The 72,089-nt window shown below is 44.1% G+C and overlaps 3 protein-coding genes and 1 long non-coding RNA gene across 4 annotated transcripts; 2 read left to right on the plus strand and 2 right to left on the minus strand.

Moving 5' to 3' along the window:
- Positions 1–1,798: 1,798 nt before the first annotated feature.
- On the plus strand, positions 1,799–2,821 carry LOC143526152 (trace amine-associated receptor 6-like). Its single transcript, XM_077020801.1, has one exon. It carries the CDS (start codon positions 1,799–1,801, stop codon positions 2,819–2,821), a length of 1,023 nt encoding a protein of 340 aa, XP_076876916.1.
- Positions 2,822–10,283: 7,462 nt separating this feature from the next.
- On the minus strand, positions 10,284–12,343 carry LOC143524889 (uncharacterized). Its single transcript, XR_013133499.1, has 3 exons — positions 11,697–12,343; positions 11,325–11,593; positions 10,284–10,566 (listed from the first exon to the last, which is right to left on the minus strand). It is a non-coding gene; the product is annotated as an uncharacterized LOC143524889 (long non-coding RNA).
- Positions 12,344–27,835: 15,492 nt separating this feature from the next.
- On the minus strand, positions 27,836–28,831 carry LOC143526153 (trace amine-associated receptor 6-like). The gene has a single exon (XM_077020802.1). It carries the CDS (start codon positions 28,829–28,831, stop codon positions 27,836–27,838), a length of 996 nt encoding a protein of 331 aa, XP_076876917.1.
- A 27,833-nt stretch (positions 28,832–56,664) lies between these two features.
- LOC143526154 (trace amine-associated receptor 6-like) lies at positions 56,665–62,653 on the plus strand. The gene is made up of 3 exons (XM_077020803.1): positions 56,665–56,688; positions 59,219–59,960; positions 62,511–62,653. Exons 1-3 carry the CDS (start codon positions 56,665–56,667, stop codon positions 62,651–62,653), a joined length of 909 nt encoding a protein of 302 aa, XP_076876918.1.
- The last annotated feature ends 9,436 nt before the right edge of the window (positions 62,654–72,089 follow it).

Raw genomic sequence — 72,089 nt, forward strand, 5'->3', positions numbered from 1 at the left:
TATAAATTTCAGAGACAAACTCCCATTGAGAACACCATTTTCTAAATAAAATCCAGCTACACCGGTCAAAAGTTAGCATGTGATCCGCACGCGTCCACGATAGATCCCCCGGAGATGAGGCAGTCAGAAGTGTAACATTACGCATGTCAGGTTCGAACACAAATCCAGCAATACGCCCGTAAGGCAGAGTCCAGATTTGGGAAGTTGGGTCCGCAATTCTCGTTCTAGAGCTAGACTTCGCAGATTTTTTGTGGTGCTCCTGGGCAGTTTGCCATTTTTGACTATCGCAAGTTATTTTGGCTCGTTTGCTAAAGTGTACACCAGGGGTGCCCATTTTGTGGTGCTCCTGGGCAGTTTGCCATTTTTGACTATCGCAAGTTATTTTGGCTCGTTTGCTAAAGTGTACACCAGGGGTGCCCATTTTGTGGTGCTCCTGGGCAGTTTGCCATTTTTGACTATCGCAAGTTATTTTGGCTCGTTTGCTAAAGTGTACACCAGGGGTGCCCCCCCCCCCCCCCCCCCCCGGTCAACAATTTACGTTCGAGATAAACGTAAGGTTTTAAGGTAATTAAGCTTTCTTTTAACCTTCTCTAAATGGGCACTCAGGACAGGTTCCCATGTAAACGGGCAATTGTTTTAGAAGAGCTCCTGATAGTCATCTAAACTAATTTAGATTAGGGGGTCTCTTTCAGGATGTTCCCGGATACACGTCCTAAACATCAAAGACAATGGAGGGGCAAATGTTTTAGGCAGCAGACACACACACACACACACACACACACAGCTAATAGTTAAAAGACAATAGAGGGGGGCAAATGTTTTAGGGGGACTATCCCACACTCTTACCTGCCACACACACCCATAGCTTAAAACACAATGAAGAGGGTAATCTCACACCCACCCAGACACACGCACACACACACACACACACACACACACACACACACACACACACACACACACAGATACCCAGACACACACACACACATACGTCAAAGATAAAGAAGAGCATTTAGGTTTAGGGACTTCTGATAATCATCTAAACTAATTACCATGAGGCCCGCACGCTCACGATGCACATAGGAATGTTCATTGAGTAATAAAATGCTGGATAAGGGGGTGGGGCAATAAAGTTTTATTGGGGGCAATAAAACTGTCAAAACTGTCTGAAGCCCTAGCTAAAATAACCCTATCTTATAATTTATATATGCTATCTGAGGCATTAACTCATGTTTCAACCTTGTACAGGATGCACTTTGCTCACGTTGCTTGTGGTACTTTCTCCACCAGATGAGCAGGTGAGATCATGGTTGATGTTCCTGGTGTTTGGAGGATTCCAACATTGCTCAGCTTGTCCATAAGCTCTGTATGTGTCTCTGGATGCTGTGAAACCACACGTTGAAATTACTGGCAGTGTTTTAGTATTGTGCACGTGTTTCCCAGGCACATTATGTTTGTATTCATTTAATAGGTATTTGTATTTAAAATACATGTATAAAATATGTACAAATAAATTTAAAAAATGACCATGTTTGCAAAATGTCAGATGAAAAAATGACATGATTTATGATACTGACAACTAACTTTTATCTGTAAACACTTACTGACCCTACTGGTCACCACTGGTCATGACAGTACTGAATATTAAATGAATGATGCTGGGTAGAAAGTAGCCATTCATATGTTAGTAGGAGGATTCATACTTCAGTATATATACATTATCTGCAAAGGCAAATTCATCAGTCCAGCGACAACATATTCTGATCAGCTCCAGTTGTCATATCTGAAGATATTTAAAATGAACATCACAGAGTATCAGCACAACATGACAGTTCAGTACTGCTTTCCTGAGGACAACTCATCATGCAGAAAGGAGGTCAGAACAGGAACTGGGAATATATTCTTATTCACTCTATTGTCATTTATCTCTGTGTGTACTGTGTTTTTGAACCTGCTGGTGATCATCTCCATCTCTCACTTCAAGCAGCTCCACACTCCAACCAACCTGCTTATCCTCTCTCTGGCTGTAGCTGATCTTCTCGTGGGTCTTGTTGTTATGCCAGTGAATATAATGCAACTAAAAGACAGCTGTTGGTATCTTGGTAAAATGACATGCATAGTTGCTTTAATAATCAATTTTATCTCAATGTCAGCATCTGTGTGTAATATGGTTTTCATTGCAGGTGATCGGTACATTGCTATCAGTGACCCTCTGCTGTATTCCACTAAAGTCACAGTGTGTAAAATGTCTTTATTAATAATTCTAGGCTGGTCTTGTTCTCTGTTGTATATCCTCATGTATTTATACTTTAACGATCATCTCCTTCAGTCTCAGATTGTGAGCAGATGCCATGGAGAGTGTATTTTGGTCTTAAAATATTCCTTGACGACTGTTGATCTAGTGATTTCATTTCTGTGCCCATGTTCAATTATAATCATCTTGTATTCAGTCATTTTTACATTGGCAAAACGTCAAGCTAAAGCTGTGAGGTCTGTTTTGAATGCTACCTCAAACAAACACAGAGCCAACATTTCTAAGTCTTCTAATTCTAAAGCAGCAAAAACACTGGGCATTGTTGTTGGTGTTTATTTTGCTCTCTGGATACCTGTTAGTCTATGTTCTCTGTTAGTTCAAAACTTCACATCTATGTCATTAGTGTGGACTGTTCTTATCTGGCTTTTATGCATTAATTCTTCTGTCAATCCCCTAATTTATGCTATATTTTATCCATGGTTCAGAGCATCAGCAAAATACATACTGACTTGTCGACTGTTTGATTACTCATCGTCAACATTCCGCTTGTTTCCAGAGCAGATTTAATTCCATATTACAGATTTAATTTCACATTACAGTTGTGCCTTTTTAACCTGAAGTAGGATTCAGCTGGCAAAGTGATGAAAAAAATGTCACATTGTGAATAGATTAAAGCAATTTGTTGTTTTTCCAAGCTTGAATAACATATTTTATACATATTTTACAACATTTGATATTTATGTTTTCAAAGTTTCAAAAACTGAAGAGGTGGGAATGATGAATGGATGCATTTGTTTAAGTGTATATCGCATTTTTCAAATCGTATTCTAATATAATTATGTACATGAATTAATGTATCTAAATCAGATATAAGGAACAAGGATATGTATGCCTTTTGTCAAACTTAGCCTATATACATATATAAAACAAGTGCTGCTATAAGACTGTAGCACTATTTTAATTCATTCATATTTTAATTGCTTGGTCCGATATATTTTATTTCTTTGTCAGATATTAACTTGACTGATATGTCACTGGTGTGCACATCATTTTTTGGCCAGTATACATGAATTCAGGGCTGGACTGGGACAAAAAATCGCCCCTGGCATTTTTGGTTTAGACCGGCCCCTCATTAGCGGTGCACAACCGACTTGTAATTTATGTATGTGGGGTACGACATGGAAAAAGAAATGATTAAGAAATTACTGATTAAAGTCATTGGATTTAATCTTAGCACTTTTATATCACAATCACTTTTATGATTTTATTGAAATCATCTCAATATGTATTTTCTGAATTTCTCCGATATAACAGCTCAATTCAAATTCTTCAGGTTAAAGGTGCTCCCTCCATTTATTTATCATTTATAAGTTTTAAAATCTGTAATTTTACTTGTTTGAGTGCTTTTTAAAACATGTTGAACCACAGCATAGAGGCTACAAATTCAAACTACTATGCAGCCTTTCAACACACCTTTAACCTAAATATCTAAATGCTATGATAGTCTAAAACAGACACTTGCTGTTCATCCAACACTTCTCAGTCTTGACCATTTGCTATTTTATCAGAATAAGAGCATGTAGCTGCCAGATTTTGGGAAGTATGCAAATACCAATTAATACTGATACTAATCAATCGCCATTGCTCATCATTCTCATGTAATAAAGTCCCTGTGTTGTCCTAATGTTACTACCTGCTTACGTACTACATTTTCCCGCTCAGTCTGTCCCTCGGTTTCTATTTCACAAGCCTGCATCTCTGGCTGTTGCTCTCCCTGTCTGATGCTGTTGTCTTCACTTACAGAGGACGCGGAGGCTACAGCAGCGAACATGTCTGTGATTTTTACACATTTTGTAGCATCTACATTGAGACTCTTCAATTTCTTCTCCTTTAACAATGTGCTCAACACTGAACGTAGCGGGAGTTACAGCAGACCACGCAGAGAAAGGGTGGGGCCGCTTTCGTCCTATATCCTGATTGGTTCAGTCCACTGTCTATATTGAAGATGGGCCAATGGGCCTCTAAATTGTGGAAAAAAGGGAAGAAACAAAAAACCTATCAACCCCTGAGGACTGTCGGCCCACCGGGCAAATGCCCGGTACGCCAGTTTACCAGTCCAGCCCTGCATGAATTCCTCAGTACTATGCTTTATTTACTTAGTGTTCCATGTCATTTAAGTATATTGTTACTTGTAGAATTTTGAGAGTCCTCAATGTGACCATTGGTTTTTCATAACAATACCTTTGTCACTTTGCACTAAATTTGGCTGATTTATTTATTATGATTTGAATAACTAGAGGCCATAAGGCAGAGGTATTTATACCTTTTCCTCTGGAGGCCCCCTAGCCATAACCTGTACAAAATCTCTGCATATCATCTGGCTTTGGGAACAGAACAAGAACAAGAGCTAAATCATTTTCTAAAAGATATTTCACATTTCTGGATGTGCGCACAATTTGTGTGGTTCACGCAGTACACCTATTGACTGATGGGCACAATATTACCCACATTGATGTTGTGACTAAGGAAAGGAGTCTTTGTTGAAGTACAAGATACACTGAAACATCTCAATTCTGAGCTCTGTATTCAAGCACATAGAGTTTGAACACCAGATAAGTCATCTTCTACAAAAATATTTGTACAAACCCAATGAACTTGGTACTGAAATGTTAAAATAATAAAGAATAAACAAAATTATTAATGTCCGAGCCGCCAGGGTGCGGAATTCAAGGGCGTGCTCCGCTGCGCTGCGGCTGCCCTGGCGCAGTGGTAGCAGACTCTGTCCGCATGCTCTCCCTCTCCTAGGGTGGTTAAACACCGCCTTGAATTCTTGAATGAAATTGGCATAGTTAGTCACAAACGGAGCGTTAGCGGTGAGCTGGACTGCGCCCCAGTCTAAAGCCTTCTCTTTCAGGCGTGACACCACAAACACTACTTTTTCTTCGTCCCCGAGCTGCGAACGACTGGCGAAGTGCAGCTGGCACTGCACCAGAAAACCTTCGCAGCGCTCGGGATCCCCTCCATATGGCTTGGGAGGGGTGATGGGAGCTCTGGCCGGTCTGGTTCTCTCCGTGGTAGCCTGCACAGATAAACTCTGCATGCAAGTAGTGAGTGTCGCGAGAACTGCACGGAGCTCCTGCTGCTGCTTACCTAGAGCCCTCCCCTGATGCGCAAGAATCTCCAGAGGAGAGGGCTCCTCGCCTCCGGCCGCTCCAGGCTGCACATTCTGTGACGCAGGAACAGAGGCGGCCGAAGGCGAGGGTTGCACTGAATGGTCTTTATTATCCATCCAAATCAACATGCAAACAGAAAAGCTTCTATAACAGAAACAAGGTCCAGACTACTTGTGATGCCCCGTTGGAGCTCTATACTGGACCTCTCTGGCATCACAAGTAGTCTCAGGGGAACATGTTCTTCGTCAAGCATGGGCCTTCTGTATGTCTGGTCTCCTTGACCTAAAGGGTGACCTCAAACGTCCTAATTTTTTTGCAAGCTATGTTTTAAAAATACTTCTTTGGGAAAGCAGTTTCTGCATTTCTATCACATTCCCCACTTGTTTGTACTTTCTCACAGTACAAACACTCAACATTATCACAGTATTTTTTAAACAACATAAGTACCATTCATTGATTTTATAAAACAGTTATTTGAATCGTACCTGAATCATTACCCAGAGTTTAACTACGGATTACTGGAATTAATCCAGTCACAAGTCATGAAACTAAACAATAAACATGCCATACATCTCACATTACTCATTCTGGAATACAAAGGATTTCATTCATCAAACATAATAAGCTTTATCCAGAGTTATCTTATTAGTTGCTCTAAGATTGTGATTATCACTTCATTAAACAATACATTTTAAATTTGGAAACAATTAGTCTGAAACAATCTGAACACAGATAACTCATGTACATGAAAGGGAACTATAATACTCTTGTAGTTATGAACAAAGTTACAAAGTTTAAAAGTACCTGAACACAAACAAATTAGAATATATAGTAATTAGTTGAGATTAGATAAAACTTTCTCTGCTAAACACAAAAAACATCCTCTCCTTATCATATACTTACTCCAGCCGTCCTTCATACACACCGCTCACCATAGGGTCCACCATTGGACTCTCTGCTCATCTTGCTTCAGTCCTGCAGCCACCTCCTTCATCCTCCCCACAGCAATGGTGATGTTACCTGTGGGCTCGTCGTTAGCAGGTATATAAGTACAACATCGGTCTCCTACCATGGCACACACTCCTCCTTCTTTGGCAAGGATTATGTCTAGTGCCATCCTGTTTTGCTCTGCCATCATTCTTAGTGCAGTCAGCTTGGTCTTGATGCCTTCTGTTGCAGCAATAGTGCTGTTAATGTCACAGTGACAGCTCTGGACCCTTCCCTGTGGGCGTGTCGCTATGTTGTCTGCGTGCAATTATGTCCATGTTTGTAGTTCCGTGGGTGTGGGTCGTTTGTGAGCGTGTTTGTAGTCTCACCTGTGCCTTGTCTCGAGATCACGAGGGTACGTGTTAATCACCTATATAATGTGCGTTCGCGCAATGTCTTGAGCTCGTCTTTATCTTGAGTTTGTGCCAGCGTGAGTGTCTGTGTGTGCTTACGCTACCGCGCTAGACTTCACCTGTGTTTGTCACAATTAAAGTATATGTTCACAATAGTCATTGTTGTGCTTGCCTCCTCCTCCACGCGTTACAGAAAGACGAGCCACCAAGATGCCAGGATACATGTCGGCGTGTAAGGAGAAGAAGGCCAAGCGCCATCACGCCTCTTCCCCTGCGCATTGGCATGACGTAAAGGTCCCAGTTGGGAGGATGCAGCAGGACACTGTTTGTGCCCACATGCTGCATCAAGCCCAGGCGGCCGAAACTGAGGCGGAGTGCTTCTGACTGGCCGCACAGAGGGTGTGGAGCAAGAGGACCCGCTGGTGTTGTATGTGGGAATGGTGGCTGCGACCCCTCCCAAATTCGAATTCGGGAGTAACGATTCCGGAGAGGAGAGCCCAACTCCCTCTGTGTATTCAGAGGAAGAGAGCGAGGGTGAGGCCAGTTGCTCTCCCTTCGTGGTTGCGACTCCCACCACATCGGAGGAGGAGAAGGCCACCCCCCTGTCTTTGTTGTGCTCCACACCGACGGAGTACTACGGGGAGGGTGAGGAGGAAATCAGCTCCACACCGCCTCTCCACTCGGCCCCTACCGAGCGCTACAAGAATGAGGAAGCCAGTCCCCCTCCGTCCGTCTACTCGGCGCCCACCGTGTATTACGGGGAGGAGGAGAACATCAGTCCCCCCCGTCCATCTACACGGTGCCCACAGAGTATTATGAGGAGGAAGAGGACGTCAGCCCCTCTCCGTCCGTTTGCTCGCCCCCCTCAGAGCACCTCCGCGATGGCAAGGAGGGAGATGGTGCCTCTGTGTGCTCGGAGGAAATCGTGTATTCCGAGAAGGGGTGTCCACGAGGAGAGGAGGTTCCTCATTCCCCCTCAGAGGGAATTAGTATGTGCTGCTCACACGCCCCGATCTCCAAGGAACCCATGTCCCTGGATCGGAGTGTCTCTGAGGAGGAGGAAGATATGGAGACGTCAACGGGGGAGGCAGCGTTGACGCAGGGCACGCGAGAGGGCACTGGCATAGCCAGCAGCTTGAGGTGGGGAATCGGGGTGCCCCGGGGGAAGCCCCAGAAGACAGCCAGCGAGCGAGGAGGGGCAAACCCTCCAGTAGTGCCCAGACGAGCGGTTGCAGCACCCCAACCGAAGCAAACCGGCACACGTCCGTCGAGCACTCCAAGCAGCGCCGCGCGCCCTGGAAAATCGGTCCCCAAGACAAGAGGGACTCCACCGCCTGTCTCGCCTGCGACCCCAGGAGGGATCACGCCACCACTAGTGCTGTGGCAGGCAGCCAGAATGTTGTCGTGGCTGCCTGTGCCTGTTTGTTTGTCTATTCCCGTGTTTCTCCCAAACCCACTTTTCCCTCTTGTGCCCTTTATGTTAAATGTACCGGTGTGTGTGTTTGTGACTGTGCCTGTGTTGAATGTATTTTCTCCTGTCTTCCCAGAGAGGGTGTTTTAGAGCTGTTCGCTGCAGTTCCCACCATCGGGGGAGACTGCTCTTGGGGGCTCGTGAGTCCGGCGGCTCCGGACCTGCCCATCGGTGTAGGTTCGGGGCTTTCCAGCTTCGCGGGACGCTCCGGGAGTAGCGAGCCCCTCCAGACCCTTACCTGGGGGCGTGTCGCTATGTCATTTGCATGCAGTTATGTCCATGTTTGTAGTTCCATGGGTGTGGGTCATTTGTGTAGGTACCATGCCTCCACAGACATAAGGGGAGGGTGCTCTCCCTCGCGGCATGACCACATCAGGACGGATGTGGAACTATGTCAGCAGACGAATCCCCTTTAACACTAGGAACCCGACAGCCGCGAAAATTTTCGCAAGGCTTAGTGAGGTCCATGTAGCCCACTCCCCTGCTGTGAAGAGATTAACGCCCATTGTCTTGGTAATGCGGTGGAAGCGTCTCACCCCCAGCTCATACGCCTGCCAAAGCACAAGCGGCTCACCTCCAAGCTCATACAAAGCACCAAACGTGATACTTCACGAAAAACTTGGTTACAAACAAGCAGACTGTATATGTTACCGATCCTACAACAAACAGCGGAAATTTTGTAGACTCGTGTTTCAAAAGGTACAATTCAAGCGCACGTAGAGACGACAGTTTCTCAAATGAGTCCCATCAAACAATAAAAATAAATAAAATTGTTTGAACCTCTTTGTATATTGTTTGAAGCTCTTTGTATATTTACTACACTATATAATATTTGTTACACTTTCTGTTTCCGCGTTTGAATTCGCGTTTGAAAAGCTAAGAAATTATATGGCGCAATTATATATATGGCTGATAAATGTTGTGATCTAAACAGCAGACTGGAAAAGGAGAGGAAAAGACAGGAAGAACAAATTCATGTGCTGTAAAACAACTTTATTTTGATCAAACATGGATGTCTATTCCGGGTTTCTTGAAGTGGAATGTCAAGAAAGTTGAGGGTGTCTTGAAGTTGAGGGTGTACTCGCCAGATGCACTTGCCGCATGCAACACACGCGTTGATGCTGTGGAGAACAATTCAAGGTACACCTTACATTTTGAATAAAATCTTTCAGAAGACAAAAATACGTAACATATGTGGTGTTACGTATGTAGGCCTACTTATCAACGTACCTTCATGTAGTTGTAGCCAACAGTTGCTACACAGCCAGGGTGTACTCGCCGCATGCAACGGGCCACCGGCGTGTTCCTGCGCGCACTGTGTATGCACGCACCTTCATGATGTCTGTCAACGGCGCACTGCAAAGAACAAAGTACATGTTATATTTTGAACGAATTTATTCATGTGTACCAGCCAGGGACCCTCTTTCTTACATTTGCGGCAGGTTCATCGTTCATCGCTGCCAAGGTCAACGGGCCACCGGCGTGTTCCTGCGCGCACTGTGTATGCACGCACAGAAGTACATGTTATATTTAGAACGAATTCATTCATGTATAAATTGATTCTGTGAAAATATCACAGGCATGGTTCATAACAGAACGGGAATCCAATTCCAGCAACCATGAGAAAAATAACCAGCAACCACGACGAGAAATAAACAGAGGACTAACACGGAAACAGACATGAAATGGCAGGAGATGCGGGGCAGACCGTGACACCGGGTTTCATGATGTGCGACTGTGGAACAGAAAGAGAAGAGATTTTTGGTTATGTTCAAATAATAGTGTGTGTGTATATATATGTGTGTGTGATTGGTTGTCTGTAACGTAGCTGTGTTAACAATTGTAAAGCGCCTTGGGTATTTAGATAAGGCGCTATATAAATTGAAACATTCATTCATTCATATATATATAAATATACTTATCGACGTACCTTCATGTAGTTTTAGGTACACAGTTGCCACACAGCCAGGGACACTCTGCCCTACACTTGCGACAGGTGTACTTGCCGCATGCAGCGCATGGGGTTATGCTGTGGTTCCGGTTGCAGTTTGTCTGCACCTGACACGTAGTCTTCTTTCCAGGAGCAGGCGAAGGACGTGGCGTTCTCTTCAACTCCTTTTCCTGTAGGAAACGAAGACGGAGTTCCTCAGCAAGAGTACACATAAAAACTCTCCTACTCTCTGTGGACCCCGTACATGCCGTGTACAAAACATGCGCGTTCATCGCTGCCAGGTCAAGTATGTTATAAAACACTGCAACGGGCCACCGGCGTGTTCCTGCGCGCACTGTGTATGCACGCGCCTTCTGGTCCATGATGTCAACGGCGCACTGCAAAGAACAAATACAAAGAAGTACATGTTATATTTTGAATAAATTCATTCATGTATGATAAATTGATTTATCAATGCCAACACATGCATACCTTCGTCCGGTTGTAGTCCGTCACAGTGTTTGGCTTCTTTTTGCGGTCGTCTGCAATCTCCACGTGCGTGTGCATAGTGCTCAGAACGCAAACTGTTTTGTTGGGCTTGGAGGCATACACCGTCAGAAGCGCATCATCGGATCTGTACACCTCCGTTGACAACTTCTCACGTCCCTTGGCGTTTTTGGCTTCCAAAGGAACTTCTCGGCGAATCTTGTTCATTGTCCCAAGCAGAGTCGTGTTGCATTCCAGCAGCTTCTTAGCCAGGGAAAGAGATGTGAAAAAATTGTCTGTGGCTACAGTTCTGCCCTTGCCCAGGTATGGTTTCATAAGCTTCATCACCACATTCTCGGACACTCTTTCCCCCTTGGGACGATCGGGGTCCTTTCCAAGGTATGGAATGGCGTTGCACATGTACTTTGTGTTCAACTCAGAAGCAACCCAAAACTTTATTCCAAACTTGTCCGGCTTTGAGGCAATGTACTGGGTGAATGGACAGCGAACCTTGGTCGGAAACAGCTGCTCGTCGACTGTCAGTTCCTTGCCTGGGGTATAGCACAAAATGCAGTTGTTCACAAATCGCTGCCAGATGTCCGAAATCGCAGCAAATCTGTCGCTCTTTGCACGCTCCGCACGGGTGTCCTTATTATCAAAGCGCAAGTACCGCATGATTTCTTGGTAGCGGTCCCGTGCCATTGTCTCCTGGATCGAAGGCACAGCGAACATTGCCGACCAACAGTCCGACATCGCTCCAACTGGACAGAGGACTGCTCGTAGAAATAGGATTGCTACGAATGCCATAAACTCGCTGACCGACAAACTCCAGCTGCTGTCTGTTCTGCGGGCTTCATGGACAGTGCAGTCTGTGATGATTCGCAGCATCTCCATGTCGAGCAAACACAGAAAACTCTGCAGTCTGCTTGTGATCCTACGCTGTATTAGTAAAAGTAAACAAATGACGCTAGGTAAATTACACGTACTAAATATCATTCAAACACAAGCAGAAACACTGGAAAGAAATATGAAGTTACTATACCTTTGCATGCTCTGTAGGCCCGGACGGCTCAACGAATGTTGAATTAGGCGAACAGCTGCTGACACGAGAGCGTGCGATGCCAACCTTCTCCCAAACAGTTCCATCTTTTGCCCGTACGGTTGGTGCAGGTGTGGTGTCAGCCTGTGTCCGTCTCTTCCTTGGAGGGCTCTGTTGTACCTCATCCGATGTACTGCTTCTTTCTTCATCGGATGAATCGCTGGTCAAAAAACAGGAGGGTCCTTCTCCCGCATCGGACTCACAGCAGTCCTCGTTGGTCAGCAAAGCCGCAACTTCTTGACCGGTGAACGTCCTCTGTCTTGCCATGGTGTTTTGCGTCGTCTCCACACAGGATAGTAGTGAAAATGTAAGTCGCCTGCCTTTGGGTTTCAGCTTTTATCATGACTCTGAAGAACACACCCACAACAGCGCATACTAATTATACTTTATTATAATAGGTGGCGCTTCACACATAACGCCGAAACCGAAACCGGGCTAATCCCCTGCATACACGGGAACAATAAAAGGTGATTGGACCCGTGATAATGGTTCACGGCAATCCGTGAATATCAGTCAAACACAAGCATAAACACTGCAAAAAATATTATATTACTATGCTGTATGAGTAAAAATAAATAAATGACGCTAAGTTATTTACACAAATGATATATCTTATTTACACGAACGAAATATCAGTCAAACACAAGAAAACACAAAAAATATTATATTACTATGCTGTATGAGTAAAAATAAATAAATGACGCTAAGTTATTTACACAAACGAAATATCTTATTTACACGAACGAAATATCAGTCAAACACAAGCATAAACACTGCAAAAAATATTATATTACTATGCTGTATGAGTAAAAATAAATAAATGACGCTAAGTTATTTACACGAACGAAATATCTTATTTACACAAATGAAATATCAGTCAAACACAAGCATAAACACTCCAAAAAAATATTATGTTATATGTAATATTATACAATATGGACCCGTGATAATGGTTGGTTCAGCCATGTAAATGTGTGGCGCTATTGAAGTGCATACACAAGAAAATCTGAGACGCTTGCTTCATACATAACGCCAATACCACGCTAATGATAATGGTTCACCGCTCTAAATAATACTTATGTCAATATGTAGCGCTTCACACATAACGCCGAAACAGGGCTAAACTTTATTTATTTATTTTAGACTACAAACTAGACCTGGTGCACACAGACTGCACACAGACTAGACCTGGTGCACCACAGAGCTCCTGCCACAGAGCTCCTGCCTGTCTTTCTGCTCCTGTCTTGCTCTGAAATTAACATATGTATGGTCCTGCTAATTGGGCAGGAGAAGGAGGGGTGATGTCCTCAGAACCTTGAAATCTCAGGAGCTCCAGTGTTAAAAGGAGGGATCCCCCTTTGTTAGGTCTTTCTACCTGGCTGCATCAAAGTAGCTACCTAGAGACAAATAGCGCGCACACCTTCGAGGACAAAGCGGTATTGGTTCTGCACCCGGGCCCGTGCAACACGCGATCGTCGCAAGAAATAACTAGTTCAATAGTTTTATTTCCTTTGCGGAGTTCTCTAAACCCAATCGCTTCAGCTAGCCAACGATTAAGAACTGTTTGAACATTCGCGCGACGGCCGGACCTCCGCGAATTCATCTTAAAGTCGACAGCGATCACTTACCTGGGACACCACGCACTGACCATTGAGGGACCGCCGATCGAACGGCCACCACAGCTTCTCCTGGACGGAGCGACGCGATCCAGCGGAACCTTCTTCACAAAATCGCAAAAAGGCGTCCTCCTCAAGAGACTGCCTGGCCTATTGCGTGGGCCACGGACGAACAACTCAAAGTAAGACTGTTCATACACACTGCTCACCATAGGGTCCACCATTGGACTATCTGCTCATCTTGCTTCAGTCCTGCAGCCACCTCCTTCATCCTCCCCACAGCAATGGTGATGTTACTTGTGGGCTCGTCGTTAGCAGGTATATAAGTACAACATCGGTCTCCTACCATGGCACACACTCCTCCTTCTTTGGCGTGTCGCTATGTTGTCTGCGTGCAGTTATGTCCATGTTTGTAGTTCCGTGGGTGTGGGTCGTTTGTGAGCATGTTCGTAGTCTCACCTGTGCCATGTCTCGAGATCACGAGGGTACGTGTTAATGACCTATATAATGTGCGTTTGCGCAATGTTTGAGCTTGTTTTTATCTTGAGTTCATGCCAGCGTGAGTGTTTGTGTGTGCTTACGCTACCGCGCTGGACTTCACCTGTGTTTGTCACAATTAAAGTATATGTTCACAGTAGTCGTTGTTGTGCTTGCCTCCTCCTCCATGCGTTACAGAAAGACGAGCCACCAAGATGCCAGGATACATGTCGGCGCGTAAGGAGAAGAAGAAGGCCAAGTGCCATCATGCCTCTTCCCCTGCATGTCGGTACGACGTAAAGGTCCCAGTCGGGAGGATGCAGCAGGACCCCGTTTGTGCCCACATGCTGCATCAAGCCCAGGCGGCCGAAACTGAGGCGGAGACTGCCTGGCCTACTGCGCGGGCCATGGACAAACAACTCAAAGTAAGACTGTGCATCTGGGCAGACTTAGAGCGATATGTTGTGATACTCTTTTCTCTGTGCTTAGATCGGTATCTTGTGAATGCTTGTTTACAGTGGTGTTTATAATTACGTTCATGTTAAACCGTATTCTGTTTAAGGCTTAAAGAGGTATTCTGTTTAAAGCTTAACACTAGGAACCCGACGGCCGCGAAAATTTTCGCAAGGCTTAGTAAGGTCCATGTAGCCCACTCCCCTGCTGTGAAGAGATTAACGCCCATTGTCTTGGTAATGCGGTGGAAGCGTCTCACCCCCAGCTCATACGCCTGCCAAAGCACAAGCGGCTCACCTCCAAGCTCATACAAAGCACCAAACGTGATACTTCACGAAAAACTTGGTTACAAACAAGCAGACTGTATATGTTACCGATCCTACAACAAACAGCGGAAATTTTGTAGACTCGTGTTTCAAAAGATACAATTCAAGCGCACGTAGAGACGACAGTTTCTCAAATGAGTCCCGTCAAACAATAAAAACAAATAAAATTGTTTGAACCTCTTTGTATATTGTTTGAAGCTCTTTGTATATTTACTACACTATATAATATTTGTTACACTTTCTGTTTCCGCGTTTGAATTCGCGTTTGAAAAGCTAAGAAATTACATGGCGCAATTATATATATGGCTGATAAATGTTGTGATCTAAACAGCAGACTGGAAAAGGAGAGGAAAAGACAGGAAGAACAAATTCATGTGCTGTAAAACAACTTTATTTTGATCAAACATGGATGTCTATTCCGGGTTTCTTGAAGTGGAATGTCAAGAAAGTTGAGGGTGTCTTGAAGTTGAGGGTGTACTCGCCAGATGCACTTGCCGCATGCAACACACGCGTTGATGCTGTGGAGAACAATTCAAGGTACACCTTACATTTTGAATAAAATCTTTCAGAAGACAAAAATACGTAACATATGTGGTGTTACGTATGTAGGCCTACTTATCAACGTACCTTCATGTAGTTGTAGCCAACAGTTGCTACACAGCCAGGGTGTACTCGCCGCATGCAACGGGCCACCAGCGTGTTCCTGCGCGAACTGTGTATGCACGCACCTTCATGATGTCTGTCAACGGCGCACTGCAAAGAACAAAGTACATGTTATATTTTGAACGAATTTATTCATGTGTACCAGCCAGGGACCCTCTTTCTTACATTTGCGGCAGGTTCATCGTTCATCGCTGCCAAGGTCAACGGGCCACCGGCGTGTTCCTGCGCGCACTGTGTATGCACGCACAGAAGTACGTTATATTTAGAACGAATTCATTCATGTATAAATTGATTCTGTGAAAATATCACAGGCATGGGTCATAACAGAACGGGAATCCAATTCCAGCAACCATGAGAAAAATAACCAGCAACCACGACGAGAAATAAACAGAGGACTAACACGGAAACAGACATGAAATGGCAGGAGATGCGGGGCAGACCGTGACACCGGGTTTCATGATGTGCGACTGTGGAACAGAAAGAGAAGAGATTTTTGGTTATGTTCAAATAATAGTGTGTGTGTATATATATGTGTGTGTGATTGGTTGTCTGTAACGTAGCTGTGTTAACAATTGTAAAGCGCCTTGGGTATTTAGATAAGGCGCTATATAAATTGAAACATTAATTCATTCATATATATATAAATATACTTATCGACGTACCTTCATGTAGTTTTAGGTACACAGTTGCCACACAGCCAGGGACACTCTGCCCTACACTTGCGACAGGTGTACTTGCCGCATGCAGCGCACGGGGTTATGCTGTGGTTCCGGTTGCAGTTTGTCTGCACCTGACACGTAGTCTTCTTTCCAGGAGCAGGCGAAGGACGTGGCGTTCTCTTCAACTCCTTTTCCTGTAGGAAACGAAGACGGAGTTCCTCAGCAAGAGTACACATAAAAACTCTCCTACTCTCTGTGGACCCCGTACATGCCGTGTACAAAACATGTGCGTTCATCGCTGCCAGGTCAAGTATGTTATAAAACACTGCAACGGGCCACCGGCGTGTTCCTGCGCGCACTGTGTATGCACGCGCCTTCTGGTCCATGATGTCAACGGCGCACTGCAAAGAACAAATACAAAGAAGTACATGTTATATTTTGAATAAATTCATTCATGTATGATAAATTGATTTATCAATGCCAACACATGCATACCTTCGTCCGGTTGTAGTCCGTCACAGTGTTTGGCTTCTTTTTGCGGTCGTCTGCAATCTCCACGTGCGTGTGCATAGTGCTCAGAACGCAAACTGTTTTGTTGGGCTTGGAGGCATACACCGTCAGAAGCGCATCATCGGATCTGTACACCTCCGTTGACAACTTCTCACGTCCCTTGGCGTTTTTGACTTCCAAAGGAACTTCTCGGCGAATCTTGTTCATTGTCCCAAGCAGAGTCGTGTTGCATTCCAGCAGCTTCTTAGCCAGGGAAAGAGATGTGAAAAAATTGTCTGTGGCTACAGTTCTGCCCTTGCCCAGGTATGGCTTCATAAGCTTCATCACCACATTCTCGGACACTCTTTCCCCCTTGGGACGATCGGGGTCCTTTCCAAGGTATGGAATGGCGTTGCACATGTACTTTGTGTTCAACTCAGAAGCAACCCAAAACTTTATTCCAAACTTGTCCGGCTTTGAGGCAATGTACTGGGTGAACGGACAGCGAACCTTGGTCGGAAACAGCTGCTCGTCGACTGTCAGTTCCTTGCCTGGGGTATAGCACAAAATGCAGTTGTTCACAAATCGCTGCCAGATGTCCAAAATCGCAGCAAATCTGTCGCTCTTTGCACGCTCCGCACGGGTGTCCTTATTATCAAAGCGCAAGTACCGCATGATTTCTTGGTAGCGGTCCCGTGCCATTGTCTCCTGGATCGAAGGCACAGCGAACATTGCCGACTAACAGTCCGACATCGCTCCAACTGGACAGAGGACTGCTCGTAGAAATAGGATTGCTACGAATGCCATAAACTCGCTGACCGACAAACTCCAGCTGCTGTCTGTTCTGCGGGCTTCATGGACAGTGCAGTCTGTGATGATTCGCAGCATCTCCATGTCGAGCAAACACAGAAAACTCTGCAGTCTGCTTGTGATCCTACGCTGTATTAGTAAAAGTAAACAAATGACGCAAGGTAAATTACACGTACTAAATATCATTCAAACACAAGCAGAAACACTGGAAAGAAATATGAAGTTACTATACCTTTGCATGCTCTGTAGGCCCGGACGGCTCAACAAATGTTGAATTAGGCGAACAGCTGCTGACACGAGAGCGTGCGATGCCAACCTTCTCCCAAACAGTTCCATCTTTTGCCCGTACGGTTGGTGCAGGTGTGGTGTCAGCCTGTGTCCGTCTCTTCCTTGGAGGGCTCTGTTGTACCTCATCCGATGTACTGCTTCTTTCTTCATCGGATGAATCGCTGGTCAAAAAACAGGAGGGTCCTTCTCCCGCATCGGACTCACAGCAGTCCTCGTTGGTCAGCAAAGCCGCAACTTCTTGACCGGTGAACGTCCTCTGTCTTGCCATGGTGTTTTGCGTCGTCTCCACACAGGATAGTAGGGAAAATGTAAGTCGCCTGCCTTTGGGTTTCAGCTTTTATCATGACTCTGAAGAACACACCCACAACAGCGCATACTAATTATACTTTATTATAATAGGTGGCGCTTCACACATAACGCCGAAACCGAAACCGGGCTAATCCCCTGCATACACGGGAACAATAAAAGGTGATTGGACCCGTGATAATGGTTCACGGCAATCCGTGAATATCAGTCAAACACAAGCATAAACACTGCAAAAAATATTATATTACTATGCTGTATGAGTAAAAATAAATAAATGACGCTAAGTTATTTACACGAACGAAATATCTTATTTACACAAACGAAATATCAGTCAAACACAAGCATAAACACTGCAAAAAATATTATATTACTATGCTGTATGAGTAAAAATAAATAAATGACGCTAAGTTATTTACACAAACGAAATATCTTATTTACACGAACGAAATATCAGTCAAACACAAGAAAACACAAAAAATATTATATTACTATGCTGTATGAGTAAAAATAAATAAATGACGCCAAGTTATTTACACGAACGAAATATCTTATTTACACAAACGAAATATCAGTCAAACACAAGCATATACACTGCAAAAAATATTATATTACTATGCTGTATGAGTAAAAATAAATAAATGACGCCAAGTTATTTACATGAACGAAATATCTTATTTACACAAACGAAATATCAGTCAAACACAAGCATAAACACTGCAAAAAAATATTATGTTACTATGCTGTATGAGTAAAAATAAGTAAATGTAAAAATAAATATTACTTTACTATCCCTTTATTACTTTGTTGCTGCTATTGAAGTGCATACACAAGAAAATCTGGGACGCTTGCTTCATACATAACGCCAATACCACGCTAATGATAATGTGTTTCACGGGAACAATATGGACCCGTGATAATGGTTGGTTCAGCCATGTAAATGTGTGGCGCTATTGAAGTGCATACACAAGAAAATCTGGGACGCTTGCTTCATACATAACACCAATACCACGCTAATGATAATGTGTTTCACGGGAACAATATGGACCCGTGATAATGGTTGGTTCAGCCATGTAAATGTGTGGCGCTATTGAAGTGCATACACAAGAAAATCTGAGACGCTTGCTTCATACATAACGCCAATACCACGCTAATGATAATGGTTCACCGCTCTAAATAATACTTATGTCAATATGTAGCGCTTCACACATAACGCCGAAACAGGGCTAAACTTTATTTATTTATTTTAGACTACAAACTAGACCTGGTGCACACAGACTGCACACAGACTAGACCTGGTGCACCACAGAGCTCCTGCCACAGAGCTCCTGCCTGTCTTTCTGCTCCTGTCTTGCTCTGAAATTAACATATGTATGGTCCTGCTAATTGGGCAGGAGAAGGAGGGGTGATGTCCTCAGAACCTTGAAATCTCAGGAGCTCCAGTGTTAAAGAGGTATTCTGTTTAAAGCTTGTTCGGTTATTCACACTGATTCATTTACTTCATAGTTAATACCCAATTCCTCGTATAATTGTTAAACGTGTGTCCCACTATACGCTCGTTGGGGCTGTATAGTGACCGACGATACCGTGTCTTAGTTAGAGTAAATTTTCGTTGTGTTCATGACCGTAGTGAGAGCTCGGTTTGGTTTTTGCGCCATCGAGTTTCTCTTTGTCTAAAAGATCTCCTAACCCATACGCACATACACACACACGCACGCGCATCCGCGCGCAATCAAATACACATCCACACACACGCACACACACGCAAACACACACACTAGCCTACCCTGTTGCCCCCTTTGTTTGTGATGTTTTTAATTATTATGCTTTGTGATAAATAATTGTTTTGTGTTTAAATGCTGTCGTTTGAGTCGTTGTTTCTCTGTTACAACCTGAAGCTAGAACTATTATTTGAACTGTAACCTTCAGATTTATAGTTTGTTAATCAAACAATTTGGGCTTACAGGAGTTGACCACAATTAGTGGCGACCTTAGTTAAATTGAGTTTATATAAAATTGGATACATTTAACACGGTCTGAACTCCCACCATTTCGTAGGTAATTTTATGAGGCTGATTACTAAATAAATTTGGCCAGCACCTACATTTGTGAGCGTGTTCGTAGTCTCACCTGTGCCTTGTCACGAGATCACGAGGGTACGTGTTAATCACCTATATAAGGTGCGTTCGCGCAATGTCTTGTGGTCGTCTTTGTCTTGAGTTGGTGCCAGCATGAGTGTCTGTGTGTGCTTACGCTACTGCGCTGGACTTCACCTGTGTTTGTCACAATTAAAGTATATGTTCACAGTAATCGTCGTGCCTGCCTCCTCCTCCACTCGTTACAGTTAACAAATGTTGCCAGTCTATAATGCACTCTATTCAAGTCCCTGTGGATGCTGCCCATTCCGTACATAGGTAACATTATTTCCATAAATCGCTGGAACTCGCTGGTCAGTCTATACTCCTCAGGAACATATGCTCTCGGGAACCTTCTCCTTTTCGGAGGCTTGTACATGGTGATTACGTTTAAGTGTGCCTCCACTGCCACCAGTGCACATCTTCCTCTTTGTGTTCTCGGCAGAAATATATACAACTGAAATATATTCCACACCACCAGTACCAATCCGGAATCAACAGCTGTCTCTATTAAACATTGGTTTGGCCTCTGCCAGGTGGGGGTCGTTCCATCCTTTCAGATTCACTGAATCTACACAGGCCCCAGGCCAAAATATCTCTATTCCTGCTTTGGGGGTTGGATGATTCACAACGAATTTCTCTGTTCTCTCGTAGCCTGCGTCACCTATTGACCTCCAGGCCTTAATTTTTGCTTCCCAGGTGCTAGTTGCAATGGAATAAACGAACGGCCTCTCTGCAGTGTGTGGCAACAGAGCACACACTATGCACGGTTTATCTATATTTAGAACATCCTTCACAGTGAAGTTGCCGTATTTCCAGAAGTGGTTAATCTTAGGGTTGCGTAACCCCCAGCCTGCGCTTCTCACTTCCACTTTCTCCTGCGCGATCCGTAAGATAGCTGTAGCTAGTCCTGTCACTTCCTATTATCACAGAAATCGCTTGCCAGCAGATGACCCCACTTCTGGATCTCTTCTTCCCTATTCTGTTTCCTTCACCCTCCATGCCCTTCTTGAGTGCTTACGTGTTACCAGAATCTAAACTATTTGGCCCCACTTTTCACACAGGATTTCAGGTCAAGTGTCTATTCTATTCTTCTTTCTTCTTGTCCTTTGACTCCTCCTTAGGCTGTGGCACTCGTCTGCAGTGGCTATTGGGACCCACGTTGCTCATCCTGTCACCTTCACAGCCGTCTGCGTCACCAGGAGGACTTGGAAAGGCCCTCTCCACCTCGCGTTGTTCCACCTCGCTCTCCTGAAGTCCTTTATTGCCACCCACTCTCCAGGCTGGATGTCGTGCAGCGGGCCAGTGGCTGGTTCAGGAAGTGCTTTTCTAGCCTGCTTGTGAACAGATTTCAGAGTAGAGGAGAGTTGTACACAGTAATTTACAATAATAACATTGCATCCTCACAGCCCACAAGACTGTCAGACTGTGCCTTCACCGGACCCACACCGGTGTTTGGTGGTTTTCCAAACAAAATCTCAAACGGGCTCACGCCATGCTTTGGTCTTACCTGTATCTGAATCCTGTTTCGCTGTAGGAAAAATCTCAACCCACTTTGAGAACATGTCCACAATTACCAGACAATACTTCTTCCCTTTACTTGGCGTGAGCTCCACAAAATCCATCTGCAAGTGATCAAATGGATTCTCAGGTGTTGGGTGTGCTGCTTGTTGCATCTGTGTTCCTCTTCCTACATTGTGTTGTGCACATATCACACATTGCTGACAAAATTTCTGAGCATAGATAGCAAACCCCTGTGTTTAGCATAATAAGGAAACATGAACTTTGGTAAGCATGGCCGGCCCGAGGGGCAGCGCCACACGCCGTCCTGAAAAGCACAGCCTGCTTTTCTCCAAGTTGCCTTCTCCTCCTGTGTGGTTGTGCGCTGTAAATCTGCGAGTGAGAGGGAGGGGGTGAGTTGCAAGGTCAAAAGAGGAACTTGCTCCCGTGGCTGTAGAACAGCTTTCTTGGCAGCTGCAACCGCAGCTTGGTTCCCTCTAAAAACAGAATCAACGTCGTTAGAGTGGACGGCACATTTACACACAGCAACAGCAGATGACAACTGGAGAGCATCCAGGAGTTTAAGCACAAGCTTGTGATGTGCAATCAGGGTCCCTGAACTAGTGAGAAAATTATGGTGTTTCCAAATGGCCCCAAAATCATGAACTACCCCGAACGCATACCTGCTATCGGTGTAGATAGTAACAGACTTGCCCTCAGCCAATTTGCATGCATGTGTCAGGGCATACAGCTCCACGGCTTGCGCAGAGAGATGGTGAGGTAAGGGCCCCGAGTCTACCAAATAGGAGGGGGCCACCACGGCCCAACCCACTCTGTTCAGCCCAGTGCTGGGATCCCTGGATGCTGACCCATTGACAAAGAAGATGCAATCCGGATTTTCTAGGGGCTCCTCCTTGAGATCCAACCTAGGGGAGCACAATATATTAGTCACAGCATCACAGTCATGTGGTTCACCGTCTTCCTCTGTAGGCAAGAGTGTAGCGGGGTTAAGAACAGTGCATCTTTGTATAATAATGTTGGGCATGTCAAGCAACACAGTGTTGTATTTCAGCCATCACTGCGTGGACAAGTGTGATGTCTTCTTTTAAAGAAGCAGAAGTGAAACGGAGTGTGGGACTAGCAAGGTCAGTGTAGAATAGCCCACAATGTCTCTTCTCTGCCACGGCCACAGCACAAAGACAAACTGGAAGCCCTGCGACAACATGGTCAAGTTTACAAGAGGATTAAGCAACTGATCTCTGACGATCCCCATGTTTTTGCAAGAGAACTGTTGTCATACAACCATTCTTTTCATTGTCCACCTGTGTGTAGGGCCGTGTGGGATCAGGGATGCCCAGGGTGGGGGCAGTCTGCAACGCCAATTTCAAGGTTACGAAGGCCTCTTCAGCTTCACTGGTCCATTCAACAGCTGCTGTCGCAGATCCATGGGTCAGAGCCCGCAAGGGAGCCTCAACACAAGAATAGTTAGGAATGAATGAGCGACAGTAAGAACACATCCCTAAAAATGACATAAACTGCTTGACCGTATGTGGTTTCGGTATTTTCGCAATTGCTTCCATTCTTGATGCAGCAAGATCTTTCCTTCTGCAGAGATGTCATGCCCTAAAAATCTAACTGTGGGCTGCACAAACTGAAGCTTACCAAGGCTCACTTTGTACCCCTCATCTGCCAAGTGTTTCAACAATTTAATGCTGTCGTCAATGCACTGCTGGTAAGTGGGCATGGCTAGCATCAGATCATCGACATATTGGATCAAATTAGTCCCCTGGGAAAGTTCCAGGGAATCAAGGCTTTGTTTAATAGCTTGGTTGTATGTTGTAGGTAACTCACAGTAACCTTGGCAAAGCCGCGTGAACGTGTAGGGCTGTCTATCGAACATGAATGCAAACCAGTACTGGCTGTCTGGGTGCACAGGAATGCTGAAAAAAGCATTAGACTGATCAATGACAGAAAACCACTTGGCCTCTGATGAGACTTGACTCAATATTATATGCAGATTAGGCACATTTGGTGCTCTTGGAATGACTGCAGCATTCATGGCTTGTAGATCTTGTATGAATCTTCATTCATCTGGTTGGGGAGGTTTTCTGGCCTTCTTGACTGTAAATATGGGAGTTCCGACTGGGGAATTTGGGCATGGCACTATAACTCCTTTTTCACATAGCACCTCAAACACAGGCCTAATGCCTTCAATGGCTTAAGGTCTTAATGGGTACCGCACCTGTTTGGGCCTAAAATCTGACTTGGGTGTAATCACTACCGGGGTAGCGCTTTTGACAAGGCCAACATCATATTTCCCTGACGCCCATACCACAGGGGGCAGCTCAGCTAGTCTCGGGTGCACGCTCCCCGGGTCAGGCGTCTGGTCTGATGACTGACACAGAACTGAGGGAAACTGGCCTGGACGCCTCCGCCGTGAAAAAATGTATGCAAGGTCAAACCTGCACTCTTTCTCTTCACAAATCATTACGCTGCGCTCAACATCAACCACAGTCCCCAAATGCATCTTGTACACTGAAAGCCCACTGTTGTAAAAAAAAACAGGATTGTCTGTTTTCTCCCACTCACGCACTCTGCACATTTTTGCCAACCAGTAACCTACACTCTGCCATGTCTCATCTTCATGTTTTGCTAAAGAGACATGGGGAGGGACATTAGTAAGTTGGAAACAACATACTTGGCACCCGCAGCCTTGCTGCTGTGCCCTAAGCAGTTCAGATAAGGGAGCTATATACGCGAGTGTGTAATTCCTTGGTTTACACAATCAGACAGTTTGACCACAACGCCAGAATATAAATTCACCGGGGACCAGTACATGTCCCCCAACCGCAATCTCTCACGGTGGGTTGGCCTATCCCCAAACCACACTTTTTCAAAACATGAATCAGGCCCATCACACACTCTAGCCGTCACATGAAGGTCCTCAGCCTTCATAATGCTGTGAGGGCACTCTCGCATGCGCTGTTCAGTTTGCTCAACCAACATCTCAGTAGCTCATTATTTGGTTTTTGCCACATATTTTTCATTTTATCACACACACATAATGTCAGGTTTTCAGAGTGACAACCCAAATGTAGACATCAAAGGCAGAGAAAATTTAAATGAAGCAACTACAAAATAACCAATAAAGGGTATAGCCAAGATCCAAAAACAGAAAATGGAAGAACAAGACAAATAGGGAAAGCAGGACAGGACAAAAAGACCTTAAGATTATGACTGACTATGATGACTATAAGACAAATACAGCAACACTTAGTGTGGAAGACTAATGACACAACAAAGACCAAACAGAAAACAGGACTTGAATACAAACACAGACAAGGGGACGAGGGAAAGGTGAAAAGAGACACTCAGATGAGGACAGTGAGCACAACACAGGTGGGTGACAGGCAGATTGGTGCAGCTTCTGCAGTGTTGCGAACGCTGTAACGGACCGTTGTGGTGAAGGGTTTAGTGGTCTATATTCCAAGTTTCACCTATGGTCATACTGTAATCTTTGGCTAGTATGAGATCATGAATACAATGAGACAAATAATGAGATTGTGAATACAAGCGGCTGAAATGAGTTTACTCCGCTGGGTGTCCGGGCTCTCTCTTAGAGATAAGGTGAGGACTACGGTCATCTGGGAGTGACTCAGAGTAGAGTCGCTGCTCCGTCTTGTAGAGAGGAGCCAGTTGAGGTGGTTCAGGCATTTGGTTCAGCTGCCCCGAGCTGGCTGTCCTTTCTATCTTTGCACCTTTCCCTTTTTGTCTTTGGGAAGAGGGCAGCGAGCGCACCTCTTCCTCTTTCGTTGGCCCTCCTTGGGGATGTCTTTTTGAGGATGGTTGGTGGCTGTGGTTTGTTTTTGTAACCCACATCTTCCCACTGCCTCCAGCACATGCTGTTGGAGTTTAGGTGAGACCTCCATGTACCTCTTCATATGTGGCATGACAAGATTTTTGCTCAGTTCCTTGATGAATGGCAGCCATGCAGCGATCACACCACCCATATCACCAGGGTGTTGTGCAGGTGAAATTGGTGTAGGCATTGAGGATGGAGACACCCACCATGTTGTACTAGAGAACCACAGGCCTCTTCGAGGTTCAACAGTTACCTAAATAATAATTACTTGTGACCTTCTGAAAGTAATGTACTCACTCTCAAGGTAACCTAAACCTAATTAAATATTACAGTATGTATAATTGTCTTTCCCAAAGATCATCAAAATATTTTCTAAAGTAAACAATACTTGTGTGATGGGAGCTGTGCTGAGCAATGAAATGGTAACTGTCTGACCCATGTGTGTAAACTTGTATTGATGTAGCAATACAAAAGCTGTGTTTCGTCTAAAAGTAAAAAAGGAAAATACGATGTATACTAAATAAAAACAAGATATTTACTGCAAACTTGGAATAGAAAATGATTAATGATTTATTAATTTAAAAGATATACCATAGAAACACTCAGCCAAACAAGAAGTAACATAGAAAATGCATGCGGGTCCTTTTAGACCCATGTTGTGCATTAGAGGGGTAGTGATACAAAAAGGGTTTTTACTCAAAGTGTAAGAAAGGAAAAAAATAATTTAGGATATATGATGGAATACCTTGAAGGCTGAATCATTAAATTAATTTATTGCAAAATATAGAAAATAAAAACTCAGCCGGGTCACTTTTGACCCATGTTGCGCATCAAAGCCCTTGTCATTATGAGGACATGCTAATCCAGTTTCCCTGCCAAACATGTTTTATGATAGTGGATCTAGAAACTGCTTCAGAAAAAAATCAGGATTTTTTTCTGAAAAAAGTCCCCTGACAGCACTAGCTGTGTCCAGGCTCTCTGCCCAGGCAGAATCAGGCAGGCCCATAGACCGTGAGCCTGGTCAGTGCCATATCTCCACCCCTGAGCCATACAGAGTCAACACTGAGCAGTGTGAAGGGTTTGTGGTGCAGCAGGAGTTGTACTTCACATTCCAGCCTCACATACCTGATCACGTCCGAGTAGCGTTTGTCATCTCGCTACTCACAAGGAGAGCCCATTCCTGGGGGTGACCTTGGTGTCCAGATCCTCGCCATTGCTCCAGGACTACCCTGGCTTTATTGCACAATTTAAGAATTGTGTTTCACCATCTAGATGGCAATCCCTTGACCATAAGCAGACCTGGCGGATATATTTAGCCCCCTCAAGGTCACCCAGCTCCCTCCACATTGTGAGATTGTGCCATAGAGCTGAAGGAGGGTGCAGTGCCTATGCACTGTATGGTTTATCCACTCTCCCAGGATGTAGAGTAGATCATGGAACAGTACATGAAGGAGGCTTTAGCTCAGGGCTACATCCACTCCTCCATCTCACCTGCCTCAGCCAGTGTCTTCTTTGTAAAAAGGTACAGTGGACCTTGTGTGATCAGATGGGCTAAAGCTCAGACATGCCATGAGCTCCAGCAGTTCCTGGGGTTTGGTCTTTTCTATCGGTGGTTCATCTGGTCACTAAGCAGCCTAGTTATCCCCCTTACTGACCTGCTCCAAGGTAGAGCGGTGTGGCTTAAGAATTTAGTTATCAGAAAGGCTTTATCTTATTTCCAAATGAAATTTTATGTAAATATTCTGCATCTGAATGTTTGTAGGTAAGTGCAGAGTTTGAAAGGATTACAGCAGTCCTGTTGCTATCAAAATTCTTTTCTAAGCTTCAAGTGTTTGTGAAAAAAGGAGGAGTCCAAGGACAAAGGATTAAGAACCTTCTGGCAACCACTATGCTTTTGGGGCCTCCAGAGGAAAACGTTTAAATACTTCTGCCCTATGGCCTCTGGTTATTCAAATCAGAATAAATAAATCAGCCAAATTTAGTGCAAAGTGTTGTCATAAAAATCAACGGACACATTGGGGACTGCCAAAATTCCAGAAGTAACAATATACTTATCAGATGACATAGAACACTAATTAAATAATTGAATTGATATCGGACACAGAAATAAAATATATCGAACCAAGTAATTAAAAGATTTTCATACTAAACTTTTGCATACAAATATGCATACATATAACACACTGTGTACAATTTTATATCAGGACTTGTTTTACAGTATATATGTGTACATGCCAAGTTTGACAAAAGGCATAAATATACTAGGTCCTGATATTTGCTCTAGATACATTAATTTGTGTGCATAATTATAATAGAATAAGATCTGAACAATGTGAAATACACAGAAAAGTTGGAATGAATAAAATCTGAATAAAAAAAACAATTAATTATCTATTCACAATGTTACAATTTTTTCTTCACTTTGTCAGCTGAATCCTACCTGAGTTTAAAAAAGGCACAGAGAAATGAATGTGAAATTAAATATATGAAGTATTGTGGAATTAAATCTGCTCCGGAAACAAGCTGAATGTTGACAATGAGTAATCAAACAATCTACAAGTCACAATGTACTTAGCTGATGCTCTGAACCATGGATAAAATATAGCATAAATTAGGGGATTGACAGAAGAATTGATGCATACAAGCCAGCTAAGAACAGTCCACACTAATGACATAGACGTGATATTTTCAAATGACAAATAACATAGACTAGCAGGTATCCAGAGAGAGAGATAAACACCAACAACAATGCCCAGTGTTTTTGCTGCTTTAGAATTAGAAGATTTAGAAACTTTGGCTCTGTGTCTGTTTGAGGTAGCATTTAACACAGATCTCACAGCTTTAGCTTGACGTCTTGCCAAAGTAAAAATCATTGAATACAGGACAAGTATAACTGAACATGGGCACAGAAATGAAATCACTAGATCAACAGTTGCCACGGAAGATTTTAAGACCAAAATGCACTCTCCATGACATCTGCTCACGATCTGAGATTGAAGGAGATGATCATTCAAGTAGAAATACATGATGACATACAACAGAGAATAAGACCAGCCTAGAATTATTAATAAAGACATTTTACACTCTGTGACTTTAGTGGAATACAACAGAGGGTCACTGATAGCAATGTACCTGTCAATTGCAATTAAAACCATATTACACACAGATGCTGACATTGAGATAAAATTGATTACTAGAACAACTGTGCATGTCATTTTACCAAGATACCAACAGCTGTCTTTTAGTTGCATTATATTCACAGGCATAACAACAACACCCACGAGAAGATCAGCTACAGCCAGAGAGAGGATGAGCAGGTTGGTTGGAGTGTGGAGCTGCTTGAAGTGAGAAATGGAAATGATCACCAGTAGGTTCAAAAACACAGTACACACAGAGATAAATGACAGTAGAGAGAATAAGAATATATTCCCAGTTCCTGTTTTGACCTCCTTTATACATGAGAAATTGTTGTTAGGAAAGCAGTACTGAACTGTCATGTTGTACATTTTAAGTATCTTCAGATATGCCAACTGGAGCTGATCAGAATATGTTGTTGCTGGACTGATGAATTTGCCTTTGCAGATAGTGTATTTATACTGACGTATGAATCCTCATACTAACATATGAATGGCTACTTTGTATCCAGCATCATTCATTTAATATTCATTACGGTCATAATCAGTGGTGACCTGTAGGGGAGTGGGAGTGTTGGGAGTGGAACAGATAAAAGTTAGTTGTCAGTATAATAGTTCATACAAAATTTTCATCCATCATTTTACAAACAAGGTAGTTTTTTAATTATTTTTGTACACATTTTATAAATATCTTTAAACACTAATACCTATTAAATTAATCCAAACATAATGTGCCTGGGAAACACCTCTGCACAATAATAAAACACTGCCAGCAATTTCAAAATGTGGTTTCACAGCATCCAGAGACACAGACAGAGCTCATGGAGAAGCTGAGCAATGCTGGAAACACCAGGCACATAAACTATGATCTCACCTGCTCATCTAGTGTAGAAAGTACCACAAGCAACATGAGCAAAGGTTGTAACCAAAAATCAACAAAGCCAAATGAAGAATCCAGTGATTCCCTGCCAAACATGATTTATGATAGTAGTTCTAGAAAGTGCTTCAGAAAAAAATCTGGATTTATTTATTTTTTTTACATTTTTTTCACAAGGTTTTGCATCAAGTCTCATGGTCGGCCAGTCCAAGTGAGCAGAGGAGACACCTACAACCACACACACACACACCTACAACCACCAGTGTTGGGAACGTTACTTTAAAAAAAGTAATTAGAAGTTACTCACTACTTGTTCAAAAAAGTTACTGAGTTAGTAACTGAATTACTCTATAATAAAAGTAACTCGTTACCAGAGAAAGTAACTATTTGCGTTACAGTTAAATAAAGTTATATGCCAATGAATAAGGATTTTTTTTTTTAAAGCAATTTTTACAGTGAGTTGAAATGAGTAGATCAGAAAGGTGTTTAACTTTTGATATTTATTGCACATCCACAGACCAGTGCAGGATAAAATCCTTTAATATCCCAAATCCTTGTAAAAAAAATAAAAATAGTAAACAGTTACACTATATAAAGTGCATTTACATCTATCAAATAAATTTAATTCTCTCAATCTGAGACAACTGTTTGTTCACAACAGAAGTAAACTTAACAATACAACCTCTATTCTTAATTAAATAATTCAAATACCCAGTCTGGTAGACATTCAGGAACTTCAAGTATTTTCTTAAATATTGTTTATATCGCCACCTTGAAAATGCTCATTTTTCTTGCTCCTGACTCGCCATTTCTGCCTCTTCTCCGTTTGTGTCGTGTGCTTCGGCGCGCGTGTAAAAACACTGGCTCTGATTGGCTACCATAACGCTGCCTTAGACAATCGCTTACTGACTTGTTAAGTTAAACAGGTGTTACACCGAGAACCGTGATCTATCGAGATCTGTTACTCCTCACTAGCCTGGGCAGCGGTCCGCTCGCATTACTGTTAGTATATCAATATATAGTAACGCACCGCTTTTAATGACCAGTAATGTCAACGGCTTTGTAACAACAGGAAAAGTAATTAATTATATTATCCCGTTACTAACAAAATGACGCTGTTACCTAACGCTGTTATTTTTAACAGCGTTATTCGCAACACTGACAACCACACACACACTCACTTACTCACTCCAGACCACTCCACCATTCCCAGTCCCGACAGCACCAGCTGTGTCCAGGCTCTCTCTAACCAGGCAGAATCAGGCAGGCCCATAGACTGTGAGCCTGGTCAGTGCCATATCTCCACCCCTGAACCATACAGAGGCAACTATGAGCAGTGTGAATGGTTCATGGTGCAGCAGGAGTTGTACTTCACATTCCAGCCTCACATACCTGATCATGTCCGAGTAGCGTTTGTCATCCCGCTACTCACAGGGAGAGCAAATTCCTGGGGGTGACCCTGGTGTTCAGATCCTCTCCATTGCTCCAGGACTACACTGGATTTATTGCACAATTTAAGAATTGTGTTTCACCATCTAGATGGCAATCCCTTAACCATAAGCAGACCTGGAGGATATATTTAGCCCCCTCAAGGCCACCCAGCTCCCTCCACATCGTGAGATTGTGCCATAGAGCTGAAGGAGGGTGCAGTGCCTACGCACTGTATGGTTTATCCACTCTCCCAGGATGTAGAGTAGATCATGGAACAGTACATGAGGGAGGCTTTAGCTCAGGGCTACATCCACTCCTCCACCTCACCTGCCTCAGCCAGTGTCTTCTTGTACGGTGGAACTTGCGTGATCAGATGGGCTAAAGGTCAGACATGCCATGAGCTTGAATTGTCCAATGCTTGTAGCCAGAGGTGTGGGCTTACCCACACATGGAACTGAAACTGGATTTTTAAAATAAACTTCAGTTCCCTACACTCAAAAAAAATTATTTAATTGAACTTAATTTAATCATGGACAGTGGATTTTCAGCCATCTACACGCAACTGTTTGTGAGAAATCCCAAAAAGCTTTTCACACCTCTGACTGGCGAAGTGTAAAGGCGGAAGGGAGGGGGGTATGAAGTAACTGCAAAAGCAACCAGGCTGACACATTCGAAGTGACTCTGTTTGGTGAAACTGAAGTGGTCATAGATTATTTTGTTAGTGAATGTTTCGATTGCATATACTTTTGGACATCATAGAAAAAGAAAAGGTTTACTTTAGCTGGAGTTTATGTCAAGTTGTTTGGGTAGAATGACAAACCGGAAGTTAAATAAGAATGGCTAAGAAGAGCTACGAAGGATGCAGTTGCATTTTTGAGTTGAGAATAAGAGAATGCATACTAAATATTAGAATATAAGCAGTATTATGTACTGTATGTACTATGTAATATAGTACATGCCTTTTGGCATGGTTAGCTTAGTTAGCCTCTTGGTTGCTATATCATCTTTTGGCCAATTAAGGTTGATTTTGCATTCGAAAATCTTAAGTCCGCGTTAGCTTCTGCCCTGGTATGCAATCGCAGAGGATCACTGCTGATTGCTCTTATTGAGTCTGGCACTGACTCTGGAGCCTCCAGTGGCAACTGAAGGAGCAGCATCCGAGCCAGCCCTGACAGAGCCCCCCCCTCTAGTCCCGAGACCCCAAGGGCCCAGGACGACAGCCCTGCTGCGGCGCAAGTCGCGGATAAGGGCACGATCGAGGATGTGAGAGACAGGGACCCAGGAGCGCTCCTCAGGCCGTAACCCTTCCAATCCACGAGGTATTGGTCCCGATCCCAAACACGACAGTGATTCAACAGGTGATTGACCGTGTAAGCCGGGGCCCCGTCAATCATGCGGGGGGGCGGCGGCATTGGGGCACAGGGCATACTGCAGAAAACCGTGTGGAGATGGGAGACATGAAAAACCGGGTGCACCCGCATGGAAGGAGGGAGCAGCAGCCAGTAAGTAATGGGATTAATCCACTTATCTACTTTGAAGGGGCCCAAATACCGAGGAGCCAACTTCTTGGTCCCGCCACAGCCCGGCAGAAAGCCAGACACGATGACCAGGCTGGAAGCACAAGGCTGGGAGATGATGTTTGTCAGCACTGCGGCAATACCCGGCAGTAGACAATAGGGCTTTATGCCAAGCTAAACAGCATCGTGGCACCAAGGCATGAGCTCCTGGAACCACCACCTCTTTTTCCTGATCGGCGAACATAGGAGGGGCATACCCTCTATGACACTCAAAGGGCGACGTGCCGAGGGCCACAGGATGTTATGGCCGTATTCAGTCTACAGGAGCTGGTCAGCTCAGGAGGAGGGATTAGAGGACACCACACACCCGAGTGTCTGTTTGAGGTCCTGATTGACCGTCAGTCTGGGGGCAAAACACCGAAGAGATTGGCCTTGGTGCCCAATAGACCCAAGAAACCTCCCCAGAACCAACTTGTGAACTGCGCCCCCCTATTGGACACCACGTCAGAAGAAAACCTGTGGTATCCAACAACGTTATGAAAGAACAAGAAGGCAGTGTCATGGGCTGAGGGGAGTTTAGTCAGTGCCAGGAATCTAGCCTTCTTTGAAAACCGATCCACGAAGACCAAGATTCAAATTCAAATTTATTAATATAGCGCTTTTCACAACACATGTTGTCACAAAGCAGCATTACAATCTTATGGGTCCAGATCCCCAATGAGCAAGCCAAAGGCGACAATGGCAAGGAAAACTCCCTATCATGGTGGGGATTAGGAAGACTCAAGACTCAAAAGGGAACCCATCCTCCATTGGGCGGCCCGTTAGCACAAGTCCGTGGTGCGCAGGGTGGTTCTATAGTTCTACAGTAATAGTTAAGGTTCTTGTTCCCTGGCCAAGTAGTCACAGTCCCTTTGGTGCAGATGGTGAGCCTCAGATAGGAGGTAGCATCAGCATGACCTCTTGTGGCAATGGCACATCCAATGGCACATCCAACCAATCAGTACATCCACCGGCAAGCCAGACCATCTCCCAGGTGCTTGTATCCAATCGTCTGACTCAGCAGGGACCCATCTCCTTTGGGTGGCCTGGTTAAATAAACAAAATCAAATTATACAGACGAATACACAAATCACACAAAATCACACAGTCAGACTAAGTATAAGGTAACTAGAATGAAAATTCTGGGTGTTGATATTGTCAATGTAAATGTCTTGTGATGAACGCCAGGTTTCCATTCCGTGTCAGAGCAGTAATATTGGTAATATAGACTCTGACTGCAGTATTACTCCCCAGCTGAACCTCGGAGAAGAAAGACATGTGACATGGTAAACATGTAACACACTAATCAAAGGCCAAGGTAAACAGATAAGTCTTTAGTCGAGATTTAAACATTGAGACCGTGTCTGAGTCCCGAATAGTGGCAGGAAGATTATTCCATAGTTGAGGAGTTTTATAAGAAAAAGCTCTTCCACCTGCTGTGATCTTTTTGATTCTAGGAATAGTTAATAACCCTGCATCCTGCGAACAAAGTGAACGTGAAGATGGTGGTGTTGCCTCGAGAGGGAGGTAACCCAGTGACAAAATCAAGGGCCATATGGATCCATGGTCTGAACGGGATAGGGAGAGGACGTAGCAGGCCAGGTGGCTTGGTGTGAGAGACCTTATTACGGGCACATGCCCCACAGGCCTACAAGCAATTACCCACCTCTTGGTCCATGCCAGGCCACCAGAACCTCCGTTGCAGGAGTTCAAGAGTGCAGCGGGACTCCGGGTGAGCAGCAAAAGGGGAGTTATGACCCCAGTCCATCACCTTTTTTCTCATATTGGGATGTATGTATAGGTGACCAGGAGGTCCCGCACTAGGGTCTGGATTGTTGGTCAGTAATCATTTGATGGCCGTTTTTAGTGCGTGGTCGATAGGACAGAGTAAAATCAAAATGACTAAAGAAAAGTGACCACCTAGCCTGTCTAGGATTCAGGCTTTTGGCCTGCTGGAGATATGCCAGATTTTTATGATCCGTCCAGACCAGAAACGGATGCTTGGCCCCCTCCAGCCAGTGCACCCATTCCTCTAACGCCAACTTAACAGCAAATAACTGTTGCCAACATCATAATCGCACTCGGCGTGCATCATGCGATGAGAAAAGTAGGCACATGGATGAAGTTTCTGGGGTCTTTTTAGTGAGGTTGATGAGTGGAGCAGCCAGAATACTGAAACCTTTGATAAATCAGTGATAAAAGTTAGCAAACCCCAGGAACTGCTGGACTTGGTGTAGGGAGTCATCCACTGAGCAACAGCTCGAATTTTGGACGGGTCCATAGCTAGGGTGTTAGGAGTTACCCTGTATTCTGAAAACACTACTTCCGAGACATGGAGGAGTGACTTCTCCAACTTAACGTAGGCCTATAGATGATTTTCTAGAAGGAGTAGGAGTCTAAGGTTTCTCTAAGCACCTTGACCAAGCACCTTCTAAGCACCAAAACCAGCTTTAACTTCCTAGCATTTTTACATTTGTGATACCGATTGTCTAGATGTACAGTGAGAGCTATAACTGTGTCGAGATCGGCCAGGAGGTTGTGGAGAGCTAGCTCATCCTTAGGTTACTCAGACAATCCCTCCTGATAGATAGTCAAGAGAGCTAGGGACCCGATCCACTCTCTGAAGCCAGAGTTCTGAACTTGAGTGAGTATTCTGCCACCGATAATTTACCTTGACGTAAGCCTAACATGCAGGGGCCAACAATACCTCCTGAAGATGGATGATAGAATGTGCTTCACATAGCAGTAGAAAAACGTTCATATGTGGAACACACTTCTGTTCATCTCTCCCAAATAGGTATGGCCCAGGCTAACACTTTATCTGACAGTAAAGCAATCACATAGGCTATCTTAGTGCGTTCTGTCGGGAAGCGTGAGGGTTGTTGTTCAAATACGAGTACATTGCAACAAAAAACCCCTACACCCCTCAGGAGTTGGGGATGGGAAAGTGAGTTTTGAGTGGGGGTGATTCCAGAGGAGCAGTGTTTCACCGGCGCATGGCAGCACGCTCGCACGCAAACGCGGATTCACGTATCACATTAGCATAGCTTAGCTATAGCCTAATACACTTACATTAACACTAGGAACCCGACGGCCGCGAAAATTTTCGCAAGGCTTAGTAAGGTCCATGTAGCCCACTCCCCTGCTGTGAAGAGATTAACGCCCATTGTCTTGGTAATGCGGTGGAAGCGTCTCACCCCCAGCTCATACGCCTGCCAAAGCACAAGCGGCTCACCTCCAAGCTCATACAAGGCACCAAACGTGATACTTCACGAAAAACTTGGTTACAAACAAGCAGACTGTATATGTTACCGATCCTACAACAAACAGCGGAAATTTTGTAGACTCGTATTTCAAAAGATACAATTCAAGCGCACGTAGAGAGTTTCTCAAATGAGTCCCGTCAAACAATAAAAATAAATAAAATTGTCTGAACCTCTTTGTATATTGTTTGAAGCTCTTTGTATATTTACTACACTATATAATATTTGTTACACTTTCTGTTTCCGCGTTTGAATTCGCGTTTGAAAAGCTAAGAAATTATATGGCGCAATTATATATATGGCTGATAAATGTTGTGATCTAAACAGCAGACTGGAAAAGGAGAGGAAAAGACAGGAAGAACAAATTCATGTGCTGTAAAACAACTTTATTTTGATCAAACATGGATGTCTATTCCGGGTTTCTTGAAGTGGAATGTCAAGAAAGTTGAGGGTGTCTTGAAGTTGAGGGTGTACTCGCCAGATGCACTTGCCGCATGCAACACACGCGTTGATGCTGTGGAGAACAATTCAAGGTACACCTTACATTTTGAATAAAATCTTTCAGAAGACAAAAATACGTAACATATGTGGTGTTACGTATGTAGGCCTACTTATCAACGTACCTTCATGTAGTTGTAGCCAACAGTTGCTACACAGCCAGGGTGTACTCGCTGCATGCAACGGGCCACCGGCGTGTTCCTGCGTGCACTGTGTATGCACGCACCTTCATGATGTCTGTCAACGGCGCACTGCAAAGAACAAAGTACATGTTATATTTTGAACGAATTTATTCATGTGTACCAGCCAGGGACCCTCTTTCTTACATTTGCGGCAGGTTCATCGTTCATCGCTGCCAAGGTCAACGGGCCACCGGCGTGTTCCTGCGCGCACTGTGTATGCACGCACAGAAGTACATGTTATATTTAGAACGAATTCATTCATGTATAAATTGATTCTGTGAAAATGTCACAGGCATGGGTCATAACAGAACGGGAATCCAATTCCAGCAACCATGAGAAAAATAACCAGCAACCACGACGAGAAATAAACAGAGGACTAACACGGAAACAGACATGAAATGGCAGGAGATGCGGGGCAGACCGTGACACCGGGTTTCATGATGTGCGACTGTGGAACAGAAAGAGAAGAGATTTTTGGTTATGTTCAAATAATAGTGTGTGTGTATATATATGTGTGTGTGATTGGTTGTCTGTATATATATATATAATATATTTATATATATATATATATATATATAAATATACTTATCGACGTACCTTCATGTAGTTTTAGGTACACAGTTGCCACACAGCCAGGGACACTCTGCCCTACACTTGCGACAGGTGTACTTGCCGCATGCAGCGCACGGGGTTATGCTGTGGTTCCGGTTGCAGTTTGTCTGCACCTGACACGTAGTCTTCTTTCCAGGAGCAGGCGAAGGACGTGGCGTTCTCTTCAACTCCTTTTCCTGTAGGAAACGAAGACGGAGTTCCTCAGCAAGAGTACACATAAAAACTCTCCTACTCTCTGTGGACCCCGTACATGCCGTGTACAAAACATGCGCGTTCATCGCTGCCAGGTCAAGTATGTTATAAAACACTGCAACGGGCCACCGGCGTGTTCCTGCGCGCACTGTGTATGCACGCGCCTTCTGGTCCATGATGTCAACGGCGCACTGCAAAGAACAAATACAAAGAAGTACATGTTATATTTTGAATAAATTCATTCATGTATGATAAATTGATTTATCAATGCCAACACATGCATACCTTCGTCCGGTTGTAGTCCGTCACAGTGTTTGGCTTCTTTTTGCGGTCGTCTGCAATCTCCACGTGCGTGTGCATAGTGCTCAGAACGCAAACTGTTTTGTTGGGCTTGGAGGCATACACCGTCAGAAGCGCATCATCGGATCTGTACACCTCCGTTGACAACTTCTCACGTCCCTTGGCGTTTTTGGCTTCCAAAGGAACTTCTCGGCGAATCTTGTTCATTGTCCCAAGCAGAGTCGTGTTGCATTCCAGCAGCTTCTTAGCCAGGGAAAGAGATGTGAAAAAATTGTCTGTGGCTACAGTTCTGCCCTTGCCCAGGTATGGCTTCATAAGCTTCATCACCACATTCTCGGACACTCTTTCCCCCTTGGGACGATCGGGGTCCTTTCCAAGGTATGGAATGGCGTTGCACATGTACTTTGTGTTCAACTCAGAAGCAACCCAAAACTTTATTCCAAACTTGTCCGGCTTTGAGGCAATGTACTGGGTGAATGGACAGCGAACCTTGGTCGGAAACAGCTGCTCGTCGACTGTCAGTTCCTTGCCTGGGGTATAGCACAAAATGCAGTTGTTCACAAATCGCTGCCAGATGTCCGAAATCGCAGCAAATCTGTCGCTCTTTGCACGCTCCGCACGGGTGTCCTTATTATCAAAGCGCAAGTACCGCATGATTTCTTGGTAGCGGTCCCGTGCCATTGTCTCCTGGATCGAAGGCACAGCGAACATTGCCGACCAACAGTCCGACATCGCTCCAACTGGACAGAGGACTGCTCGTAGAAATAGGATTGCTACGAATGCCATAAACTCGCTGACCGACAAACTCCAGCTGCTGTCTGTTCTGCGGGCTTCATGGACAGTGCAGTCTGTGATGATTCGCAGCATCTCCATGTCGAGCAAACACAGAAAACTCTGCAGTCTGCTTGTGATCCTACGCTGTATTAGTAAAAGTAAACAAATGACGCTAGGTAAATTACACGTACTAAATATCATTCAAACACAAGCAGAAACACTGGAAAGAAATATGAAGTTACTATACCTTTGCATGCTCTGTAGGCCCGGACGGCTCAACAAATGTTGAATTAGGCGAACAGCTGCTGACACGAGAGCGTGCGATGCCAACCTTCTCCCAAACAGTTCCATCTTTTGCCCGTACGGTTGGTGCAGGTGTGGTGTCAGCCTGTGTCCGTCTCTTCCTTGGAGGGCTCTGTTGTACCTCATCCGATGTACTGCTTCTTTCTTCATCGGATGAATCGCTGGTCAAAAAACAGGAGGGTCCTTCTCCCGCATCGGACTCACAGCAGTCCTCGTTGGTCAGCAAAGCCGCAACTTCTTGACCGGTGAACGTCCTCTGTCTTGCCATGGTGTTTTGCGTCGTCTCCACACAGGATAGTAGTGAAAATGTAAGTCGCCTGCCTTTGGGTTTCAGCTTTTATCATGACTCTGAAGAACACACCCACAACAGCGCATACTAATTATACTTTATTATAATAGGTGGCGCTTCACACATAACGCCGAAACCGAAACCGGGCTAATCCCCTGCATACACGGGAACAATAAAAGTTGATTGGACCCGTGATAATGGTTCACGGCAATCCGTGAATATCAGTCAAACACAAGCATAAACACTGCAAAAAATATTATATTACTATGCTGTATGAGTAAAAATAAATAAATGACGCTAAGTTATTTACACAAACGAAATATCTTATTTACACAAACGAAATATCAGTCAAACACAAGCATAAACACTGCAAAAAATATTATATTACTATGCTGTATGAGTAAAAATAAATAAATGACGCTAAGTTATTTACACAAACGAAATATCTTATTTACACGAACGAAATATCAGTCAAACACAAGAAAACACAAAAAATATTATATTACTATGCTGTATGAGTAAAAATAAATAAATGACGCTAAGTTATTTACACAAACGAAATATCTTATTTACACGAACGAAATATCAGTCAAACACAAGCATAAACACTGCAAAAAATATTATATTACTATGCTGTATGAGTAAAAATAAATAAATGACGCTAAGTTATTTACATGAACGAAATATCTTATTTACACAAACGAAATATCAGTCAAACACAAGCATAAACACTGCAAAAAAATATTATGTTACTATGCTGTATGAGTAAAAATAAGTAAATGTACAAATAAATATTACTTTACTATACCTTTATTACTTTGTTGCTGCTATTGAAGTGCATACACAAGAAAATCTGGGACGCTTGCTTCATACATAACGCCAATACCACGCTAATGATAATGTGTTTCACGGGAACAATATGAACCCGTGATAATGGTTGGTTCAGCCATGTAAATGTGTGGCGCTATTGAAGTGCATACACAAGAAAATCTGGGACGTTTGCTTCATACATAACGCCAATACCACGCTAATGATAATGTGTTTCACGGGAACAATATGGACCCGTGATAATGGTTGGTTCAGCCATGTAAATGTGTGGCGCTATTGAAGTGCATGCACAAGAAAATCTGAGACGCTTGCTTCATACATAACGCCAATACCACGCTAATGATAATGGTTCACCGCTCTAAATAATACTTATGTCAATATGTAGCGCTTCACACATAACGCCGAAACAGGGCTAAACTTTATTTATTTATTTTAGACTACAAACTAGACCTGGTGCACACAGACTGCACACAGACTACACACAGACTAGACCTGGTGCACCACAGAGCTCCTGCCACAGAGCTCCTGCCTGTCTTTCTGCTCCTGTCTTGCTCTGAAATTAACATATGTATGGTCCTGCTAATTGGGCAGGAGAAGGAGGGGTGATGTCCTCAGAACCTTGAAATCTCAGGAGTTCCAGTGTTAAACACTACAATTCTAAATCAGTATAATACACTTACCGACATCTAATTATTTTATTTCGTTTCTGTTTTCTCCCCGTCTCTTTCTTTCTCCCTGTTTTCTCCCCCTGTTTCTTTCTTTCTCCCTCTGTTTTGTCTCCCCTGTTTTTCATGGCTAGCACGGAGGAATGGGCTCTCGTCAAGCTCGGCTTGGGGCTGGACAAGTTGGGTCGGCAGATCCAGCGTCTTCTGGGGAAGCAAGCGGAGCTCACCCAGGAGAAGACCAGGCTCGAGGCCACCCGCGACGCTGCCTACTCGGCCATCTCCACTCCCTCGTCACGGCGGCTCAGCACAACCGCCATCTTGACCCGGGCACCAGGCTGGGAGCGCCAGCGAGGACGCGGAAGGCAGCCGGCGTCGTCACCCCTACCTCAGCCAGACTTCTCCTTTGCGAATCCGTTCGAGGCAGGGAGACAACTTCGGCACCGTTGTCCTTCACGTCGACACCTTCGCCCGGCGCAGCGAGATCCTGAAGGAACACTACCGCTAGCTTCTAGACACCGCGCAGAAGAAGATGTCGGCCAGGCTTGTTGTCTCCGGTCCGCTTCCAACGTTCCGGCGAGGGTGCGAGTTATTTAGCCGTCTTTACTGTCTCCACAGCTGGCTCCGGGACACCTGTAGCAGCGCTGGCGTGGACTACGTCGACAACTGGGAGAGTTTCCGAGAGCGTCCATCACTCTCCCGCCGAGATGGACTTTACCCCAGTCGCCTAGGCTCAGCAGTCCTCTCCAGGAACATCGAGGATGTGCTACGTCGGGCCTGACCAGCCACAACAAACCACGCAAATCAGCTAAGTAGAACTTACTTCCCTAACTACCAAACCATTGAGACTGTGTCTGTTAGCCGTGGCAGGTATAAGAATAACAGGGCGATATGTTTTAAAAATCTAATTAAAATTAAATTAAATAACCAACATGAAGTGAGCAGCAATATTAAGCTAAGGCTAGGACTTTTAAACATTAGATCGCTTGCATCAAAAGCTGTGATAGTAAATGAAATAATCTCAGATAACAGACTAAATGCACTCTGTTTAACAGAGACATGGGCTAGAGTAGACGAATATGTAAGTTTTAATGAAGCAGCTCCTCCTGGATACAGTTATGTTCATCAGCCCCGTATCACAGGGTGTGGAGGTGGAGTAGCCACAATATATGACACAGATATAGGTTTTACTGTAAAACCAACCACCTCTATTAACTCATTCGAGGCTTTGATAGGTGAAATAGGCAATAATCTTATAGGCAATAAAACAAAGATTAAATTAGTGACCATCTATCGACCGCCGGGTCCCTACTCAGAATTTCTTCAGGAATTTGCTGAGTTTCTTTCGGAACTAGTCTTAACCATCGAGAGATTTGTAATTGTGGGTGATTTCAACATTCATTATGAAAATGAATCAGACCCGCTGAAAATTGCGTTCGACTCCATACTAGATTCAGTAGGTATAGCCCAAAATGTGACAGGGCCTACCCACCGCTGTAAACACACCTTAGACTTAATACTTACTTACGGATTAAACATAGAACATTTGGCAGTCATCCCCCAAAATGACGCCATTTCAGATCATTCCCTACTAATATATGAAATGACTTTATACAATGTACATCAGATGCGCCATACAAAAACCACGCGCACTATCACATCCGACACTGCAGCAACATTTATAAACTTACTGCCAGAGCTACCGAACACTATGCCACTGCAGCCCAATGAATTGGAACAGGCAACACAACAGTTTTATTCCACACTCAGCAATACCTTAGACAGTGTAGCTCCAGTTAAAACAAAATTAATTAGGGAGAAAAAGCTTGCACCATGGTATGACGACCACACTCGTCTTCTAAAACAGGCAGCTCGAGCAGCGGAGCGAAAATGGAAATCCACCTCAATAGAAGTGTTTAGAATCACATGGAAAGACGCCATAGTCAAATATAAACATGCCCTAATAAAAGCTAGAGCCGCATACTATTCGACACTAATAGAAAACAACAAAAATAACCCTAGATTTCTCTTCGCGACGGTATCTAAACTAACAAGAAATATCAACGACACTAGTTCTAACACAGCACTTGTCAGACCTGGAGTCACTACCTCCGTCCGCCACCAGAGGTCACAATCACCGGAATTTTAGTAATCAGCTGTTTTCTGTCAAAGTTGATTGAACCCAGTACTAAAGCCTGTCCTCCCCAGCCCTACCTCGCGAAGTATTGCCATCTCTTTATGAGTCTCTACTGAGCGTATTCCTAGTGAGTTCTCTGATTGTCTTTTTGGTACTTGATCTTGTTCTGGTTTTGTCTTCTGCCCCTGTCTAGCCCTCCGGTACTTCTGCCTGACCTCACCCGTGTCCTCGGACCTGGCTGCTGGTGTCCTGTCTTCCCGTGGCCTGTGTCTCTCTTCGCTATTCCCCTTTTTGTGTATTTTTGTCCTCCTTGAATTAAAGGAATTCTGCCTGCATACTCTGCTCATGGATCCTCTCATTCACAGCCTGATCACCAGGCATTACAGCACTTACACACACTAGCGAGGAATTTTTAAACTTTTTCAATAATAAAATAGATAATATCCGACTACAGTCATAATACATCGCAGCCTAACCTCCAATCCAACCCCAGTAGTTTAGTTATTAGTAACTATGCATCCAAAAATATTACTGAGCTAAATATCTTTGATCCTATATCGCAAAAAGAGCTCACAACACTGATTATTTCGTCTAAGCCTACATCATGTATATTCGACCCAGTTCCAACCCGTCTATTTTAAGACCTACTCCCAGCCATTGCAGGGCCCTTACTTAATATGATTAACTCCTCCCTTAACCTAGGTTACATGCCCAAACAATTAAAATGCGCCGTAATTAGACCCTTGATTAAAAAACAGAATCTCGATCCGCAGATTCTAGCCAACTATAGACCTATTTCTAATCTCCCATTTATCTCTAAAATTTTAGAAAAAGCAGTTTCCAATCAGTTAAACCACTATCTCCAATCAAATAGTATCCATGAAAAGTTCCAATCAGGATTTAGATTGAAAAACAGCTTTACTCAGGGTAGTGAATGATCTACTAATATCGGCCGATAATGGGCTCGTCTCGTTCCTTATACTGTTAGATCTTAGTGCAGCTTTTGATACTGTAGACCACAACATTTTGCTGGATAGACTAGAAAACACGGTAGGTATTAAAGGAGTCGCACTCTCCTGGTTTAGATCATATTTAACTGACCGCTTCCAATGTGTAAGTGTTAATAATAAAACCTCTAAATCTGTGCAGGTTAAATATGGTGTCCCGCAAGGGACAGTCCTAGGACCACTTCTATTCACACTGTACATGTTACCCTTAGGGGAGATTATGCATAAGCATGACATCAGTTTCCATTCCTACGCAGACTACACTCAGCTATATTTATCGGCAAAACCCGATGATTTAGGCGCAAACAGTAAGATTGAGAAATGTGTAGAAGAGTTAAAACATTGGATGGCGTGTAACTTTCTAGCACTAAATCCAGATAAAACAGAATTAATAATAGTTGGGTCTAGGGCTGCGAGAGACAAGATACATAATGTAGCATTGAATCTACATTCTTTTACTATAACCCCCAGTGCAGAGGTAAAGAACTTGGGCGTAACAATAGACCCAGATCTCTCGTTCGATACACATATTAATAATTTAACTAGGGTAGCGTTCTTTCACTTGCGCAACATTGCCAAAATTAGAAACATATTAAATATTAGTGATGCAGAAAAACTAATACATGCATTCATATCCTCTCGTTTAGATTATTGCAACAGTCTCCTAGCTGGATGTTCTGGTAAATCGATAAACAAACTCCAGCTGGTTCAGAACGCAGCAGCACGAGTTTTAACACTAGAACTACCAAGCCGCCTGCTTTCGACAGTACCCCACTAGAACTACCAAGCCGCCTGCTTTCGACAGTGTCCCAACTAGACTCTTGGTCTCTTGGCAGGTGTGATAAGCCCTTCTTACCTCCAGTGTTATGTAAATGAGGTGTGTGTCAGCTGTGGGTGGTTGCTGTTGACACACCTTTCAATACACACCTTTGGCTGCCTCATGAGACTGCAAGCTCACTTGCAAGAAGTTTGCTCATCTACGGGACCATGTGTTTGAGATTTGATTTGTGGAAGTTTGAAATAATGTGAAATTGACACAAACATAATATTTGAATTATAGAGGCACATTGATTATTCAAAATGGCTCTGATTTTTTAACCTTATTTTAAGTAGTTAAAACTGTCAATAGGTATAGGTAAAGATATTTTTACATAAATTTATAAAAAAAACCCTCAGCTACTTGAAATAGAATAATATTCTTGAGCAATTTTAACTTATCAAGATGGTACTTTTTGCAGTGTGTCTCTTTCAAAAACACAACAGCCATAACTGGCAAACAAAAATAGAAAATTTACTTTTCTCTACTTTTTTCTTTTTTTGGCCTACCTCCACCCCCCCCCCCCCACACCTTCTTTGGAGGACAACTTTATTTTTATGTAAGGATCAGAAAACAATTCTGTACCACCACCATCACCACACAGAGAGTAGCCTGTTCAGCCATACCAGTGTTATGAAAATGAGGCCATTACATTGATTCTAAATGTAGGAGTACTGTTTGTGTGTTTGTATGGGGAGGGGTGGAGGTGGGAATATGCAGGTCCAGAAGAAATTGTCCTCTGGAAGAAGGTGAAGGTGAATTGGTGAAGCCACCCCCCCACCCCCAAAAAAATTCAACATTGCCAGAAATTTATATTCAAGTTAGCTTTATTGGTATATAGGTGTATATATAAATACACCTATGAATATTCTGCACACACCTGGCACTGCCACATCATCTCCTTTCTGCACTTGCCACATGTGAACCTATCACAAGACACACAACGATTAGTGGCACGGTTACTTTTGCAACAACACTTGACCTGGCACCATGCCCTTTTCCCTGTGTCAGGTGTGGGTGGTTGCTGCTGCCTTTTCCTTGGCCACCTCCTTGGCTGCCACATGAGCCTGTGCAAGCTCTTCTGTGAGGTTCACCAAGAACTCCGACCGTCTCTCCTTTACCCCAGTGCATGCTTGAAAAAGCACATAGGCATTCAGTGCATAGGCATTCAGTGGGTGCGTAAATGGTCAGTGTGGCACCAGAGGTTGAAAACACCTGTGTGCTGAATTCCTCACGGACCAAATTCTTTTTGGCAGAGTCTGGAAGCTCTCAACGAATCCTGTTTACTGTGCCAAGGAGGGTGGTCTTCCGGCCTAGCAATCGTTTTGCTAGTGACAGTGAGGTGAAAAAATTGTCTGTGGTAACAGTTCTTCCTTTGTCCATAAATGGTTCCATGAGCTTCATCACCACATTTTCTGACAGTCTTTCCCCTGTGGGACGACTGGAGTCTTTTCCAAGGTATGGGATGATGTTGGATACGTACTTGGTTTTCAGGTCACATGCCACCCAGAACTTTATCCCAAACTTGTCTGGTTTTGTGGCTATATACTGAAGAAAACAGCAACGGGTCTTGGATGGGAAAAGTTGCTCATCTATGGTGATATGCCGTCCTGGGTGGTACGAAGTGATGCAGTTGCCAACGAAAGATTTCCAAATATTAGAAATTGCAGCAAACCGGTCAGTTGCAGCTCGTTCATGGCGTGTGTCCTTGTCGTCAAAGCGTAGGTGCCGCATGATGTCCTGAAAGCGGTTTCGCGACATTATCTTCATGATGGAGGGCACTCCCAGTTTTGCAGACCATGCATCATGCATCGCTGGAAGGCGGACAATCCCTCGCAGGATGAGGATTGCAATGAATGCCATTAGTTCAGGGATGGCCATGAACCAGTTTTCTTGCTCTTGCTGTGTCTGGCGTGCATGCTGGACAGTCCACTCCTGTATGGTCTGAAGTATCTCCAAAGAGATGAAACAGAGGAAACTTTGCAAGCGACTAGTCACTTTCCTTCTGGAAAAAGCAGTTGGCTCTCCGTTCATGGGATGGCGTTCAGCTGGGCTGTGATGTCTTCCGGGAAGGGCAGAAAAAAACATAGCTCAAATGACCACTGCAATGGTTCACCAACTGCTGCTACATTGGGCATCCATATTCACCCAAACACATTTACACACACACACCCTCACACACATACACCCACAAACCTTATTTTCAGTAGTTTTTAGCACATGCATGTATGTATGAAAGGTGCTATAGAAATAAAGATTATTTATATTATAAAAAGGGAAGGGCAGAAAAAACACAGCTCAAATGACCACTGCAATGGTTCACCAACTGCTGCTACATTGGACATCTATATTCACCCAAACACATATACACCCACACACACATACACCCCCAAACCTTATTTTCAGTAGTTTTTAGCACTTTGAGTTGCATGAATGTATGAAAGGTGCTATAGAAATAAAGATTATTATTATTATTTATTATAAAAAGGGAAGGGCAGAAAAAAACACAGCTCAAATGACCACTGCAATGGTTCACCAACTGCTGCTACATTGGACATCCATATTCACCCAAACACATATACACCCACACACACATACACCCTTACACACATACACCCACACACCTTCATCCCAACATAAATTTACTCATATATTTACCCACACGGACAATCTCCCCAAGGGGAGGCCAGAGTTTTTTCTTCTCTATCTGAGTCAGTGAACATATGCAGCAGAACAATGAACTGATGGTTCACACCATCACCCCCCCACCCGTCTACCTATAAGTGGCTGCATGTACATAACAAAGGGTGGCCTAATGGGATGCAAATGTCCCCAGAACTGCCCCCTGGTGGAGGCCAGGTAGAAAAGTTTGGAATTAAAATGGTGGTAGTCCTAGTGTTAACAAAAACTAAAAAGTTTGATCACATTAGTCCCGTACTATCATCATTACACTGGCTGCCAATTAGATTCCGTATTGACTATAAAATACTTTTATTAACATATAAAACGCTGCATGGCTTAGCTCCAGACTATCTTAGTGAACTTATTGAACAATATAACCCAGCGCGTTCACTTCGCTCGCAGGACGCAGGGTTATTAACTGTTCCTAGGATCAAAAAGATCACAGCAGGTGGAAGAGCCTTTTCTTTTAAAGCTCCACAATTGTGGAATAATCTTCCTGCCTCTATTCGGGACTCAGACACAGTCTCAATGTTTAAAACTCGATTAAAGACTCATCTCTTTAGTTTGGCCTTTGATTAATCTGTTACATATTTACTACATCTCGTATCTTTTCTCCGAGGTTCACCTGGAGAGTAACATTGCAGTCGGAGCCTACAATACCAGCATCGCTGTTCCGACACGGAATGAAAGCCTGGCATTCATCAACAGACATTTACAGTGACAATATCATAACCCAGAACTTTCATTTTTTACCTTTACTTAGTCTGAATGTGTGATTTGTGTGTGACTTGTGTATTTGTCTGTATTTTGTGTAATTTGTGTGTTAACGGGCCGCCCAATGGAGGATGGGTTCCCTTTTGAGTCTTGGTTCTCCCGAGGTTTCTTCCTATTCCCCACCATCATAGGGAGTTTTTCCTCGCCACTGTCGCCTTTGCCTTGCTCATTAGGGTTCTGGACACATAGTATTGTTAACCTTTTAAATCCTGTAAAGCGCTTTGTGACAACATATGTTGTGAAAAGCGCTATACAAATAAACTTTGATTGATTGATTGAGGTGTGTTACTTAATACCTGCAATGCTGCAGTAACATAGCTTAACTGTTCCATGATCTGGCTGAGTGCCTGATCATGATACCAAGCATTTGACCTTGCTTGTCCACCGCAGCTTTCAGCTATGCTGTCTGACGTGAAGCGACTAGACCCATGTTAAGGCTGAATCGTTCTATAATGACGGATGTACAGACACGTACACACCACGTTAGAAAACAGAGGAAGAGACGGACCCAAGTGCCAGCTAGAGCAGACAACGCCCATTGTGATTAAATGAGTCAGCGGGAAAGTAAAAAAAGCCCTCAAACTGAGGCAGATAACTAAACACAAAAAATAAATAAAACTCTACTGTAACAGACAGGAGAATAAACAACAAAAAAACAATGCGGAAAACCAAGTGAAAAGACAAAACTGATTTGCAAAAAAATCTCAATGTGTGAAAACAAAACCAAGGACGCCAGGGGAAGTAACTGGCAGCAGGCAAATGCCACAACAAACAAAAACCCTTCCGAAAATAAAAGTATAATGGATAGGAAGAGAAATAGTTGGAAGAAAACTTGAGGAGGACCAGAGATCAGCACAGGAGATAGATACTCAAATAAGTGGCAGGAAGAAACAGAAAGAAAGAGCGTAAGGTGGTGAGACACCTTGTAATGGAAACACAACATACGTGGCAAAGGAAGCAGAATGGCTGAGAACGTGATGGAAAACCAAAATGATTCAGCAGTGATCCATCACAAGACAGGTGATGATTGCGCTTATTGAGTCTTGCTCTGACTCGGGACCCTCTAGTGGCAGCTGGAGGAGCGGCATCCAAACCAGCCCTGACACAGTACCTCAACAGCCAAACCCAAAACATCACTGTTGAAGTCGACAACTCAGACAAGGGAGTAGAAGCAGGACTCTCACAGCGTGTCTGGAGGAATACCCAGGCTTTCACCCCAGCTGAAAGGAACTATGTAGTATGAGATGGAGAGCTACTGGTGATGAAGCTCACCATCGAAGAGTGGAGGCATTCTCTGTCTTTCAGGCATTCATTAATGATTTACATTAATGAATTTATAGGCAAGTCCTTCACCACGTATAGTGATGATCTCCTGATCTATTCCCCAGACCATCACACATACATACAGTAGGTATGCACAGTTCTCCAGACCAGAATCAGAATTAGCTTTATGTGAGGCATGAGAAATGTGAATTCAACCAACAGGCCTTATCTTATCTAGGATATGAGATTATGAGATGAGGAATCTCCATGGATGACAAAAAGGTGGAAGCTGTCCCACAATGGAACCGGATGGTGGCGAAGTCCAGCAGTGGTGGGTCTGGGGATTACGGGGGCACGGCAGTGACATATAGTTGCGCCGTGAAAGGGGTATCTGGAGGATCAATGATGATGTCCAGCAGTGGCCACATCCAGCAGTGGTGGGCACAGGAGTTCTCAGGCTGCGACAGAGGCATCCAGCAATAGCGGATCCAGGGTTTGTAGGGGTGCTGCATTGACATCCATCAGCAGTGGATCCGGTTCTTCTGGAGGTGTGGCCAGGGAATAGGAACTGGGGCTGTGGTCTCACCCACACCTGGAACAAGAACTGAAGACATGAATTCTCCCATGGTTGTAGCCAGAGGTGTGGGTTTACCCACACAAGGAACTGGAACCATTCCAGGTCAAGAGAAGTTATACACACAATTTCTGTGATGCAGAGTGGTAAAGCCCCCAGCCCTGAAGGCTTTCCAATTGAATTGTATAAAACATCTCAACTAAATTAGCCAGTCTCTTAACATGTTTCAGCAGTCATTTGAAAAGGGCAAGCTGCCTCAATCTCTTGCAGAGGCCTCGATTACAGATGCCAAATCAAGACTGGTGTGAATGACCACCTTAAACAAATTTAAGTTCTGCATCATATATACCCAAGTAGGGCAAATATATCCTCTCTATCCCAACTAAGATTTGTCTTAGTAATATTAGAAACTTGGCTGTCTTGTTTCTAAATTAACATGCTAATAACTTGTGTGATAGAAATGCAGAGACTGCTTTCCCAAAAAATTTTTTTAAACATAGCGTGTGACCAAATGATGAAGTTTGAGGTCACCCTTCAGGTCAAGGAGACCAGACAGACAGAAGGCCTATGCTTGATGAAGAACATGTTCCCCTGAGAGTGCAAAATTTATTCTTACATTCCTATATCTGGCACACATATTTAATTCTGACATTTAATGACAAATACATCATCTGACTGTAATTGTGCTGACAATGTTTCACACGATTGACTGACCAGCCCTTACTGTATAAAAGGGTTGGAAGTATGAACAATAAACTAGAGTGATTTGGTAAAGTAACCATCGCGTGTGTGTGTTGCTTTTGCTAACTATCACTCTCCGAGCGCTCATATATTTTCTTACAGAGAGACCCCGGTTGTTGTGACGGAGAATTTCCACAACAATTTTGGCGACCACAAAGGGACCTCCTGAGTGAAGATCTGGTTCTTCAGAGAAGGTAGGGTAACCACCCCCATTAAGCTCACTTGTAACTTTGAACACAAATTATTTTAATACAAAAAAGTTATTATCCTGCTTGATAACTAAATCAAGACATTTAGTTGTTTTTTAAAATATCCCATGCAATTTAAAGCCAATCATACTGCTACATATTTTAACAACATCTTGTCAGTGTTCCCTCTTCCTGGCAGCCATTTTGAAAGCCACATGAAAACATTGATCTGGAGAGACCCCTCAGATTTTGAAAATTTTAATATACAGCAAATTTTAATTTGGGTAAGTATCACCATTTTTACAAATTTAAGAGATTAATAGTTTTAACACAACCTAGCACAAGTTGGAACTTGGATGTAAGAGAAAGTTAGTTAATTATTTTAGCAAATGCTGCAATTTCTTGTTAGCATGCTAGTCATATGAGATTGCTGCAGACACCAATATAGTAAATCACACATGATAATTTCTTGTGTTTTACTATTTAGCACATAATTTATTTCCAAATGGATGAAAAATAATATTTGTAGATTGCAGGGTTTTTTAAAGACCCCCCCTGGAGACAACCCAACACCGCAGGGGGACCACCACCAGCACCACAAGAAGAGCGATGGGTCCATGCACAGCCACCAACACTTCAAGAAGAGCAGCAGGGGCAGAAACCTGACGTAAAAGTTGAACAGGGAATGGCAGAGCCAACATCAACCCAGGTGCTGGCGTCACCATCACCAGTAGCACCCATCCAGCTGTTGGTACCAGCAACATCGGCAGCACCAACCCAGCTGCTGACGCTACCATCAACATTAGCAGCACCAACCCAGTGGCTGGCATTACCATCATCATCACCAGCACCAGACCCGACTGCTGCTGCAAGATTTCACCTCCCCTCCCCGACTATCAAGTTTTTTCCGCCTCCAGATTTGGAAACACTCAGAGCAGCTGCGGGAGGTCAAGATGACCCTACTGAAGATGACAGCGAGGAGGACACAGAGAGTGAGCAGGAAGCAGGAGAAGAGCAAGGCCGCGGGCTCACATGGACAGGGGCCAAGTTTCGCAATTCAGGCCTCATCAGAAAGAAAAAAACAGAAGAAAGAGAGACGAGAGGTCCACCAGATGCCGATGGTGTAGGTGGCAGGCCACGACAGACTCGTGTTGGTCCACCGCCCATAGACTATGTCAGATATCAAAGAAGTATATCTGGGTGGGCCCCAAGGCCAGCAGGGCCTGGAGATATATGCTGGACCTGTGGAGGAGGTGGACATTTTGCTGTGGGGGGAGCGCCCGGGGGTACGGATCAGTCCAACTGACTAAGCCAAGAGCAAGAACTGGTGAGACTGGACAGAGAAGGTATGACACAATTTGTTTCGAATGATGCACACATCACACATATTGATACATTCCAACTGGTAGAGAAAATAAAAAAGACAGGGATGTTGATTTAGGTTTTATTAAACACTGAAACTTTTACGGGGAGTCATGGCCTGGTGGTTAGGGAACTGGTCTTGTGACCGGAGGGTTGTGGGTTCGATTCCTAGACCTGAGGCCATGACTGAGGTGCTCCTGAGCAAGGCCCTTAACCCTCAATTGCTCAATTGTATTAAAAAAAAAGAGATAAAAATGTAAGTTGCTCTGGATAAGGGTGTCTGCCAAATACCATAAATGTAAATATTCTTGAGCAATTTTAACTTATCAAGATGGTACTTTTTGCAGTGTGCCTCTTCCAAAAACACAACAGCCATAACCAGTAAACAAAACAGAGGAAATTTAGGAAATCTCACACTGCAGAAAGTAGCATTTTCATTAGTCAAAATAGCTCTGATTTGTTTTACCTTATTTGAAATAGTTTTTCTCTTTTGAAAAACTGCCACTAGGTAAAGATATGGTTACATAAATTTATACAAAAAAATCCTCAGCTACTTGAAATAGAATAATATTCTTGAGCAATTTTAACTTATCAAGATGGTACTTTTTGCAGTGTGCCTCTTCCAAAAACACAACAGCCATAACCAGTAAACAAAACAGAGGAAATTTAGGAAATCTCACACTGCAGAAAGTAGCATTTTCATTAGTCAAAATAGCTCTGATTTGTTTTACCTTATTTGAAATAGTTTTTCTCTTTTGAAAAACTGCCACTATATGTGCCACTATATCTCATATGTGCAACACACTCATATATGTTCATATATGAGATGCCCACGAATTCAATGAATGTGTATGGACAAAATATGTTGTTTTTAGTTGACTCGAGGGTGGGACATTCAGTTGTTAGGAAACAGGATTTTGTTTCCAATACGCCGCCATTGTCAGGTAAAAACATATGCACTAAAGGGGCTGCTGTAAGCAAGAACCGCTTACAGCAGCAATCAAATGTGTGTGTGAATCAGGGAGGGGGGTCTTGCATAGTTTCATACTTTCAACTGTTTATCCAGTAAATTTAACAAGGACAGATTTAATGTTGTTATCACTTCAACGCCTGGGGGTTACAAATCGAGATTGCTGAAGATAATTTTGCAGTGGTTCAATATGTGCTGGGCCGCCGTTGTATGTGTACAATTGGAAGTTATGTAACAACAATTTAACCTCAAACAGCAGAAATGTAAACAATTTTATTTATTTTGATGGTACTAGTACACTTCAATCAATCAATCAATCAACACACTTCAACACTAGTCATCTCAATTTGTACATATAGGGAAATGATCATTCAGGGCTCAAATTGAAGTAGACAGTTGGGCCAACATATTGATTCATCTCCAGGCTTATATTTCCATAATTGTGGTTTTATTTGAGAGCTTCTATTACAGAAGAACAAAAAAAAAAAACATTGAACTTGAGCTTGAACTTGACCAGTATGTATATTCACATAGCTATTCAATCCAGGTTCTAGAATATAAAATATAATTCACTAGGGTCTTTTCTGACAACATAGAAAAAATTTAGCACTTACATGCAAGTATTGAAAAGTTATTCAGCTTTGTTCCAAGGTATGTCTTGTGCGCCACACCCATGTCCAAATATGCCACACCCGGTACACACCCTTAGCCAACTAAGCTAACATGCTAACTAATTCCTTACACGAAACTGAGGAGCTATTACAAACAACAACGTTGCACATCTTACAGAAAGACCAGAAAATTCCAATGAAGAAATGTTGTTATATTATGAAGGTTATGTTATGATATTTATGTCCAAGATAGTCCGACATGCTAAGCTAACATAGCCAACTACGCTAGCATCCTACACGATACTGAGTACTCCAGTACTTAAACGCTCTAATACTGTTTATAATCTAATGTTTTTCTAATCTAATCTAATGTTTATAATCTAGTATTTGATTATATAGTTTGTACGAAAATTGTTCATTTTTACTCACGAGTCCGTCATATCTCGTCGTAGCGGTTGTTCAGGCTTACTTCCAGGTTGGCGTCGTATCCGAAAAATGGACATAAATTCCATCAAAAGTAATCATTTTCTTTTCTGTGATGTTCAAAAGAATCCACGATCAAAATACCAACTAACAAAATAATCCACGACTGCTTCAGTTTCGCCGAACAGTCATTTGCATGTGTTCTGGGGAGCTTAGCTTAGGTTAGCTTAGGCTAGTAGGTTAGCAAAACTACAACAGAAATCATTAGCCAGCGTTCCAGCGCTTTGGTTTCATATAAACTTCACCAATGATGGCAAGTGAGGGCTGGTTCTTTTCAGCTTGAAGTAAACTATTGGATAGAATATCTATCAATCACTTCTAAGGCGCCAGCTGGTCTCAGTCTGGCTTATTGGATGCACCCCCCCTCCCCCCTCACACCTCGCCGGGGAGAGGTGCGAAAAGCTGTCATTTAAAAAGTCACTACCCCCCTCCAGACCAATAAAAATGACCGATTCAAAGCAGAACCGCTGCAGCTTTGTAATTAGAGGACAAATCAGGTTTCAAAACGCTTTGGTGACGCTGAGAAGGGCAAAATTATCGGAGTGTCTCATCCAGGAAGTGGATTACGCACAATGTTGCAGTGAAGTGAGCAAGCAAATTAATGTATTTAATAACATTGTCTCTACTATGTTAAGGTTTTAAATTGAAGCCTTATTAGTAAACGATTTTTAGATGACAAAACATGGTCATCTCACATCGGATTTCTCGCGATCGGCTGCATGTAGACGGCTAAAACTCGGTAGGCATGTAGATGGGATAGGAAAATTTTATTTTATCGCTTTTGTTTGGAGATCCATTAATGTTTAATATGTTTATTACCGCGATTTATGAGCTAGGGGGCGCTTCTACAGTATAGGGATAAACCTTTGATGCGCAACATATGCGTACCCCCTCTAATGCACAACATGGGTCAAAAATGACCCACATTCATATCCAGTGTCATTTAATGCTGGTAGGGGTTTTCTGTCTTCTGTCTTTTGAATCTATTCCTTTTATGATTGAATACTCCAAGTATTCATTAAATATCGTGTTTTTGATCACTGCTGATCATTATTTTCATTTGTACTTTAATACTTATTGAACAAAAATAGTTTTTATAATAGTACATTGAATTTACATACATGGGTTAAAAATGACCCACATTCATATCCAGTGTCATATAATGCTGGTAGGGTTTTTCTGTGTTCTGTCTTTTGAATCTATTCCTTTTATGATTGAATATTCCAAGTATTCATTAAATATCTTGTTTTTGATGTACATATAATAGTACATTGAATTTACACACATGGGTCAAAATTACCCCTTCATCCAAATGTGATATAAAATAAAGTAACATAATCTAATAATAACTAGTTTTAAGTAGTTACTTTAGTAGTGAGTGGGGCCAAACATTTAAATAAAACACTCATGGCTTCAGTAAGGATTCAAGGATTCAAGGATTCTTTATTGTCATTCGCATCTCATGTGGTGCATGAGGTGGAACGAAATTCACAGTCTCAAGGTCCCAGTTTTTAAAGCAAACCCAGCATTATTAAATAAAAAAAACCAATGTAAACAAGAGGGCATTTAAATATCACTATAAATATAAGCTATAAATGTCTGTACAAAAAGAGAAGAAAATATAATAACATAAAGTGTGAACAGTGCAGACAGCAGCAGCAATTTGGACATCTCTGTTAAGTAGCAGCAACACTGGGATGACCATGTGAAGTAAGTGGCATAGTGACTAAGGTGACAGTGCAGTGTGTGTATGTATGTGTGTGTTTCTTATCTAGAGTTCAGGAGTCTCACAGCTTCTGGAATGAAGCTGTTTTTCAGTCTATTGGTTCTGCATTTGATGCTCCGCAGCCTTTTGCCTGAGGGGAGCGGGACAAAAAGTGAGTGAGCGGGGTGTGAGGGGTCCTTTCTGATGCAGGAGGCCCTTTTCCTGCACCTGGAGGTGTAGATGTCCAAGGTGGTGGGGAGAGTGACTCCGACAGTCCTTTGTGCAGCTTTCACCACCCTCTGCAGAGCTTTTCTGTCTGCAGCAGAGCAGCTTCCGTGCCACACGGTGATGCTGGAGCACAGCACGCTCTCCACCACGCATCTGTAAAAGGAGCTGAGGATGGGGCTCCCGAGTCCTGCTCGCTTCATCCGCCTGAGGAAGTAGAGCCGCTGGTGTGCCTTCTTTACCAGGCTTGAGGTGTTGTAGCTCCAGGAGAGGTCGTTACTCAGGTGTACTCCCAAGTATTTGTAGCTGGAGACTACTTCCACCGCGGCTCCTCCGACGTGCAGGAGGGGATGAGCATGTTGCTTCTTCCTGAAGTCCACAATCATCTCCTTTGTTTTCTTGACATTGATGCAGAGGTTGTTGTCCCTGCACCATCCCTCCAGGTGTTCCACTTCCTGCCTGTAGCCAGACTCATCACTGTTAGTAATGCATCCAACCACAGCTGTGTCATCTGCAAACTTCACAATATGACAGCCCGGTTGAGTGGGTGAGCAGTCATAAGTGAGCAGAGTGAACAGGATTGGACTCAACACACATCCTTGGGGAGAACCTGTGCTGAGGGTAATGGTGGAGGAGGAGATGTTGTGTATCCTGACAGACTGTGGTCTGTCGGACAGGAAGTCCAGGACCCAATTGCAAAGGGAGGGGTTGAGTCCGAGTGAAGAGAGTTTGTGTATGAGGGTCTGGGGGACCATAGTGTTAAATGCAGATGTGAAGTCCACAAAGAGCATACGGACATAAGAGTCTTTCTGTTCTAGGTGGGTGAGTGCAGTATGGACCACAGAGGAGACTGCATCTTCTGTGGATCTGTTGTTCCTGTAGGCGTATTGATGTGGGTCCACAGTGATGTCGATGTTTGCTTTGATGTGGGACATGACCAATCTTTCAAAGCATTTGGTGATTATTGGCGTGAGGGCGATTGGCCGATAGTCGTTAAGACCCGTCACTGTGGAGCTTTTGGGGACCGGGATGATGGTGGCTGTCTTCATGCAGGTGGGGACAACAGCCTGACTGAGGGAGGCATTAAAGATGTCTGCTAGGACCTCGGAGAGCTGGTCTGCACAGTGCTTGAGCACCCTGCCGGGGATGTTATCTGGTCCCGCAGCTTTCCGGGGGTTGATTCCCTTGAGTGTCCTCCTCACCTCTGCGGGTGTCACGCTGAGCGGCACTTCTCCGGGTAGGGGGGTGAGTCTGGTGGAGGGGGTGGTGTTGTTGGGGTCCTCGAACCGGGCGTAGAACTTGTTGAGGGCCTCGGGCAGGGTGGGGTCTTTGGGGCATTGTGCACTACTAGTTTTGTAATCAGTAATGCACTTAATGCCCTTCCACATGCTCCTTGGATCTTTGGAGGAGAAGTGTCCCTGGATCTTTTGGGCATATGCTGCTTTTGCCCTCTTCACTCCCCCATTCAGCTCTCTTCTAGCCCTCCTGAGTGCATCTGAGTCACCAGACCTAAAAGCAGCATCCCTAGCTTTCAACAGAGAGAGCACCTCTGCATTCAGCCAGGGTTTCTGGTTCGGGTGGTAAGTCACAGTTTTGGTGGTGGTGACGTCCTCTGCACACTTGCTGATGTACCCGAGGACAGCAGAAGAGTAGTCCTCCAGGTCCAGCTTCCCCTCACACACAGCAGCCTCCTTAAAAACCTGCCAGTCAGTGCAGTCGAAGCAGTCCTGCAGCTCACTGTCTCCTTCACTGGGCCACACAGTAATGGTCTTTTGTGTGGGTCTGGAGCGTCGCAGTGGGGGGTGGAACGCAGGGGCCATTAGCAGGGAGATATGGTCCGAGAGCCCGAGGTGGGGGAGGGGCACCGCTCTGTACGCGTTTCGAATGTTTGTATAAACGCGGTCGAGCGTGTTATTCCCCCGTGTTGGGATGTTTACATGTTGGAAAAATCTTGGGAGGGAGTTCGTCAGGTTAACGTGGTTAAAATCCCCCGCCACCACGTAAAACGCCTCCGGATGCTTGTTCTGAAGCGAGCTGATGTTGTTATGAAGCTCCTTCAGTGCGATGTTAGCGTTAGCAACCGGTGCTATGTAAACAGCGATGACGAACACTGCCGTGAACTCGCGAGGCAAATAGTGAGGGCGACACTTTACAGTGAGCTGTTCAGTCGCCTCTGAGCAGTGACTATTAACCATTACACAGTTCGTGCACCAACCTTGATTAATGTAGACACATAATCCACCCCCTCTGATTTTTCCTGACTGCTGCGTGCGGTCCGCTCGGAAGAGCTGCCGGCCGGCGAGCTGGAAGGCTGAGTCCGGCATGTTGTGGTTTAGCCATGTTTCCGTGAGACAAATCACAGCACAGTTCTTCATCTCCTCGTAAACATTTATCCTCAGCCGCAAAAGGTCCAGCTTGTTGTCCAGAGATCGGACGTTGGAGAGGAAGAGAGAGGGAATTGGTGGTCGGTTACCGTTAGCCTTTAGCCTGGCCAGCACACCACCGCGCTTCCCCCTCTTCTGCCGCCGCTGGCACCGCCTCCTGTTGTTGCGTGTCCGCTGCGCTCCGCTCCAGCACGCCGTACGAAGGAGCCGTAGTCTGCCCAATGTAGCGCGGGTATTATTGTCAATATCCGCTGCTGCTGTGTCTAAACTGTTCCTAATATTAAGCAGTTCGGTTCGGCTATAACTCACACGCTTAGGGAGTGCGAGTCCAGTTCCAGAACCGACGTAAACATTACTTAAAACTGGGTTTACGCTGGGAGCGTGAGAAGCCGCTGCACTACTGCGCGCCGCCATGAAGACACAGTAAGCAGACACAGCAGATATAATAGCTCTCTGAGGCATTAACTCATGTTTCAACCTTGTACAGGATGCACTTTGCTCACATTGCTTGTGGTACTTTCTCCACTAGATGAGCAGGTGAGATCATGGTTGATGTTCCTGGTGTTTGGAGGATTTCAGCATTGCTCAGCTTGTCCATGAGCTCTGTATGTGTCTCTGGATGCTGTGAAACCACATGTTGAAATTACTGGCAGTGTTTTAGTATTGTGCACGTGTTTCCCAGGCACATTATGTTTGCATTAATTTAATAGGTATTAGTGTTTAAAATATATGTATAAAATATGTACAAAAATAATAAAAAATTTACCTTGTTTGTAAAATGTCAGATGAAAAATTTTACATGATTTATGATACTGACAGCTACATTTTATCTGTAAATACTTCCACTCCCCTACTGGTCACCATTGGTCATGACAGTAATAAATATTAAATGAATGATGCTGGGTACAAATTAGCCATTCAAATGTTAGTAGGAGGATTCATACTTCAGTATAAATACACTATCTGCAAAGGCAAAATCATCAGTCCAGTGACAACATATTCTGATCAGCTCCAGTTGGTATATATGAAGATAATTAAAATGAACAACATGACAGTTCAGTATTGCTTTCCTAACAACAACTCATCATGTATCAAGGAGGTCAGAACAGGAACTGGGAATATATTCTTATTCATTCTCCTATCATTTATCTCTGTGTGTACTGTGTTTTTGAACCTGCTGGTGATCATCTCCATCTCTCACTTCAAGCAGCTCCACACTCCAACCAACCTGCTCATCCTCTCTCTGGCTGTAGCTGATCTTCTTGTGGGTCTTGTTATGCCTGTGAATATAATGCAACTAAGAGACAGCTGTTGGTATCTTGGTAAAATGACCTGCACAGTTGCTCTTGTAATCAATTTGATCTCAATGTCATCATCTGTGTGTAATATGGTTTTCATTGCAATTGACAGGTACATTGCTGTCAGTGACCCTCTGCTGTATTCCACTAAAGTCACAGTGTGTAAAATGTCTTTATTAATAATTCTAGGCTGGTCTTGTTGTCTGTTGTACATCCTCATGTATTTGTATTTTAACGACCATCTCCTTCAGTCTCAGATCGTGAGCAGATGTCATGGAGAGTGTATTTTGGTCTTAAAATCTTCCATGGCAACTGTCGATCTAGTCATTTCATTTCTGTTCCCATGTTCAGTTATAATTATCTTGTATTCAATCATTTTTACTTTGGCAAGACGTCAAGCTAAAGCTGTGAGATCTGTGTTGAATGCTACCTCAAGCAAACACAGAGCCAAAGTTTCTAAGTCTTCAAATTCTAAAGCAGCAAAAACCCTGGGCATTGTTGTTGGTGTTTATCTCTCCCTCTGGATACCTTTCAGTCTATGTACTCTGTCATTTGAAAACATTACGTCTGTGTCATTAGTGTGGACTGTTCTTGCCTGGCTTATATGCATCAATTCTTCTGTCAATCCCCTAATTTATGCTATATTTTATCCATGGTTCAGAGCATCAGTTAAGTACATTGTGACTTGTAGACTGTTTGATTACTCATTGTCAACGTTCAGGTTGTTTCCAGAGCAGATTTAATTACCATTACTTTATAGATATAATTTCACATTAATTTCACTGTGCCTTTTTTTTACTCAAGTAGGATTCAGCTGGCAAATTCAAGAAAAAATGTAACATTGTGAATAGATTAAAGCAATTTGTTGTTTTTCCAAACTTGAATTAAAAATTTTATTCATTCCAAATTTTGATATTTATGTTTTCAAAGTTTCAAAAACGAAAGGGATGAGAATGATAAATGGATGAATTTGTTTACGTGTATATCGCATTTTTCAGATCTTATTGTATTGTAATTATGCACATGAATTAATGTTTCTAGAGCAGATGTCAGGAACTAGTATATTTATGCCTTTTGTCAAACTCAGCATATACACATATATAAAACAAGTCATGCTATAAGACTGTACAAAGTGTGTTATATGTATGCATATAAGTTTAGTATGAAAATATTTTAATTGCTTTGTCCGATATATTTTATTTCTGTCTCAGATATTAACTTGACCAATATGTCACGGGTGTGCACATAATTTTTTTGGCCAGTATACATGAATTCCTCTGTGAATCCCTTAACGTATGCTTTATTTAATCAGTGTTTTATGTCATCTAAGTATATTGTTACTTGTGGAATTTTGGCAGTCCTAAATGTGACCATTGATTTTTTGGTTTCAACACTTTGGTCACTTTGCACAAAAGTTGGCTGATTTATTTATTTTATAGGGCAGAGGTATTTATATGTTTTCCTCTGGAGGCCTAGCAATAACAAAAATCTCTGTACAAAATCTCTGCACATTATCCAGATTTGGGAACAGAACAAAGTTCACTAGTGACTAGAAACAGGGAGAGCTAAATCATTTTCTAAAAGATATTTCACATTTGTAAATGTGCCATATTTTTGTCAATTGTGATTTTTGCACCGCAATCAAAATTTGTCCTCCGCTTTTAACCTATCTGTGCAGTTAGAACACAGACACACACACACACACACACACACACACACACTACTGATTACTAGGGGGCTGTGGATCACACGTGCCCAGAGCGGTGGGCAGCCCTAGCCCGGCACCCGGGGATCGGTTGGGGTTAGGTGCCTTGCTCAAGGGCACCTCAGTCATGGCCTCAGGTCTGGGAACAAACCCATGACCCTCCGGTCACAAGACCAGTTCCCTACCACCAGGCCATGACTGCACCTATTTCTGCATGTGTGCACAATTTGTGTGGTTCACGCAGTACACCTGTTGACTGATGGGCACAATATTACCCACATTGATTTTGTGACTAGGGACAAGTGTCTATGTTGAAGTATAAGATACACTGAAACATCTCAATTCTGAGCTCTGTATTCAAGCACATAGAGTTTGAACACCGTATAAGTCATCTTATACAGAAAGCTTTGCACAAACCCATTGAAACTTGTACTGAAAGTTTAATATAATAAACAATAAACAAAATCAACATAATCAATAACATGGTCAGAAGTACCACCTTCTACAATCAGATAATTTAGCATATACTTTCCTGAAGATACATCAGAAGATAACCATCTTCCAATAATTCTAAAGGACTTCTCGCAAAGTTCACCTGCTCTCAAAGGTCCTTGCACAGGCTGAATTTGCATGTTGCATGTGTACGGAGCCTGGCCTAATGGTGTAACCCAGGAAGTTCAGCTCGTGGAGGTGGAACTCGCACTTCTCTATCTTGCACTACAGATGATTGTGCAAGAGAGTGCATGTACATCATGCACATGTTGGTCCAAGGTTTGTGAATAGATCAAAATGTCATCGAAGTGACAACCAATCTATCCAGGTATTCTCTCAGGACCTCATTTATGAATACCTGGAAGAATGACAGAGCAGAAGCCTAGCTGTACGACAGGAATGACTCTGTACTCGTAATGCCCTGTGGATGTATTGAATGCCGTCTTCCACTCATCCCCCTGTCTAATGCGTATGAGGTTATAGGCGCTGCGAGGATCTAGTTTAGTACAGTACTTCACCGACTGCAACTGTTCCAGTGCCGAAGGCATTAGAGGCAGTAGGTAGGAACAACACTACGAGGGAATTGAGTCCTCGATAGTCTACACATGGCCTCAGACCACCATCCTTCTTCTTTACAAAGAAGACACTGGCTGAGGCAGTCGAGGTGGAGGGAGTGAAGTTGCCTTGAGCTAGAGACTGCCTGACACATTGGCTCATAACCCGCTCCTCCTCTTAGGGTCCTAATGTGATGGGATGACAGAGGTGTGGGAGGATGTAGAACCAAATGTGCTTGATGTGACCTTGTACTGTGAGGCAAATGTACGGAGTGCAATACTGTATTATGCCACCACCCACAGGTCATCTGTCCAGTGCTTACATGTGCCTTGGAGTGTCCAGAACCTTCAGGGGCACACCCAGTCTTTCAGCCATGCTCTGCTCCATCAAGTTCCCCGAGGCTCCCGAGTCCACTAAGACAAAGACTCCAACAGAGAAGTTGTGATAAGTCACCGTCGCTTTTATTGTCAAGAGATGCCCGGTCAAGGTGTTACTCACCCAGGCTCTGCCACCGCTCGGCCGAGCGGCCTCCTTAGGGGCCTCGTTAATGAATACTGCAAAGTCAGGGTTCTTGCACCATTTTTAAAGTAAAATGTAATGCTTTTAAAGACATTTTAAGACCTCAATACATATAATTATAAGACCCAAAAATTTAAATTTGGTAAAAAATATTCAATTTATTGACTCCCACATTGGAAATAAAAATACGTTTCCCATTTGTCATCAACAATCTTTTCAATTTTGTTCCATTGTGATGCAGAACAGAGCCATCATAAGACACATAAGCTGCATTACATTAAACAACACATTGACTTGCATGGAGAAACCATACAGAATTATAAATTAACAAGTAAAGCAGTCTGTGTTGTAAATAAGCTAAAAAAAAAAAAGTCCTCAAAACAGCCTGTCTGCAAAACACAAAGTGTTATCAGGGCAGCCATGGCCTGGTGGTTAGGGAACTGGTCTTGCGACCGGAGGGTCGTGGGTTCGATCCCCAGACCTGAGGCCATGACTGAGGTGCCCCTGAGCAAGGCCCTTAACCCTCAACTACTCACTTGTATAAAAAATGAAATATAAATTTAAGTCGCTCTGGATAAGAGCATCTGCCAAATGCCATAAATGTAAAATGTGAATGTTATTACATGAATCAGAGAGAAACCAATGAACAGAGAGGTCAAAATTCTCCTGAAGACATGTAGCTCTGCCACTCTCTTCTCAATTTCATGGTCTAGGTCCATCAACTCCCCTCTCTTGTCCTTGCATCTTTTTCCCTTGGTGTTGGATTTAGTGATGAGCTCTGTCCCAGCTGTATTCTCAGCCTTCTCTGCAAGGCTACCTGCCTCCTTCTCTAGAGTGTCACACAGTTAAGATTGTTCTTCTTTTCTTGCATAGCTCTTCATGCTCATTTTCAGCCAGTTTTCTCTTGTTCGTCTGTTTTGCCTTTTCCATTTTTTTCCTCTCATCTTCCAAGAAGATCCTATACCGGTTGCGGGAAGTTGCACATTCATTTAGCAGCTCTTTAGTTAGTGGCACTTTGACCACTCCACCACACATCCTTACAGTCGCAGATCAGTCTCTGTGAGACTATAATGTCCTCCTTCATATTGCACATCTCCACCTCCTTGTTTATGGAGAATCCACTCTCCACAGTGGCTTGTCCATGGGACAGAAGCAGTAGCTTTTCCACAAAGCTCCAAAGTTCTGCATATCCATTCATGGCCTTGTGCAGGAAGCTGTCAACTCGCAATGTCCCATCCAATGCACTAAAGACCATGAATTCCTCTTTTCTGGCCTCATTGAATAGGAACTTCTGAAATTGTTGTGCAATCTTTATCACCTGCATTTACATAAAGACGAACACATTGATTTGTATATTTTCCAGTTAAAAATATATTTTGTGGAAATTTATATTCAATATACTCTGGAAAATGAATCTCAGATTTCCAAATATATTTGAACTAAGTCTAAGAACATTTATTAGGGCTACAGACATGTGTTACAACTCCTACTAGGCTATATTTCCAATAAAATAAAATACAACTACACTCAAAAAAATAACTCATTGGATTAACTCAATTGAATTGTGGGCAGGATTTTCACACATCGACTTTGTGTAGCCTCAACCCAACCTAAATAACCCAACCCAACATAAATACCTCAATGGAACACAACGTAATTGAGTTAGTCGAACCAATCTTCATTAAATGTAGCCACAATAACCGAAATACCCCGGTGTAATACAATGTAATTGAGTTGGTGGAACACATATTTATCTAATGTAGCCACAACAATATACATATATTAAATGGCCTAAACCGATTTAAATTTATGCAATGAAACCTGAGAGTTGATACAAAATAAATTTTATATTACCTCAGTTGTCCCACCCACCCCACTTCAGACACAAAACACAAAATTTGGTTGTTGTTTTTTATTATTATTATTCAAAACAGCAAAGAGCACAACTCTGCACAAATCAGCCCTGAAGTAAAAAAAAAAACAAAAAAAAAAACACAAAATCTCTTCAAATATTTCAAGCAAAGAAAAGAGGCACTCAGGTTGGAGGCAAAGCCAGGCCACCCTCATTTATCATTTGTGTGTCTGAGTCTGTCTGTCTGTGTGTGTGTGTGCGCACATGTGTGTGTGTGTGTGTGTAGGCGTTTGCGTCTGTCTGTAGGCGTGTGCGTGTGTGTCTGTCCCTCTCTCACTTTGTCCCGGGTGACAAGTCTGTACACTACAAAAAAATGAAATCTAAGCAACTTATTTTTCTAGTTTCAAATAAAAACATCTAGTCAATTTTAATTTAAGTTAAAAAAACGAAACTAGTACTTTTCAACTAGAACTTGTCCATGAGAACTTGTCTCTCGTTAACAAGTAAAAATCTAACCAAGAAAAAATGTGTTTGTGTGTCTGTATGTGTGCTGGTGAGTATTCTGTATCAGGACACTGGCATGGAGCATTCTGCTTTGAATGTGAATTGAGGGGGAAAACTACACAAAAAAGCTGAAAGTGGATAGCGTCTTAAGCAAATAGATTGATTTTCAGTTGCTGAATTTTCACATTAAGCTTGTGTCCATCCAGGTTCATGAGAATCTTCTGGACAAATTCAAACGTGTACTTCATGCTGTCTGCCCAAATAGGACAATGAAAGCGTGGATGACAGTCCTGATATTGTGCATAACTTTGACACCCTCGATCACCACTCCAACGTCATCTGGCTCTTGATGTCTCTGGCTCCTGATGCTGTAAATCCTCATGACTGTGGCTGTGATGTCCCCTTCTGCCTCCTCAGTGGACTGAACAAACAGAACAGAAAAGTTTGATAAAAGCATTAAGAAATCAGAAAGTTATAAACTCGTCACATTTCTGCAGATTTGCAAGTATATCTTTTCATGAGACATTAAATAAATATCACTGTCAATGAAAAGCAGTCAGTGTACAACATTTATAATTCTTCAATTTATTGTTCACTCAAAATTAAAAACACAGCCATCGATGTAAAAACAACCAAAAATGCAGCCATTTTTTTTTCAAGCAAATATTGCTGGTAAAAAGATAGTAAAAAGTAAAAAGATGAAAATATGACTCACCCAATGGACAAATGTCTTAAAAGAAGTCTAAGTAGTCTAAGTTCTAGTTTTTAAAAAAGTACTAGTTATTAGGTGATTTTTACTTAAATTATGATTGACTAGATGTTTTTATTTGAAACTAGAAAAATAAGAAGCTGAATTTCACCAGTAGAATCATGCATGACATTGTCAACATGTACTGTGACTGCTGAAGCAGATCATGATCCTCTCAATGGGATTTTAACATATGGGTGTATTCACTTTTGTGGTTACATTATGTGACCTTAATATTGAATTAATTTGAGCGAACAATAACTTGAAGCATTATACAAGTACACTGGCTACTTTTCATTGTTTCCAAGTGAAATTCCTTTCATGTCCCCTGAAATGATATACTTACAAATTTGCAGAAATATGAGGGGTGTACTCATTTTTGTGACACAATGTACATGCTTACAGTAGCGATAGTCATCTTGGTCACGCCATTGGCTAGAGACTTCAATGGAGAGAAGAAAAGTTTATTAGTCAGCACCCCACTGTATGCCATCCCTTGGAATGCACTGCAGCTTGTATGAAAACCCATCATCTTTTACAGGACAGTTAAGAAGACTATACTACACAATAAAGAACTGAAAGACACTTACCTCATACTCCTTGAAAAACGCATCTGGGTCTACGTTTAGATAGACAACCAGGCTGCGCAGGACGCACTCCCTCCTCACGTCAATGTCGCTACACTAAAAGATTAATGACAAGACGCAGAAACAATAATGGCAGTTAAAAACATTCACAAATCCCCAAATGGTTGTGCAATAGCCCACACCTGAATTGTGCCTCATTAATTTGACCAAACAACTGATTTGACCATTGGTTGCAGTTCCTGACTATACTGATAATTATTTGGTAACAGTTTTGAACAGTTTTGTGAAATACCAGTTGAGATATGAGTAGTGAGCTGTTGTATAGAAGTGAAAGATGGCCTTGCCAAACAGTCTTTTAGTTTTAAGAATGCAGTTGTTATTTCTGGAAATGAGCCAAATAAGAGAAAAAAATGTTATGTAATCATACTAACCGAATCGGCCATTTCCAGGAAGCGCTTGATCCGTTGTCCCTTGGCACCTCCTTTGCTCTGGAAGATCTGCATGAGTTTCACTGTGAAGTTGTCAAACTCGGAGAGGAACTTGGATCGAAGTGGTTTGGTTGTGACTCGCAAGAACTCTGCATTTACCTGAAAAAAAAGAGAGAAAGACTTACTTGTACTGCCCTTAATAATTGGAAACACTGCTATTGCAAAATACAAGTGACAGCCATTTATCCCCCTGGAAAATAAAAAGCACACGCACACACACGCACGCGCGCACACACACTTACTTCACTCTGCTCAAAAAGGGCAGGCCATCGGTTTTTGAAATCCTCTATCCTGGGCCTCTGGTTCACAACTTCTTGTCGTCTGTAGAAGAAGGTTTTCTCCATCTTGGCTTTTATTACAGCTTCATTGTCACGCTTGGCCACTTTGGTCAGCAAAGCAATTCGTTCACTCTCCAGACTGTCTTCAGTTTCACCTTTTGGATGTAGTAAGATAAGATAAGATAAGCCTTTATTAGTCCCGCAATGGGGAAATTCACAACTCCTAGCAGCAAAGTGACAGTGGTACAAAGTGACAAAGTGACAGTAGTACAGAGGACAAGACTCCAAACTTACACAATACATATATACATAGAATATAAGCGAAAAGAACTATAGGCAAAAAGTGTATTGCTAACGAGAGCAGTGCTGATTGTACAGTCTAACTGCAGCAGGGGTGAAGGATCTCCGGTAACGCTCTGTAACACACCTTGGGTGACGCAGTCGGTCACAGAAGGTGCTGCCCAGAGCTGATAAAGTCTCAAACATGGGGTGGGATTCATTGACTTGCCAGTTTTTTTAGCATCCTCCTTTCTCCCACCACCTGTACCGTGTCCAAGGGTTCTCCCAGAACAGAACTGGCCTTTCTAATCAGTTTGTCCAGTCTGTTCCTGTCTGCATTAGTGATGCTGCTGCCCCAGCACACTACTCCATAAAAAAGGGCTGATGCCACCACAGTGTCAAAAAAGGTCTTGAGGAGTGGCCCCCGCACTCCAAATGATCTTAGTCTTCTTAATAAATAGAGTCTGCTTTGACCCTTTTTGTAAAGTGCAGCAGTGTTGTCCGACCAGTCCAGTTTCGTGTTTAGGTGAACACCAGGTACTTGTACGAGTTCACCATGTCGATGTCAGTTCCCTGGATGTTCACCGGTGTTGGGTGAGGGTGACTGCGCTTTCGGAAGTCCACCACCAGCTCCTTAGTTTTCCCAGGATTTATCTGGAGGCGGTTAGCTTGGCACCAATCCACAAAGTTCTGAATAACCAGTCTGTATTCTCGATCGTCCTCATTACTGATGAGACCGATAACAGCTGAGTCGTCTGAGAACTTTTGGAGGTGGCAGTTCTGTGTGCTATACCTAAAGTCTGCAGTGTACAGGGTGAAAAGGAACGGTGCTAAGACAGTTCCTTGTGGGGCCCCTGTATTACATACCACCAAGTCCGACACACAGTCCTGCAACCTCACGTATTGTGGCCGATGTGTAAGATAGTCCAAAATCCAGTCACACATGTGAGAGTCCACACCTATTAAATCCAGCTTGTCCCTCAAAAGTCCAGGTTGGATGGTATTAAAAGCACTTGAGAAATCAAAAAACATGATCCTCACTGTGCTTCCCTGGTTTTCCAGATGAGAAAGCGCTTGTCACGTGCGGCTACGCCCCCTCTCCTAGCTGTCACTCTGGGTTCCCTCGTGTCTGTGTTCTTGCCCGTTTGTCCCGCCCTGCTCGTTAGTTTTGATGAATCCCTTGTTAGTTACCACACCCCTGTATCATTGTTTGCACCTGATCCTTGTCTAGTTCCATGTATATAAGCCCCTGAGTCTCCCTTGTCCTTCGTCCGGTATTTTGAATTTATTTGTGATCGTGTCTGTCCCATCGCTGTTCTCTGTGCCTGACCGTTTTCGTGTTTCTCCTGTTTCCCGTGCTCCCTGTGTTGTGATCCCTGTCTTTGCATGTTTTACGGACTGCCCTCCTGTTATCGACCCTGCCTGGCTTTCGGATGACGAGTATGGTATCCCCTTTAATAAATCTCGCTCTTCTCAGCGATTGTGTCCGTCTCCTCGCTCCGGGGCGCGAGCCTCGTTACATAATACCAGACCTATCCAGGACACAGCGAGAGAGCGAGACTCCGGTGAGTTTAGTTGCTGTAACGAGTTGTTGGCTGCTTCCGTGCAGTTGAACTCTCATGTGTTACAGCGCGAACGAGCCGGAGACAGGAATACCCCTGGCGCTGTGGGAACAAGGAAGTCTCGTCGCAGACCGAAGAAAGCGCAGTCTCTCACTGCTGGCTTTCGCGGCGAGACTCCTTTTGAGCGCTGTGAGTCTGCCCTGCTTGACGAACGCCACAGGGGTGAGCAACCTGTGGTACAAGCAGCGGGCAGACGGAGGGAATGCACAGACGAGCTTTGGCTTAACCCTCGGTCGGCTCTCAATGGCTGCTGCGAGCTCCCGACGCCTCAGAGGAGGCGGAGCCATCGCAGAGAGAGCCACCGAGGGGCGTGTGTCTGTGTGTTCTTCCAGGCTCAACCCGGACACTGAGGAGGAGGACCTACCGCCGCTGATCCAGCCAGCTACACATCACGACACCCCCAAGTATTTTTTGGGGGGGAGTACAAGCCACGTCGGCTTGGCGGACACGCCCCCCGATGACGTCAGTATGGTGGCTCCGCCCCCCGAGGACGTCGGCTTGGCGGACACGCCCCCCGATGACGTCAGTATGGTGGCTCCGCCCCCGAGGACGTCGGCTTGGCGGACACGCCCCCCGATGACGTCAGTATGGCGGCTCCACCCCCGAGGACGTCGGCTTGGCGGCTCCGCCCCCCGAGGACGTCGGCTTGGCGGCTCCGCCCCCCGAGGACGTCGGCTTGGCGGCTCCGCCCCCCGAGGACGTCGGCTTGGCGGCTCCGCCCCCCGAGGACGTCGGCCCGGTGGTTCCGCCCCCCGAGGGTGTCTCATCCATGCTGGCTCCTGTCCTGGCGACCCAGGAGAGGTCGTCCACGCCAGCTCCCGTTCCCGCTGCCCGCCAGCGGCCCCTGCCTGTTCCCGCTGCCCGCCAGCGGACCCTGCCTGTTCCCGCTGCCCGCCAGCGGACCCTGCCTGTTCCCGCTGCCCGTCTGCCGGCTCCTGTTCCTGCTGCCCGTCTGCCGGCTCCTGTTCCCGCTGCCCGTCTGCCGGCTCCTGTTCCCGCTGCCCGTCTGCCAGCTCCTGTTACCGCTGCCCGTCTGCCGGCGCCTGTTCCCGCTGCCCGCCGCCCGGCCGCGCCTGTGCCCGCTGCCCGCCCGCGCCTGTGCCCGCTGCTCGCCGCCCGGCCGCGCCTGTGTCCCCAGAGACTGTGCTGCCCTCTATAGGGCCTGGACTTTTTGAGCCCCCTGCTTTGCCCTGTGATCCTGTCTCGTTTCCCATGTTCCCCTTGCTCCCGTGTCCTGTGCCTGGTTTTGTGTTGGTCCCAGTTCCTGTGTGTGTGCCTGTTCGTGTCCTTGTGGCCGTCCCTGTGTCGGTGTCTAGTGGTGTCCTCTCTGTCCCCGTTCCCATCTCTGTTCCCCAAGTCATCACCCACTTTGTTCCTGTCCCAGTCTCAGTTGTCCAAGCCGTGTTTGCCTCCGTGTATGCCTCTGCCCTGTCCCCTGGCCCGTCTCCTGTGTCTGTTCCCGGTCCTGCTCCCGTGCCTCGCCCTGTCCCTGCCTGTATCGCCATGCCCCAGCCCGGCTCCTGGCCCGTCTCTGGTTCCCCTGTCCCTGCCGTGCCCCGGTCTCCGTGCCCTGCTTTCCCCTGGTCTGTTCCTCCAGTCCGTCCCGTGTCTGCTGTCCCTGTCCCTCGCCGTGTTCCGTGGTTCCCTGTCTTGTCCTAGTCTGGTTCCCTGTCCTGTCTGCCCTTGCGTGCCCCGGAGTGGCACGCTTTGAGGGGGGGTTCTGTCACGTGCGGCTACGCCCCCTCTCCTAGCTGTCACTCTGGGTTCCCTCGTGTCTGTGTTCTTGCCCGTTTGTCTCGCCCTGCTCGTTAGTTTTGATGAATCCCTTGTTAGTTACCACGCCCCTGTATCATTGTTTGCACCTGATCCTTGTCTAGTTCCATGTATATAAGCCCCTGAGTCTCCCTTGTCCTTCGTCCGGTATTTTGAATTTATTTGTGATCGTGTCTGTCCCATCGCTGTTCTCTGTGCCTGACCGTTTTCGTGTTTCTCCTGTTTCCCGTGCTCCCTGTGTTGTGATGCCTGTCTTTGCATGTTTTACGGACTGCCCTCCTGTTATCGACCCTGCCTGGCTTTCGGATGACGAGTATGGTATCCCCTTTAATAAATCTCGCTCTTCTCAGCGATTGTGTCCGTCTCCTCGCTCCGGGGCGCGAGCCTCGTTACAGCGCTCTTTGCAGCAGATAGATAACAGCATCTTCCACACCAACACCAGTCTGGTAGGCAAACTGAAGTGGATCCATCAATGACTTCACTAGTGGCTGGAGATGTACAAGCACCAGTCTCTCCAGTGTCTTCATCAGATGAGACGTCAGTGCCACTGGCCTGTAGCTGTTTAGGTCCTTAGGGTGTGGAGTCTTTGGTACCGGTACCACGCACGATGTTTTCCACAGTTGTGGAACTCGACCGAGCTTCAGGCTCATGTTGAACATGTATTCAACAATTTCACTCAGTTGTTGTGCGCAGCACTTCAGTACTCTGGCGCTGATGCCATCAGGACCTGCCGCTTTACGTGGTTTAATCTTTTTAAGCTGATTTCTCACTTGGGTTGTTGTGAGGGTTAAGTTGGGGCATGGAGGTAGAGAGGGATCAGGTGTTCCAGGGGTCTGTGTGTTGTTCCTGGAACCAGTGGGGGGTGGCTGTGAACAGCAAAAGGTGCTAATGGAGGTATTTGAGGGGGCAGACACTGAGTACCCTTGGGTCAGGAATACACTTGTCGACAAAGGCTGCAGAAGAGGTGTTGGAGTTGGAGGAGTGGGAGAGTGATCAAATCTATTGAAAAACAGATTTAAGTCGTTTACCCATTTCTGGTCCCCCACCACCTGTGACTCTGGCTTTCTGTGACCCGAGATGGTTTTTAGGCCATTCCAGATTCCCCTCACATTTCTCTGCTGTAGCTGATCTTCCATTCTCCTCTTGTAACAGGCTTTCCCCTCCCGAATCTTTCTCCTTAACTCCTTCTGTATGTCTTTAAGCTCGTCTCTGTTTCCTGATTTAAATGCTC

Source organism: Brachyhypopomus gauderio, chromosome 10 (genome assembly GCF_052324685.1).
Source record: "Brachyhypopomus gauderio isolate BG-103 chromosome 10, BGAUD_0.2, whole genome shotgun sequence".
NCBI classification, from domain to species: domain Eukaryota; kingdom Metazoa; phylum Chordata; class Actinopteri; order Gymnotiformes; family Hypopomidae; genus Brachyhypopomus; species Brachyhypopomus gauderio.

Bases quoted from the DNA above. Each gene is read 5' to 3' on its own strand.
- LOC143526153 (XM_077020802.1), bottom strand. From the start codon at position 28,831: ATGACAGTTCAGTACTGCTTTCCTAACAACAATTTCTCATGTATAAAG.
- LOC143526152 (XM_077020801.1), top strand. From the start codon at position 1,799: ATGAACATCACAGAGTATCAGCACAACATGACAGTTCAGTACTGCTTT.
- LOC143526154 (XM_077020803.1), top strand. From the start codon at position 56,665: ATGTGGGTCCACAGTGATGTCGAT. The intron at 56,689-59,218 runs GTTTGCTTTGAT...ATGACAGTTCAG, and splicing joins GGGTCCACAGTGATGTCGAT to TATTGCTTTCCTAACAACAA. The intron at 59,961-62,510 runs GTGTTTATCTCT...CACCACCCACAG, and splicing joins AACCCTGGGCATTGTTGTTG to GTCATCTGTCCAGTGCTTAC.